At 35.8% G+C, this 70,876-nt stretch overlaps 5 protein-coding genes and 1 pseudogene across 13 annotated transcripts; 3 read left to right on the top strand and 3 right to left on the bottom strand.

The window, feature by feature from the left end:
• Positions 1-14,133: 14,133 nt before the first annotated feature.
• LOC133307882 (histone-lysine N-methyltransferase ATXR6) lies at positions 14,134-17,079 on the bottom strand. The gene is made up of 6 exons (XM_061508434.1): positions 16,851-17,079; positions 16,668-16,748; positions 16,346-16,575; positions 15,262-15,362; positions 14,965-15,177; positions 14,134-14,293 (listed from the first exon to the last, which is right to left on the bottom strand). The coding sequence occupies exons 1-6, from the start codon at positions 17,077-17,079 to the stop codon at positions 14,134-14,136; spliced, it is 1,014 nt and encodes a 337-aa protein (XP_061364418.1).
• Positions 17,080-19,421: 2,342 nt separating this feature from the next.
• Positions 19,422-26,407, top strand: LOC133307890 (uncharacterized). Of its 3 annotated transcripts, none has more exons than XM_061508453.1 (10): positions 19,422-19,599; positions 20,141-20,174; positions 22,120-22,282; positions 22,384-22,433; positions 22,530-22,599; positions 22,695-22,800; positions 23,834-23,900; positions 24,456-24,531; positions 25,325-25,620; positions 26,182-26,407. In XM_061508453.1, the coding sequence occupies exons 3-10, from the start codon at positions 22,123-22,125 to the stop codon at positions 26,263-26,265; spliced, it is 909 nt and encodes a 302-aa protein (XP_061364437.1). In that variant the 5' UTR covers positions 19,422-19,599; positions 20,141-20,174; positions 22,120-22,122; the 3' UTR covers positions 26,266-26,407. The 3 variants fall into 3 exon arrangements, with proteins under 3 accessions (XP_061364437.1, XP_061364435.1, XP_061364436.1); XM_061508451.1 differs by having other exon boundaries at positions 22,109-22,282; XM_061508452.1 differs by lacking the exon at positions 20,141-20,174 and having other exon boundaries at positions 22,109-22,282.
• Positions 26,408-30,581: 4,174 nt separating this feature from the next.
• On the top strand, positions 30,582-41,754 carry LOC133307886 (uncharacterized). Of its 2 annotated transcripts, none has more exons than XM_061508445.1 (8): positions 30,582-31,027; positions 31,140-31,271; positions 31,875-31,979; positions 32,645-33,127; positions 33,430-33,506; positions 38,196-38,331; positions 39,012-39,215; positions 40,675-41,754. In XM_061508445.1, the coding sequence occupies exons 1-8, from the start codon at positions 30,644-30,646 to the stop codon at positions 40,732-40,734; spliced, it is 1,581 nt and encodes a 526-aa protein (XP_061364429.1). In that variant the 5' UTR covers positions 30,582-30,643; the 3' UTR covers positions 40,735-41,754. The 2 variants fall into 2 exon arrangements, with proteins under 2 accessions (XP_061364429.1, XP_061364430.1); XM_061508446.1 differs by having other exon boundaries at positions 31,875-31,998; positions 32,685-33,127.
• A 955-nt stretch (positions 41,755-42,709) lies between these two features.
• Positions 42,710-46,493, bottom strand: LOC133307881 (oligopeptide transporter 6-like; annotated as a pseudogene).
• Positions 46,494-49,283: 2,790 nt separating this feature from the next.
• On the bottom strand, positions 49,284-53,302 carry LOC133307884 (uncharacterized). The gene is made up of 7 exons (XM_061508443.1): positions 53,052-53,302; positions 52,909-52,957; positions 52,610-52,712; positions 51,994-52,089; positions 51,776-51,850; positions 51,123-51,192; positions 49,284-49,635 (listed from the first exon to the last, which is right to left on the bottom strand). The coding sequence occupies exons 1-7, from the start codon at positions 53,280-53,282 to the stop codon at positions 49,561-49,563; spliced, it is 699 nt and encodes a 232-aa protein (XP_061364427.1). The 5' UTR covers positions 53,283-53,302; the 3' UTR covers positions 49,284-49,560.
• A 235-nt stretch (positions 53,303-53,537) lies between these two features.
• LOC133307883 (uncharacterized) lies at positions 53,538-69,426 on the top strand. 6 transcript variants are annotated; one of them, XM_061508438.1, is made up of 13 exons: positions 53,538-53,663; positions 53,784-53,948; positions 55,996-56,067; positions 56,200-56,331; positions 56,450-56,518; positions 56,592-56,688; positions 56,767-56,869; positions 57,126-57,333; positions 60,157-60,270; positions 67,902-68,033; positions 68,421-68,501; positions 68,733-68,849; positions 69,133-69,426. In XM_061508438.1, exons 1-13 carry the CDS (start codon positions 53,565-53,567, stop codon positions 69,214-69,216), a joined length of 1,473 nt encoding a protein of 490 aa, XP_061364422.1. In that variant the 5' UTR covers positions 53,538-53,564; the 3' UTR covers positions 69,217-69,426. The 6 variants fall into 6 exon arrangements, with proteins under 6 accessions (XP_061364422.1, XP_061364419.1, XP_061364424.1 ...); XM_061508435.1 differs by having other exon boundaries at positions 55,996-56,094; XM_061508439.1 differs by having other exon boundaries at positions 53,608-53,701; positions 55,996-56,094.
• Positions 69,427-70,876: the final 1,450 nt, after the last annotated feature.

Raw genomic sequence — 70,876 nt, 5'->3', positions numbered from 1 at the left:
AGATGTAAGGACTGCTGTAAGTTTATGTCACCAGAACCCGCAACTGATGTATGTGAGCCATCAGCTATGGATATTGTATGAGTTCCAATGGTAGGATGATAAGAAATAAAGAAGTCAGCACAACAAGCCATATGATCAGTAGCACCAGAATCAACAACCCAAGAATGTTTAAAATCATTACATGAAGAAATGAAAGAATGAGTTTTGGAGCTCATACCAGTCATAGCCAAAGCACTAGTATCAGATGGCTTACTCAGATAATCAAGAATGGTTCGGAGTCGTTCCAACTCATCTGGACGAAATGCAGATTGGGTCTCATTAGGTGCAGGGGTTATTTCAGAAGAAGTAAAATGCGCTTGACCACACATCCTTGCCATCTTTTCTAAGACAGTTTGCTTTCCATAAAGGCGAAAGCATAAATCCTTGATATGACCTGTTCTTTTACAATAAGAACACCATCGATCATTTCTCTTAGGTCTAGAAGAGGTACCATCATAAAATTTTGAAAAAGAACTCCTTTGAGAAGAGGCCATACTGCACAGCAAATGGTCAAAGAAAAGCTCCAAGAAGCCACAAAATCACAAACAAATACTAAACAACGTCAGATCTGACCGGAACAGTAACACAGCGGCCGAAACAGTAACACAGTGACCGGAACAAATACCGGAACAAATACCAAACAACGTCAGATCTGGTCGGAGGCAAGAAATTGGTGAAAGAACAAACTCCAAGAAGCCAAGAAATTCTGAAAAAAATACCAAACGATGTCCGATCAAAGTAGAGAGCACAGATCCAGAACCGGCTTGGAGAGACGATCAGAATCGTGGTGGTCCGCGGCCGAGAACCACCGTCACGCGCTGTCACGCGCCGGTGAAGCTGGCGGCGCGTGGGATTCACGCGCAGAGACAAGGGCGGCGCGTGGAGGCGCGTCTGACCTCTGATGGTGCTGGGTTTTTCAGGCGAAGGTCGTCCGGCGAGCGCGATGGTTTCTGTGGCTGTTCGGAGTGAAGAATCCACCGAAAAAAGGTTATAATCGCGATGAACAGGTTTTGTACGGTGGTTCTGTACGTTGATTTTGTGAACGTTTGTTTCTGGTTGTGTAATAGACAAGAAAAAGAAAGAGGAACAGTGAAGCAATGGTCTTCTCGGTCCAAGAGGTCCCCGGAAAAAAATTTCCGGTGGCGGCTGATGGCAGCGAGAGACGTGAAAAAGAATAGAAAGGTTTCGTAGGCGCGGAAGCAGAGCCCTCTGGATCGAGAGCTCTGATACCAACTTGAAAAGGGGTATTCTGATATATTTTAGAATTGTGAAATAATATGATACAAAGAGGTCTCTATTTATAGAGACCAAAAACCCTAATTCTTGACCTAATGGGCTTGGCCCAATACAACAAATACTAATAATAATAAAAGACCTAATATTTACAACATGAAGTGTCTGTTGAGTTTAGTATGCTCTTTTCACTTAAGCCCAATAACTTTAGTGAGAGTGAGCTCAAAGTCCAATGTTAACTCATGAAGCTTAGGGTTGGTTTTGAATTGGGCAGAGTATATAAACTCTCTTTTCTCTCTAGTGCCTCAGAGGGTTACAGACATCAGAAACACAAAGAGGCAGACGTTCATCATCTGAACGGTTGCCCACACGACCACCTGATCCCTCTTGAGTCATAGCCTAGAAGATCAACCGTAGAGCGGAATTACGACCGTTCGTGGTGCGTTGCTGCAGATCGTGAGGCTTGAGGAGGAGAACAGAACGTGAGAAATTGTCACGTTCGCTGCTTCATCTCAGGTAATCAAAGCGGTGTTCTTCATTCCTCATCACATCGGTACGATGCGCTTCCGCGTTTCTGATGATATACTTTCAATTGGTATCAGAGCCGGATTGTGATGGGGATTTAGATCAGCTTTGATTTATTGATTTATTTTTGTGATTTTGAAAATATGGCACCTTTATTCTGTATCTGTTATTTAAATTCATGTTGATTGTTTATAGTTCTTTTTCATAAAAGTTTAAATTTTAATCGGTAAAAATACATTAATCCATGGTTAGGGTCTCTCGTGTATTTCTCGATTTGTAACAAGGAGGCTAATCCCATATGATTAGGTTTCCTCCTTGCTGTTTTTATTTATTTTCGGAATTTCTGTGTATTTTTTCCAATATTTTGTAAAAGTTCAAGATCGAGAAACCGCGAGTAAGATGAGCAGTCAGTACTGTCGGAGACTTTTAGAGGACTTCCCGATCTCGGAACGGGGAGATCTATATATGGTTGGAAAGAGGACGGAAAGACGAACACAAAGGTGGGTAGATCTCCGCCATCGGAGTCTGCACGCTCCTCCACGCGCCTCCACAAGAGGCTGAGAGTGGCCACCACTCTCCGGCAAAGAATGGGAGAGTGAGGGAGCGTCCGGCCACCTTTTTGGGTGGTTCCAGCGGCTGTGCACTCGTCTCTAAGTGGTGGTCTTTTCCCTGGAGTTTCGGCCTGATTTGACTTCGGGTGACGGCGCGGAAGACCTGACGGCTAGGGTTCCTCTTTCGCGTCCTAGGGTTTCTCGCCAAAGGATTGGGTCTTTGGGGTTTTAGGCCCATGAAACCCTAAAGGGGCTTGAGAAAGATATTATGGGCTAGGCGAAAGTTGAATCCCAAAGTTGTATTATTTTATTTTATTTTATTTTATTTTCTTTAAAATAGGAAGGCCATGAATTAAAGTAATTAGGATTTATTATTTAATGCTTTTATTGAATGATATGAATTATATGTGCGATTAACATGATATTTGCGATAACATGTCATATAGGATAGGAAGGTGCCATATTGCTGCATGATCACATGTCATACGTGCATATTTACTATTATGTCATTACCGACTAGTATGATAGTTTATGCGCGTAGTTTTTGATTTTAAATGTTTCGGTAAAATAAAATTATGATTATTATGATTTTGGAAACAAAATCTAGATTAATGGTTATATTAATTTCGAAAATTAATTTAATTATTATGATTTTGGTAAAATCTAAAATAATCAAATTGATTATTTTTGGAGTTTAAAATCAAGACAATTAGTAAGAAAATTTCCTAAGAGAATTCTTTTATTTTGCGAGTAATTTGTGGGTCTACTAAAATGGTCATGTGTTAAACACACGCTGCATACCACAATCATGTATCATGATTGCGTGAAGCACACGCTGCCTATCATGACCGGATTTTAGGACCTTAAATGATTTCAAAATTCAGATAAGCTAAGTGATGCACGTTCATCGGCGCTCTTGCTTACATAGTTTTAGAAATCAAACAAAGGATACTCTCAATTAAATAATTCTTGGAAATTGGAAAATATTGCTTATGTTGAATGGAAGGAGATTTAAATTAAGAAAATAATTTAACCTTCAAGCGCAATATAGGACCATTGATAAAATAATCATGTGAAGTCCCATCGAATAAGCATGATTGGATTTTATTAGACTGGACCTAAATAATTATGGGAGGAGATTTAAATTAAGAAATTAATTTAACCTCCAGACGCATTGTGGGCCTATCAATAAAATAATCATGTGAGGCCCCAATGGATAAGCATGATTGGATTTTATTGGGCCTTAATAATTTCAAAATTTTAATAAAGTATTGTACGACCCATCGTCGATAATACTGAGTTATTAAAGATAATTTTGAAATTAAACAATGAATTCGACAGGGCTTATGAAAATTCTCAAACAAAAATGTTGAATGAGTGAAGGTTTTAAAAATTAGATAATTTTAAAACCTGCGGGCTCCATTTGTGGGTTTATTAGTGAAATAGTTATCGCTGAAGCCCCATCAGATAAGGATAATCAGATTTCACTAGATTAAATCTTAATAATTTCAAAATTTTAGTAAAGTATTGTACGGCCCATCGTCGGCAATGCTTAGACACTAGGGATAATTTTGAAATTAAACAATGGTTAATTACATTCAACTTTGGTAAAATTGTTAACCCTCTCATCGAGGCTCTGGCAATGGCACTGAAGGCCCAAATAACAATTTTGGTTTTTACAAGTGACTTGCTCATCGTAAGCCTTGTAAAGATAAACCGAAGGATTGTTAACAATAAACAAGAGTAGTTATGAGAATCTACTTGCACTTCGTTTGTTTATTGCATTATTTGTTTGTAATTGTGTGCTTTATATGTTTTTCAGAAAATATCTTAGAAATGATTTTGATTCGAAAACCTCTAGATGGTACCAACTATGAATAAGTGAAAAGCAAATTTTTGATATTGTTCTAAAACATGGAAGCTAAAATTTGTCCTGACAATGCGAGGACCATAGCAACCTGCAGAGGATGCGTCTAAGGAAACTAAGATGCATTTCTTAGATTAGGAAAGGGCAGATATGGTAGTTCGCTGTTATATTATTGTCAGTCTTTCCAAATACTTGCAGAAGCAAGTGTACCTGATTAAGAGTGGAGTAGAAATACTTCAGACTCTTAATGACATGTTTGCTGAGTCGAGCAGCTCTGCTAGACAGAATGCAGTCGGTGCAGGTTTTGCTAAGAGTCTTGTTAAATCCAAAGGGAAAAACCCAAGGGTGGTAACAAGAACAAAATGACTTGGTTATCAGTTGTCAAACCAGTTGCTATGAAGAAGCCGCAAGGCAAGTTCTTCAAGTGCAGACTGAAGGGATACTGAAAGAAAAATTGCCCAGAGGTGATGAAAAGAACCAAACACGGGCATATCAAGGCCTGATCAGTGAATGAATTATTGATTCAGGAATCACTGATTATGTTTGTTACTCTTTGTAGTAGTTCAAACATGGCATACCTGTCAACAATGGACATATATATTTTAAGCTTGAAAATGGGAACTTGTGTCTGCATTTGCAGTAGGACAAGTTATTTATAAGACTATGGTTTTGGGTGACTGTTTATTTGTTCCAGATTTCAAGAGGAATTCAATTTTTGTTAGTTGTTTTGGTTAAAACATGGTTTGACAATGCAATTGATTCCTCAGTTACATTTCGAAGTTCATCTTCGTCTTGTTTTGTTCTAGTACATTGTTTAAATAGTCTTTATTACCTATGTCTATACCCTCTTAAATTTGTTATGTCGAATGGAAAAGGTAATGAACAAGAACATTCACCAAAGAAATAAAAGTTTCAAATGAAACATAAATTTGGCCTTTGTGATTGAGTCACATTATCTCAAGTAGGAAACTTGTTTTAGTTAAAAGAGGGACTGAAAGTTCAAGAATCTTTTAACTAACAGCTACACGTTAGTCCTATTTGGAAGGTAAAATGGCCAAGCAATCCTACAAGGGCCAAAAAGGTTTGTGCAACTATTCAACTAAAACTGGTACATACTAATGTATGTGGACCAATTAGCGTTCAGACCAGAAGAGGTGATGAGTACTTCATTATATGAATGTTTACTCTGGATTTGGACAGATGAACCAAATGCGCCATAAGTCTAAAGTTTTTGGAAATTTCCAAGAGGTTTAGTCTGAGGCAGAAAAGCATGTAGGTGTTCAAATCAAAAATAATTTTGTCTGACTAAAGTGTTGGCTACCTGTCTGGTAAGTTCAGGTCTTACCTGATTTAAGAGGGGATAGTTTTCGTAACCGTCAACTCTAAGAACGCGTTAGTTGAATGAAGTTGCAGCATGCGAAAATCAAACATTTCTAGACTTGGTGAAGATCATGTTCAGTTATTCATCTTTGTCAATGTTGTTCAAGGGAGATGCCTAAGAGAAGGAAATGTACCTTCTTAACTTGATTCCGTCAAAGTTTGTTGTAAAGACACCTAAAGAATTATGGAAAGGGTGCAAGCCCAGATCAAACCATATTCGGATTTAGGGTGCTATGGCACACGTCATACAACAGAAGTCAAATAAGATGGAATCTTGTATGGAAGAGTGCATATCTTTTGGCTACCCTAAGAGAACTAGAGATGATTTCTTATTTAGTCTTAAGGACAAGATAATCTAAGTGAGCACTCACATGATTTTCTTAAAGGAGGATGAGATAAGAAATTATAAGCTCTTAAGTTAGGTTATTCTTGATGAGATTTATCTCAGATCAAGAATTTCTAGAATCTCTAGAAGCTTCATCCACTATTCTCTTGATTGTTCAAGAGGGGATAGATATATCTCTAAGTGAACAAATAAGAGAACCATGATTGGAAATTCAACATGATAATATATAAGTGAAACTAGTAGAAATATTAGTATCACATATAAAGGAACAATATCAAGGATAATGTAAAGGAACAATATCAAGGATAAGCGGATCCTCAAGAAATTGAAGATCCATCATTTGACCCACTCTTTGTTTTACATATAAATACACAAGATCTAGTGCAGTACATTCGTAGTGGGAGAGAACCTTGTTAACTCTCAAGTTGTCTCTTGTTGAGTGATATTGATCCTACTAGTTACGATGATGCACTAGAAGATGTTATTGATCAAGTGTTGCTCAAGCTATGAACAATGAGATGAAATATTTGTATTTCAACTCCGTTCGGTCCTAGTAAAGACACTAAGAGGGGTAAAACCCACAAGGTGCATGTGGACATAAAAGGCAAAGAGAGGATGGACAAGAAGGTGAAAACCTTCAAAGCTAGCTTGGAGGCAATTTTTGCCAGACGTCATGCTTGAGTCTATCCAGATTCTCTTAGTTGCTATAAGTCTCAATTATGAGATTTCATTTTGGGAGTTGGATGTCAGGATATCTACATACATCAACCAAAAGGGTTTATAGCAAATGGGTAGGAACACACGGTATGTAAGTTGTGAAAGTCTATTTCATAGACTTAAGCAAGCATCCAGTCTTGAAACATCAGTTTTGATCAGGTTATCAAAATTTTGATTTTGAGAGAACCTTGATGAATAATGTGTATTTGTATGTAAAGGATCCAATGGAAGACAGTAGTTTTTCTGGTACTTTATGTAGATGATATGCTCCTTATTGGAAACAATGTAGAGGTAATATCAAGCATAAAGAGTTGGCTAAGTTAGTGTTTTGGTATGGAAGTACTGTGGAAGCCAATTATATTCTTGGTATAAAACTCTTATGAGGCCGGAAGAATAAGTTGTTGGCATCACCTCAGGCTACTTACATTGACAAAACTCTTGCCAAAATTCAACATGAGAATTCTAAGGGAAGAATTATAAATTCTCAGATGTGGAATTCATCTTCCTAAGGAGTAACCAAAGACTCCTGAGAAGGAAGAATGCATGAGCAGGATATCTTATGCTTTGGAAAAGGTAGACTCATGCATATCATGTTGGGCGCTAAACCAGACATCTATCACGCAGTTGGAGTAGTGAGATAGTACCATTTTGAACCTAGAGGAATACTAGATTATTGTTAAGCATGTACTCAAGTATCTTTGGAGAATGAGAGATTATATGCTGGTATATTCTAGTGGGAGTCTTGAAAAGCCGAGTTTTCAAAAATTCAGTTATTTCAAGTGGATATTGACTCAAGAAAATCAACATCGAGCTATGAGTTTTTCACTAAACTCAGATAGCATTAGAGGTAGATCTTGCAGACCCAGTTACTAAGAGTTTGCCTGAACTTGTGTTCGAGAGGCATGTTACTTCTTTGGGTCTTAGGAGGATCCCAGACTTGCATTAAGCAAGTGAGAGTTATTGGTTTCATTGTGCTCTTGGAGTAAGACGATGAAACAATAAAATCATTTTCTGAATTTCATAAGTAAGGTTTTATTTATTTATTTTTCACATTATTTACAAACATCAAGGTCCAAATCAAATTGTGGAGTATATGATCATATGGATACGTTCATGGAGGACATGATCATAGGTTCTCACAATTTATTTAGCGCCGAATTAGATAATCTTTCAAAGATTATCAGGAGCCTTGATGAGTGACAGATGGTAGATCCCCAGGCTAGCTTGAGACAAAGGATGAGTTGTATAATCAGATGATGATGACTTATGGGCTACATAGTCTTGGGTTTATGAACTCAAGTTTGTGTCCAAAAGAGCAAGTGGAAGATTGTTGGGTTTAGTATGCTCTTTTCACTTAAGCCCAATAGCTTTAGTGAGAGTGAGCCCAAAGTCCAATGTTAACCCATGAAGCTTAGGGTTAGTTTTGGATTGGGCAGAGTATATAAACTCTCTTTTCTCTCAAGTGCCTCAGAGGGTTACAGACATCAGAAACACAAAGAGGCAGACGTTCATCATCTGAACGGTTGCCCACACGACCACCTGATCCCCCTTGAGTCATAGCCTGGAAGATCAACCGTAGAGCGGAATTACGACCGTTCGTGGTGCGTTGCTGCAGATCGTGAGGCTTGAGGAGGAGAACAGAACGTGAGAAATTGTCACGCTCGCTGCTTCATCTCAGGTAATCAAAGCGGTGTTCTTCATTCCTCATCACATCGGTACGATGCGCTTCCGCATTTCTGATAATATACCTTCAGTCTCACTATTTGTATTAACTAATGATTGTCCTAACCCATGGACGGGCACAATTGGGAGTGAATTGTGCCCCAAGGATCGGGTGGTGTATTCGATCTTTGACAAATATTTTTTGAAGTCAGAGGAGATATTCTTATACTCTAAGGGTGTGTTTGTTATGCGGATTTTATTTAGTAACCTGGGAAAGCAAGGGGGGAAAGATTTTATACCACGTTTGGTACTAAAAAATGCACTGGTTTTCCGGGTTAAAATATTACCCGTTTTTTTCTTTTGTTTGAATAATTTCGTACGGCTCTAGAAAGGTGATGTCCTTCGAATATGTGGGATACATTTTTGCCAGAGAAAGTGAAAATAAAACCGAAGAAAAGGACCAAAATAACCTTGTGATCATACGTTTTCATCAGAAATGAAAATGGTGAAGTGACTTGGTCCGTTTCGTGAATATGACATATTGATCCGTCCATGAGCTCTGCTCTTAACTGAGGACGAAGAACGTTGTAGCTACCTTCCTTATTGGTATTTGTCTTCCCGAATGAGGTTTGCATGTGTATTTTGTAGATTGTCCATGTCGTGGGTTTGTGGTTCTGTATTTTGTAAATGCATGTGTAATATGGTTTCCGTTTTGCAGTTCGTTCTTGCTGAGCAATCCGTGCAGTGACTTCTATTTGTTGGTGGGGTTATTTTGGTAAAATAACCTCACATTCCCACTAATATTTCATAACCAACCAAACACAAACTCAGTAAAATTAATCATATTTTTCTGGGAAAATATGGGTATACCAAACGGCTTTTTAGCAATATTTCAGTAAAATATATTTCCAACTACATTCCGGTAATAATTATTTTCCAGGTAAAATAAAATTTCTCCTGTACCAAACGCCCCCTAAGGGTTTGTTTGGAGTACCTGATAAAGAAGATAGGATATGATAATTTATTATATCCTACTTTTATTTCTTGTTTGGTGGGTCAATAAGATGTGATTAACTTATTCTATTGTCTCATTTTATCCTATCCAATACATGATTTCTTATCCTATGGAGGCTGGGTTATAATTCAATAGGATATGATACCAATATTGGATACCCAATATATCCTCACGCTATCTAATATATCTCCACGCTACCCAATATATTTGTATTTATTGCATTATATTTTGTTTTTTCTTTCTTCTTTCTTCTTCTACATAATCTTATTATATTGTTAATCAAGTGCTCATCAAACACAACACATGATATAGACTTATCAGCCCCATATCATATCTTACCTTTATCCTATCGTGTCCACCAAACAAGCCTGAGTCTTTATTGGAGGACTAGTTTCATCTTCACCTGCATCAATGAGGAGGTAGTTTTAATGGTTGTACTCCAAAGTAAAGTTAGCGAAGGAGGTTGAATGAATGAACATATTAAAAATAACTGTTCTAGAAATTTGAGGATCCAATATTGGGAATGGAATACTGTTTATGTATAGAGTGCTCTTGTATAAAAGTCCACCAATGGGTTTAATGCGTTTTATCCTCTACATAAAGGGATACATTGAACGTCAAATATGGAATGCTTTGAATGCGAGAGGTGCAGTTGACCTTGAATTTGACCCCTAACATAGTTGACCTTGATTAGATAAAAGGGTAGAAAAAGAAAAGAAAGAAAGAAAGAAGAAAAATCCATCCGTATCAATTTTGATAGAAGTTCATATGCATGTATTCTATATCAGGGGTTCGGGAATTTCCTGAAACACACAAAGTGCATGTATTCTATAGAGTTCATATGCATCCCATTGCCAAAGGATGTATTTTCAAGTTCCAATTCAAGCAATGAGAATAGAAAATATGTGGAGGCAAAGAGAAGATTACCAAGAGCCTGTTTGGATGGGCTTTTTTTTTTTTCAAAAACTGTTTTATTTAAGAAAAAAAAACTCTTTTCGAAAAAAGTCTGTTTGCATACTTGCTTTTAAAAAAAGCAGAAGTCATAAAAAAAAAGTCAAAAACTTACTTTTTTTGGAAGCTAAAAATTTTAACTTTTAAAAAAACAGAAGTTAAAAGTCAAATATTTTTTTCAAAAATCAAATATTTTTTTAAAAATTTAAATAGCTATAACTTTATAAAAAGTACTCTTAAAATAAAGAAGTGATAAAAAAAAATTTCTTAAAAAATTAATACAAACGAACATTTTTATTTTTTTGGTTTTATGGAGATGCTGATATTGAAATATGTGCTTAGTGATGGGGCTCACAATCACAATTCACACATATGTCAGACCCAAACTCCAATATACTACGACTTTGGATAAATCTTTTTGTGAAAAAATGAGAAAAAGAGAGGAGAAAGGTATGTGCTGTGATGGTGTAGACAGTTCTCCACCAAACAAGCTATTTGTGGGACTATTTGATAGTTGCATTTCTCCGCATGGCGTTAATTGGAATAGGTGCCCTACCATCCACTCTAGTCTTTTAACCCGCAGGGTTTTGCACCTTTCTTCACCATCCATGTTCATTTTTTTTTTTTTTTTTTTGACTAACTTATGTACGTAACATAAAGGAACTTCTTTTATGTATATTCAACCATAAAATGCATATAAGGGTAACTGTTACGATACGATAGATCGAGATGTTCAATCAAAGATTGATATTTTAATATTGGATTTGTTTACTCTCTCTCAAGTACTTATACGGGAGATATCCTAAAGATCAGTGGATCACTATGCACATTAATACATACGACATAGTCAATGTGTGAGGTGTGTGCACAGTGATAAGTTAAGAGAGAGGGTTTAGAGTGTATACCTTATTGGTTTAACCCCTTATTTATAGATGAGTTACTTGACAGGAGTGAATTTCTGGACCTCTTAGGGGTATTGAGGGTCCAATTGTTCAAGGGGTGGGAGTGCCCAAGGCCTTATCTCCACATTAGTTACTCATACAACCAATGTAGGACTATATATCTCAACACGCCCCCTTACACGAGAGTCCATTGAGCTTGAAGAGTGGACAATGCAACAGGCCCAGCCTACCTGTGCTAAGAAACGCTACAAGAGAAAGTGGGGGGCGGCGAGACTCGGATACCATTATTGCCGTAGTAGGATTAATATAATTAAAAAATATTTCTTTAATTTCTTCTTAGCTATTAGCTCTATTTGGACATTTTAGAATGTGAGCATTTGTCAGGTCCATAACAGTAACTTATATTTACAAACTTAACGGGATTTTTATTTTCAACTGCTTAATTAAAATTTACTCGCACAAAAGAGAAAAAATATGTGTTCATAATCATGTCAAAACTTTATGATATTATTTAACCAAACCATCATTTCTATGTGATATTGATTTTTCTATGTCCCGGTTGGCTTGACGCAACCTATCTCCTATCATCGTGGCATGATGTCATACTTTTTTTCCTTGTAGTTTTTATTTTGTGGGGTTTGTAGAGATATGCATGGGCTTTTGTAGGCCCAATGTTCGAAATATTTAGTGCCAAGCGTTACTATAGCCAGGTGTTGGCAAATTATTATCCACATAATATAGGAAAATATTTTTGAATACTCTGTACCATTTTTATTAAATATAGCAAAAAAAATAATCCATTTACATTAATCTTACCTTTATGATTATTGGCTTCCGTATTTTTTTTTTCCGGTAAGAATTATATGATCTTGTAAGTACTATCATAAGAACAGTCTCATCATTTCATCGAATAACGAGAATTTTACCACATGTATGGATGCATCATTCATTCTGAATAATCTTCAAGGAGCAGTAGAAAATGTCAAGGAGCACATTAAAACGGATCATAATATTGGTTAATCTTATTTATATCACAGTTCTTGGCCATCCCATTAATTACAAATTGATTCTCGAAAGACTCAAAACATTTCAGATATAGATAAATAACATTAGCATTTTTATTTTCTAATATAGATAACTAACATTGGTTATTTAATTTATTTATTTTTGCCGAACTTACTGTTATAGCTATGTTGTTACTTCACTTGTCTTGTCTAGGAGTCCAGAATGGTCCCAGAATGACTTGAAGAGAAAGGCCTTTCATAGGGATCAGAATTCTGATATTAAATCTTTGGCAGGTGATACAACCTTTCTGACTAGACCTTATAGCTCCTTAAGTAAAATAACACTCACCGGTTCTGGCTCATACTTGGGACACACTTTCACGTAGGACCACAATCCGGTCCAAATCATAAGAGTTTCTCCAGCAGCAGCCAGGGTGGGACCATAACTCGTGGCTGCTCCTGCTCCGTTTGATTGAGATCAGACTGTGATCCGTGGCTGTGTGTCTGAGTCCTTTTGGCTTTGCCAGCTGCTATAGTTAATTGGTTATGGACCATGCTATGGGCAGATATTGTGTTTTTGGTCTGATTTGATAGACGTAGTGTGGTCCTCTAAAAAGGATCAATAATCATAAGGTAGAAGGAAAGTGTATTTGTTTCTGCCTTGTTTGTCAGTGTCATAGCTGCCCTTGTACAACAACTTAGTATTAGTCGTATAGCACTAATTCTCCCCCTACAAACTTGTGAGGTGAGTCCAAATCCAATTGATATTCCACCCTTTTTCTGTATCTCTTTCTCTGCCCTCTCTTTGTCCTTTTTCTTTTTTAGCAGAATATGCTCATGTTTGGGAGAGTATATACAAAAAAAAAAAAAGAGGTGGCTTTCGCATAGGGTTGTATTGTATCTCTAGTTGGCCATTACAATTATAACCTAATCGTCTGTCCATTGTGCTAGTGGGTTCAAATGCCCAACTGACAAACGGGTCTGGCTTCTTTTGATCACTTTGGGCCCAAGCAGCTATTCAATGTTTCGGACTTCGGATATATTTTGTGCAATGAGTCTTTGCATGTTATAACCTACGGTTCATACAAAAATTACATAAATTTAACATAAAACTGGTCTCTTTCTAAGAATTTGATCATACTTAAAAGGTATTTATATTATTATCAAATCATCATATTACTAGTAAGTTAAGAGAAACAGGGCAGGTTCATACAGAAAAACTAAGAAGCCACAATCTAAACAAGATTTAAGAAGATTGATCCTGCTACAGCTTCTACTTTAACCACTCTTGGTAACTGATTTGCAAAGAGTATTTGGTTTCCATAATAATGAACACAAAAAACCATAGTGATAGAAGTTTTTCTTGTGAACTCCTATATTGAAGGATACTCTCAATGGTCCAATCATTTCAACCATTTCGGATTAGCTACACAAGTCATAGATATCCTAATTCGAATAAGACTTAGGCCTGTTGAAATTGGAGGCCAAGATTATAAGAAGTCTTATCTAATTTATTAATCACATTAGATACAAATAGAATCAACGGGTAATATTAGTTGATTCCAAGACTTGCTTTTATATAAATTGATCCTCCACCTCAAATATGCATTGGTTATAGCAAATATAATTAAATGCTATCATCAATCGAATCGTTGTGGTGTCTCACCTATATTGTGTCAGGAAACTTCTCTAATTACCAAAACCTATATTAGAAGGAATAAAAAACATATGGGTTAGTAGTTATCAATATTCCAATTGCCTTGACTTTAATTGAATTGCGAATTGTGTATAATCTGGCAGGGCACTTAGGGAATAGGGAGAATATAAACGGGCAAGAAGCATTGATAATTTGTGTAAGCTTTTTGATAAATTAGTAGTGAGGAGAGAGAGAGCCAGAGAACTTCTCAGGAATTTCGATGGTGATGCCAGCATACAATGAAATTATACAAAATGTTCAGTTGGATATTCATGTTCGTATCCATTGTAGTCATAATACAACCTTTCCCCCTTTGTTATATCTCTATTAGCAATTAAAAGAACCCGACATTCACCATCAACGTCAAATCTCACGCATTTCAAGTTCTGCTTCTTTTTCCCTTCCCTGCATATGAAAACAAGAAACTTCATTAACGGTTATTTCCATCAAACAATTATGCTACTTGAATTGAAAAGAAAATGTTATACTTGATCATGAGTCTTTAAGAAGTCTTTAACTTGAAAGTATTCTTGGCATTGCATAAAAGGGGCAAGTAAATATTAGACTAAATATCATTTTTGGTTCCTAACAAAAAACAAGTTCCCCACTTTAATTCCTTACATAAACAAAATTTGTTAGCAAGTCTCTATGAAATTTAAAGTGGACCCATTTTAGTCCTTTTGAAGGACTAATGTGGATCATTTTTGAATTTGTGAGGAATCATAATTTCAACTAAATGGGTCCACTTTGAATTTCTTAAGGACCTCCACACTAATTTTTTTCTGTAAGGGACTAAAGTGGGGACCGTGTTTTTATTAGGTTACTCTAAATATTATTGTTATTCATATCAAGTCCACAAGTCAGGTCAATTTTCTAGGTATGCTTAACTGACTAGGATCCTGTCAGTTTAGATTGCTCATTTGCTCTAAAGTTAATAGGTTTTAAGATAAATATAACTATGATATCAGTATGTACACTCTTCGTTGATTATAATTTACCAATATTGAGTGGACACTTGACCAATTCAAAAACATCCAAGATGGTAGACAATAAAATTTGAGATGGAAGAAACTTACGGTGTGTGATTATTGATGCCATTAATGAAACGTGCTATGTTGCTACGTTTATCTGGACAGATGACAAGCGTTCTTAAAGGATCAGAAGCTGAAAGAAGTGTCATTATGCTATCCCCATCATCATTTTCCCGATTCTTTAAGAAGTCTACATCTCCAACATATTCTGTTATTATAGTCAAATCTCTAATGAATCTATCCGCTTCTACAGTGAACCTGCAGAAAGAGAAATCTAATAGTGAAACTCAGAGTGCAAAAGGAGAAAAAGATAATGCCAATTTATGTTGTATTCATACTTACCCTTCTAGAGGATCAAAAACAACCATGAGAGGTGGACATTCTCCTCTTTCCATCATACTTTTGCACAAGTTTAAAGTCTCGGTGTCTTCTTTCGATAAGACCTGAGTCAAAAAGATATACAAACTTGTCTGAATTGCCAATCTAGATGCATAGAAAAAAGGAGGAAGAAGAAATTACCACTGTTGCTAAACACACATACTCGTTTGTTTGCACCATTCTATAAAAAGCTTGAGAATCATGAAATACATAATACTTATAAACGTTGTGCACTGATAAAGAGAAAAGTGTTGTACATCCGAACGATGACAACTAGTGCAGAAGGATACACGACACATCTAAAGGGGACTGCATTTTAACAAAAATGTTGTATTTACTAACGAATATAGTTTCACACTAGTTTGGAGTCACACCACTAATGTTGTACAGTGTTGCATGATTTGCTTTTGTCCCTATGCATCAACTATTATTAGTCTATTGCTGTTATAGTTTTCACCTACTTTATTGTCGAACAATGTCCTACATTAAGCATAAGCTGGGGAACCAAAGATGTTTGCTTGTGTTCTGAGATAACCAACCAATAACTCAAAATAAGTGGCACTGACTTTTTCGATCTAAACAACATTCTAAGGTTCCATTTCCACGAAGGTGAACAAAAGACATGTTCAATGAGTCAAAACTTTATAATGTATTGTTTGTCTACTAACAAAACAAGCGACAGCGAGAACTAAAAAAACATACCACCCCTTATGTTGACAAAGGGGAGAGGAACAAAATCACAATTATTTTACTACGTGTAAGGAAGCAAACAAACTCTATAACTCAAATTTATATATTTTTCTTTCTTTCAAGTAATTTTCTATACTCGAATAACTTCAGTTTCTCAATTTCTATGCTGCTAATCTTTAGAATAACAAAATAAAATAAAAAAACAAAGGTTATAATAAACTCTATAATATACTATTCCTTATAGATAGTTCTTCTCTAAGCTTCTGTAACCATAGATTCCTTAATGTGACAGATTATTTCAGTATATAATGTACACAAATTGGTGTTATTGGGAACAAAAACATGAGTTAATAATCACCTGCATTCCACCATGTTCAAGAGCAGGACGATTAGCAGACCTTGGTGCCATTCCAAGCATGTAAGTAAGATCATTACTGAATTCAGTTTTAGTTGCAGTAAGCGCTGTTGCAAGTGATGCCATCTGTTCTAATCTCCTTTTAGGATCTTCAATAGGGGTGAAAGGAAACAATTTCCTTTTCTTTTTCAACACCACTAAGCTACTACCCCGCTTTCTCTTCTTCCGCGTGCCTAAATAGATATATATCAAAAAAGAAAAAAAGGATAATAAAAATTTGCACTTCGATTAATTTCAACCCTCACATCCCTAAATTTCACTTTACCTGGATTTGATATCTGGGGTTTAACGGAAGATCGTTGAATTCGAAAGAAATCAATAATTTTGGTCTGAACAAGAGGAAAAGCTGCATTGTAACAAAGTAATTATTAGTTAATAAGAATAATAATAAATTTTATTTTTAATTATAGAACAGACAAAGGGAATGGAAAATAATGAAGGGACATACATTTAGGGTTGTTATTGTTGTTGGAACAGGGGGGGCAGAACCAGGGGCCTTTGGGGACAGAAGAAAGGATGGGTTTGAGACAGAAGAGGTGGTAGCCGCGGTCGCATTTGTCGCACAGAAGCAACTTCGCCGGCGAGAAGCCGGATCCGCATTCCTCGCAGCTGACGTCATCTTCGTCGAGACTCGAAGATTTGGGTGCTAGGGTCCTTCTTCGACGGAGTGAAGCCATTACCATGAGAGTGGTTGCAACTGATGCAACAATTACATATAAGTATGAAGAAGAAGATAAGAGACTCTTTCGCGCGCTAATTTGGCTTCGCGGGAAATTGGGTTTTGAATGGCGCCATTTTTTATTTTTTATTGTTTCGTTGTTGTTATTTTAACATGTCCTTGATGAAATCATCCTCTCGTATTTTCATATTTTTTTAACACCGCATTTCAGTTATTTATAATTTTTAATAACAAATCACTGTCTTTTCCATTAAAGAAAAAAAGCCCAAAACTTGATCATGATGATTAAGCTGCAGTTAATGATTTCTGCCATTATGAAATGAAAAAAAAAATCTTCTCACATGGAAAATCATCATTTTGTCATTAAAATTTATAAATAATTGGGATCTCCTCTCGTGGAGCGAAGATACAGTGCACCGGGACTAAAAAATATAGAATGGGACTGAGATGAGAGAAAGAAAAAAAAAAAAAATTTAATACATGTGTCAATTCTTGAATTGAAGAACAACGATGGTCTTTGAATATATTAAAAATTTCCCCTCTTGTGATGTATGATCATGTTACATCAAAATATTAGAGAATTCATTCTTTCTTTTTGTCGATAAACGAGAATTCATTCTTTTTAATTTAGTAACGTTATTGTTTCTTTCTAATTTTACATTTTTTTGATTATTGAAATTAGTATTGCTTTTAAATACTCTCTCTTTTTTTATTCGGATTACTACTAATATATATTAAATAGTTTTTTTACTCAACTAATGTTTTTTGTTTTTTTTTATCAATTATAAAATTTCCTTCCTGATAATTAACTTTTCACTAATTCTTACAAGTCGCTTTTTAGGATTTAATATTTTTGTTTTTTCTATAGAAAAAATTTTCTTTGCCACCCTCGTATAAATCTTTTATAGTTAACGAATCTCATTATAAAGAGATTAGATAAAAGAAAATTGTGGGATTCACTCATTTTTATGTGAGTGTGATAGAAATATTTTTTTTTTTACAACAAAAAGCAGAAATATTTTTCTTTGCTTTTTACTGCGTATTCTAACTTTTTTTTTTTTTGTAAACGATATACTACATTTTTTTTATGGGTTCGCTTTTTCTACAGTTAATGTTGATAACTGGGCCCAAAACGACGTCGTTTTGAGGTAGAAATCAAAGTATTTTTGTAATTATAATTTATTTCAGGGTTATAATAGTCTTTTTTATCATAATTTTTTAACCCAAAAAGACGTCATTTTGGGAGCGAATGTAAATAACTTATCTACATTCCCTTTAGAAACATTAAAACTTTTTTTATTAAAGGGTTGCACATATTAAATATAAATGAAGGGTTCGCTTTTTCTATAGTCAATGTAGATAACTTATCTACATTGAACTCAAAACGACGTCGTTTTGAGGCTGAAATTAATGTATTTTTGTAATTATAATTTATTTCAGGTTTATAATAGTCTTTTTTATTATAATTTTTTAATTTTTCAATCCAAAACGATGTCGTTTTGGGAGCGAATGTAGATAGCTTATCTACATTCACTTTAGAAACATTAAAGCCATAAATGAAATATTATAACAAGAATAATTTTTTGTGTTGTTATCATACATGTTAAGATACGAAGCATCGATACTTCAAAAACTTTGACATGTCGTGTCGACACTTTTCGCCACTCTAATACTCATTGCAAATACTCAAAAAAGGGTTTAAAAGTTGCATTGTTTTGCACTTTGAATTCCAACTATTAGATTCGTTGGATTACGATTATCATTTTATTAAGTTTAATATAAATATTTGAGATATTATGTTTCTTTCCAAAAGTAATGGGTATTATAAGCTTAGCTTTATTTTTTGTTAAATTATTGAATATTAAATATAATATACATTAAAAAAATTAAAAATATTATTTAATATCAAAACGTATTATATCGAAGTGTCATATCCCGTGTGCCATGTAGGTGCAACATAAATATTAAAAAATGCTTAAAAAAAAACATTAGAACACTAGTGATACAAATGATTGAGTTGTTAAATGTCGAATGTGTGAAGGAACAAAACTATAAATTTTGTGATACAATGAAAATGAGGGAGGATATTTTTACTACTAAAATTTGTTACTACTAACTTACTACTCATCTAATCACCATTGGATCAAAGAGAGAGAATGCTAAAATGTTTTTGAAGATAGAGAAAATACTAATCCAATGGAATTAGATACATAATAAGTTGATAATGAAAAATTTTGGTAGTAAGAATATCTTTCCACGATTAAAATAACCCAAGATTTATTATAATATTTGTGTGTTGTCTATTCTTCTTCTACTTGCTATAAGCAAAGCTGCAACGGGTAGGGTTTAATTAACCCCTTTTTGACGTTCCTCCTTCCTCGCTTCTATTGTCTTATGCATAGTGAAGCGTAGAACTCTGTTCCTCCCATTCCTACATCATTTGCATCTTCCTGTCTATTTCGCTGTCTCAGTCGTCGCTTCCTCAACATTGCTGCACTTATGTTCTTCCATAACTAAGGTCATTGCCAATTGGTCTTCACGGTTTGTTTTGTATTTCATCTATGTTGAGAACTTTTTTTTAAAAAAGTAAAATAAATAAATTCATTCAATATATTTAAAATGTTGTATATACAACTCTACAGCTGTATTTTTCGTTGTTTCGCTCTGATTCATTTTTTGGGTTCGTTTTTTCTTTCTTTTATTATAAAAATCTTATGATGGTGAATAATATAAATTGCATCTTTCATATTCTATTTGTAATCGTTATTAGCATATGATTTCTAAAAGATTTTAGTGATTTGCCACTAATTGTTTAGTCCCCCCGTTTTTGTTATTTTTTATATGGTTTCTTATATGTAAACTTTTCTCATACAGTGTTATTCTACGCCTTTGATTCTGTCTTTGATGTTCTTAATTGTTATCTTCATTTTCTCATTTTTGTTACTTGTGATCCTATTTGTGCTCATGATGTTTCATTCCATTGCTTTTCTGTTTGCTATGTTTTATTTGGATTTCATGTTCTGATTCCTTGTTTAAGTGACCCTCTCTTAACTTTGCAGGTGATCATTGAACAAAAATAGGATCGTTCCCAAGGTTAGCTATCCTTGTATTTTTGTTTTGATTGCTTTGAGAACTCTAATCCCATTTAATTTGTAGAAAAAAGAAATCCTTATTTGTCTGTTATCTTTGCCTGTTTTTATCCCCATTTTTGTGCTTATTTATAATTTAGTTTTGGATTTTGTATATGTTTACTTTGTGTATCTTTTTGTGGGTTATGTGTTCTGTGTACTTCCCCTTATTGTATATATATGGTAGAGTGAAAGTCACAAGTTTGAATTCACGAAACAGCTTTTTTGCAAATATGCAAGTGTAAGACTATGTATAAGGATTGACGTCACGCAACCCTCATTAGTCGGGGTTTAATGGGGAGTGTTTTTTTTAAGTAACATGTAATTTCTGCTTGTCCACTATAGAACACACCACTAAAGCTTTTGAATCATTACCTTTGCTTCCCTAAGAGATAACCCCGTCAGGATAGGGTTAGCTTGAAACCCCGTGTGGAATACCTTTAAGTTTTGAGGTTTTGTATGTTTTTGAAGTTCATCTTAAAGTTTGAAACTTTTTCATTTTTAACTCATATTTTAACACAAACAAGGATTAGTTTGAGCTTATTATTATCGATACTTATTTTGATTTTTTAAACTGACGAGGTCTTTTTAGCAATCTGATTTTGAAGTAGACTATGAAAATATAAGAAAAGTTCTTCACATGTCAGGTTTTACTGTCAAATTTTCTTCATATTGTTGATTTGCAAGGAGTTTATGGTAGTGCTAATCCTTTTCAAACGTGTTACTGTTTGCATAATGTAACATCCTCCCCTAAACTCCTAAATATATTTTGTTTGCAAATTTGAATGAGTATTCTAGGTCAGTTTTTATTATTACCATGTCTGATAAAGAAATAGAGAGTATTGCATCATGAAAGAAGGTTTCTTTTAATAAAGTTATTGGTATAGCTTCATTCAGTATCACTTAGGTGTTATCTTTATATCCTGTTTTTATCATCCTTGTTTAATCATCAAATTCCATTCTTTTTTAGTTTTTTATTGTATTGTTTCATGTCTTCACATATTTCCATTTTGCAATCTCATTACATGCTTCCCAAGAATTTATCTATTTCCATTCCAAAAAATTGTAAATATTTCCATTTAATCCATTTATTTGTTTCGAAGACTCTTTACTTTAAGGGGTAAAATTAATATTTTTGAGACTAATAATGAATTGCATAACTAGTGGGAATAAGTTTCCACTCTTCCCTATGTGTAATTAGACTCCCAAATCAAAACTCTTATCACTATAAAAATAGGTTTTTCAATTGTTTCCCTAAAAAAATTGGTGGTGACTCTCTCTTATTATAAGTTTTTAAATTTTTTCATGCCTCTCTTCACAACGGCCCTCTGGGTTTGTTGTGACAGGTCAGAGTACATATGCTGTTTATATGACTTAATTGGCTAGTTGTAGGATGCTATAGTCGGGTCTAGTACTCTGCTTGTATCAAGTATGAAACAAGTAAGGTTTGTTGCTTTGTATAATTCAGCAATATTGCTCGCTCTCTAAACTAGGTAAACAAACTTGGGACACTATTTTAGTCTCTATTGTGATATTTTTAATAACATAAACTAAGTTATTGAGTTCTTTTATACTGTCTAAAGTTGTATTGTACTTCAATAATATGTATTTTTAAAATTATTTGAACATACAATTTGGGTTTTTGTCTCCTCAGAAGAAAAGAAAAAAAAGAAAAGAAATGAAGAAAGAAAGAACAAAAGAAAATTAAGAAATAATTTCATAGGGTTTTTCTTTTCTCATTCGCTTGGAAAACTTATTGGAGAGGATAAAATGCTACAAAATTTGATTTCCATAAGATTGATTTTCTATGTACTTGACTGAATACTATTTTCAATTTTATGGCAACTAATATTACTTTTTCATTTCTTATTTCACTTTTGGCTTTCATTTTCTTGATAGAATATCTAAAGAGGATGGAGTTTTCAAATGCTTCCAAGGACTTGTCATCAGAAATGGAGGTTGATGCCTTTAGACGCCTTTTCCCACTTCAATTTTTTGAGCGTCATCTTGCTGAATCTATACGCCCTGATGGTAGACCTCTCGGGAAAGCTAGAGATACGAGTATATTTCTTGGTTAGTTGCTTTTTTACTTATTTACAATCCGTGAAATCCTTGCTATATTGTGTGTTATTTACACTAGGAGCAAAATTGACGTGGTTAACTCTTTTGATCAGGTGCTGTTGCATCTGCTAATGGGTCAGCTCTTACAAAGATTGGATCAACTGTTAGTTACTCTACCACTGTCTACTTTTGTGCACCTTGGGTTCTTGACTGTATTATTGAATATATTTAATGACTTCATTGTGTGTTCTTTGCTCAGACTATGTTGACTGCTATTAAAATGGAAGTTATGACTCCCTCCTTGGAGTCACCAGACGAGGGCTGTATAGGTTGGCTATCACCAGCTATGCCATTTGTGTATTAGTTATTTAGTCCTGCTCACATATGCCATGAGATTTTAACATATTAAGTCCTATTATTTCAGCTATCGATTTCCACATGCCTCCGATTTGTTCTCCAATTGTTAGGCCCGGCAGGCCTGCTGAAGCATCACCAGTTGTGTCAAAGCAGTTGTCTGACACTATTTTAAGGCAAGTTTTAATTTTTACTGTCACTTTGTTAGTTTCAATTATTTGAGATGATGAGAGAAGTGCTAACTCTACTTAAGTCACTCCCACCTACCTTTTTTTTACTACAAAATAAATTAATAAATAAAAAGGAAGCAGGAGAAAAAGATGAAAATAAAAGGGGGAATTTTGTATGTTTAACTATTAGATATTAAGGAAAATGTTGTTCATATCTGTGCATACTTTGTTTCTATGAACTCTACGAAAGCCACTCTACCTGTTATGGCTCTGGTGGTTTAGGGATAGGAATTGAAATTATAGAAATGAAGAATGAAAGAAAAGAATGGAAATGGAAGGAAAAAATCTGTTTATTGACAAGAAAATGGAATGTACACTCAAGAGACACTTCTCTTGCCAAGGGGCATTCCCCTCCAACTGAGCACTCTTCAGCCTAACTCAATATTTGTCAAAAGCTTCCCCTAAAGGAGGGCTATCTCCCTTATATAGTATCTAAGCTGCTCTCAAAAGCCCATAACCATCTAACTACGTAACTAACAGGTCTAACTACCTTTACATGACAGTGACTATCTATCTTGGGCAATACTAAATGCCCCTAACTACAGGTCGTAACACTACCCACCTTTGCCTTGCGTATGCATTTATACTTGAAGCTAATGTTTCCTATTTTATGAGAATGTGCATAAGTGATCATGCCTCCCTCCTTTGCACTTCTTTTGATGCATTTTTACTGTAAACTACATAGAATTATTGATCTTAGTTTTGACCACTAGAGTGTATGAACTTTTAGCTGAAAGTCTACTGTTTAAGGTGGTTAGTGGATCAGATAATATTTTCTCCTCGATTGTAAATTCTTTCTATGGTGATTTCTTTCCCCACCTGCTGTCTTCATGGACTTTTATTTGTATTAATATGGGTCTATGGTTACCTTTGTGATGATCAATAATCTGGAGTGCTCTTTTGATCTGTCAAATTGTGTTCATGTTGAAACTAGCCTATCTTTTTTCTTAATGACCTTTATTTGTCTATTCTTTTGCAGTTCTGGAATGATTGATTTGAAAGAATTGTCCTTGGTCAATGGAAAAGCTGCATGGATGGCTTACTTGGTAAGCTTTTATGTGGACTGCATTTATCAACTTTCACATATCAACCATAGAAAGAATGCATAGTACTCCAACTCTTGTGTGATGTGCCCTATCTTTGTTTGCTTTGATTGTGTAGTTTTCTATCTGTTAAATGACATAATGCTGCTGTTAGGAGAGAAGATACAGATAGCTATTCTGAAGGAAATATCTGAAATGGTGATATTCTTACAGAAAATACATGAAATACAAGGATAATTAATAAGTGACATCATCCAGAGCATGAGAGGCTACTGGTCTCTCCCACTTACACACTTACTATCTGTCTAAAAACTGCCTTCTTTCTGGTCATTCTTACAACTTTATACTCCTATATAGCTGCAATTATCAACTACACTACAGTAACTGCACAATAACTGCATAGAACTTCTTATTAGTAACTGCATTCACATTTCTACATGGTGATTTACGCATGATTGACCTGCTGGGAGGAGTCCAACCCTTTGCGTCCCTTCCTAGTATAAATTCTTATTTCTTACTATAAAAGATCTTCCATCAGCTGCCTTCTTTATTATGCAGGATGTCTATTGTTTGGATGCTGATGGTGCTCTTTTTGATGCTGCTTTACTTTCTGCAGTTGCTGCCCTATCACATTGTAAGTAGTGCATCTTTAGTATTATTCAGTCATTTTATTAACCATTCTGAAGATACACTATTCTTGCCTATAAAGCACTGTAAAATAATACTTGCCCACTTTATCGGTTGCTTCTTTACATAACATATAAACAAATGTATGGCAATCTTGACAAATACCTGCCACTTGGGAGATCTCAATAAGAATATGAGGTGTGAGTCAATGACTACCTCCTACAGTTGCTTTTCCTGAATTGAGCCAATTGTTTTTGAATGGGATACACTTAGCATGGGATGTGAATATGTTTTATTTCATTTTAAGGTGCAATGACTTCTTTGTTTGTAGTTTTTTGAACTTTGTATAGCACATGTAACCGTTGATTCTTGAACCCCAAGAATTTTAATCTTCATCGTTAGTCATGGGGTATAAGGAATTATCAAGCCCACTAAAATAATTGGAACAAGGCCATTTTTATAGTGTGGTGATTTGATGGTCTAAAAACTTTGGATGGCTTTTAACCATCTAATTTTGAGAAGTTTGTTACGAAGTTTTCTTCCTAAAATCTTGCTTTCTTCATAATTATATACTGAATCTGGTTGCGTTTTTCTTATTATTCAATATACTACCAAGTAATGATTCCACTTGTACTGTTGAAACCTTGAAGATTGAATTCCTTTTTATCGTTGACATATCTGATTTTATGCTGAAGAGAATATATGTATTGCCGTTGATGTTCTTTTTGTGAGCTGCTGTTTTAAAATTGCTGTGGTATTACCATATTGGTTTTGTCTTTTATAAATTTCCGTGTTGACAGTGCAAATTCCTGCTGTTGCCATGAATGATGATGGCAAAATAGTACTCATGTCTGAAGAAAATGGACAAAAGCAGGCCCAGGAGTCTGTTAATAAGGAGAAGAGGAAGCTTACTTTAAGAAGTATTCCATTATCATTAACATGCGTACTTCACAAGAATTACATCTTGGCAGATCCTACTGCTGAAGAAGAATCCATTATGGAAACCCTTGTGACGATAGTTTTGGATACATCTGGTCAATTAATATCTCTTTACAAGCCTGGTGGGCCATTTCTTGCCTCTACTTCTGGTATCCAGGTTAGTTTACACATTGCAGTGGGACTAACGAAGTGAACCATATCACAGTTATAGCATTAACATTAATCACATCTCATTTTGGGTCAGCATGCTGATGCAATACTGAGTAATTTTGTAAAAAAAATACTTTAAATATCATTGAAATTTTTGTCAGTCCTGTAAAGTTAAATGAATACAAGAGATCTGATGTCCTCTGAAACTTTTGAGTGCCACAACTGATATCCTTAGCGAGACCATATTAAGGCTTGCTTCTGTCTGGGATTGGGGTTCACTCTTATTTTTTTTTATCAAAATAACCTTCCAATGTTTAATTTGGACTAGGGTTTTCTGATCCAATCTTTTCTTAAATGTTCATTCATTGTAGATGTTTGTTTGAGTTTTAAATTTATGACCAAGAAGGTTTATGATGGAAATTAAATTAGTGTAAATATCCCAAAAAAGGGAAGATTATTATCATATACCTTCTGTGAATCATTTCCTGAAGGGCGTGAAACTGATGGGACATATATGATGGATGGGAATTATATAGATAGAAGTTATTAACGATTGCTGTGGTTTCAGGACTGTGTCGCATTGACCAGGCAGAGAGTAAAGGAACTAAAGAGCTTCTTGGACAAAGAAAATTCTCCTATGGAAGTTGAGTAGAATTATAAATTAATCTTCACTGTCTTGGATGGTTATTTAATTATCTGTACATTCTGAATCACTGGTACTGCTTCATTTCTTTATTTTTTTTGAAAAAAATACTGTCACGAGTTTTATACTATCTGAGACATTATTTGTTCTCATTGCGGCTTTGATTTCATATATTTGGTTAATATTTTTCGGGTATGATAATTTTTAAAGCTTTTCAGATAATTGTTTTTATTTGTCGTCACTTGGGCTTTGATTTCATATATGGTAAAGGATCAATATATTCCATTGTAAGTTACACATCCATTTTTTTGATCCGGCTTATATTTAACGAACCGTAATTTATTAATTATGCCAACAATTAAATAGGGATTTAATGACTAAGAATGAGCAGTCTTAGAATAACTTAGACCGTACATTTGTTTAATAGTTTTCGGTATATATATATATATATATATATATATATAGTCCAGAAAATCATATCGAACATGCATAAGTACAAACATAAATGACTGGAAAGTTATAATTATTGGGGACATGCAAGCTAAGGCTCAAATAAAAATACTAATAATATGAGCAGTTCTCAATGAGCTAGTCAAACTTAGTTGTTCACTGAAATGAAAATTGCTGATACGATAAAGGTGTTTAGCATCAATACACTAATACGAAATCAAATTGGAGGTATGTTTGGTGCAGTGTATAGTATAGGATAAGATCTGATAGTATAAGATCTGATTAAATTTTAATACTATCTAGCGTTTGGTATAGTATTGTATAAGATAATATCTTCTAATATTTTAAAAGTTAATAATTAAAATAAATAAATAATATATTAATATTAAAATGATATATTAGTTATTGAGAATTGTACTTGTAAGCAATATGAATATATTAGCCTAAAGGGCCTGATTAAGTTCTACATCATTTTGATGTATTAAGGAGTTTTGTTGTATAAGTTTATATTGTACGATGGTCACACTAAACAACTGAAAATATCATAACGTATAGTATAAGCTTATATTATCAAATTTTATACATCACACCAAACAGACCGTGGATGTTGAGGAGTTAAAGTGTTACTTAGGACAATTTAATTTGCCCGTGTGTTAAACATTCATGGGTTCAAGTAATTTCACCAACATCATTCTCTCCGAGAAGAGAAAAATTTAAGACAAATTTTTGAACATTATCTTAGGTTTTTTAATGATTCGTAGTATGCTAGGTTATCAATCCATGCCTAACTGCCTTTCTTCGCGATTTCCGCTTCCCAATGTTATAGACGGAAAATCTAGGGTATTAGGGGTTTAGGTATAAGGATCAATAAAAACGTGCCATGTCAATTATTATTATTTTGGAGAGAGAAATAAAAAAGCAATTTTTGTACTCTACACATGTTATTGGTAATACATAGTATAAATATCATGTTGCACTCAGTGATTAGTACGAGGGTAGTATTAAAAATGCGCTTTGTTATAGTAACCAAAATTGCAGTCAATTTTGAATCTCCTCTTTGTTTCTGTATTTGAAATGTTTAAGGCGATAAAATTGATTATCGATTTTTTTTTATATGTTATCATTATTTTTTATATATATAAGTGGGTGTTCACATGTAATCTCATATAAATTATTCAAATTTCTCGTCAGTGGATCAAACCTAGTGGCTTGTTATTGTCTCCTTCTACATCGAACCTTATTACGAGTAGTGCCTCCCTGAGATCTAACAACTATCAAGTTCGTTGGGATTGGGCTGAAAATTGAGACATCCATGTTGCAATTAAGGTTTACTAGAATAAGGCCGTTTATGTCGACTGTTTCCCTAACATATCTATGGAATAATAGAAGAGTAACAGAAGAGGAGAATTAAAGAGAAAGCCTTACAAAGGAGAAAGAATGTAAAAAAATCAATCAATATATATATATATATATATATATATATATATATATATATCAAAATAAGGTTGTTTTAATTTAAAATAATATAAGGTTATGTTATTTGGAATAATTTACGTATTTTCAAAATAATAATAATAATAATTTCTTTTTAGAAACAAGGAATATGCAAATAACAATTAACAAGTATGGGATTCGAATACTTAGCCACCAATAGGAAATGGAAATCGATATGAAATTGGCATGGTCCGCTTGGAGTGAGAACCTTTGCGTGGTTTGTATTCCATAACAAAGTTCTCACGAAGGATAGAACTGCTATGTGGGATGGAAATGCCCACTGTCACAAGTGCACCAATACGCTCGAAGACACTATCCGTGTTTTGAGGGACTGGCCACATGCGATGCAGGTGTGGAAAGACTGGTTTAAGAACAATGTCCCACGACACTTCCACACGTTGAACCTGGAGGAGTGGCTAATGAAGAATTTGGAGGGAGGGTGGAATTACATGTCCATCTTTAATTGGGTCGACATTTTTTTTTACGTCTATTTGGCATTTGTGGCTTTGGAGAAATATGGAGATTCATAACCCTAACGAAAGTCGTCCTCATAACCCAATCCTGGTTATTTCTAGGTACATTAGCGAGGTGAACACCGCCTTGGATAACAACTCGCCTACCCTTAGTCAGCCCACGGGTGAGACCATCAAAAGGTGGAGCCCTCCTCCACCAGGATGGTGGAACCTAAACGTCGATAGAGCTGTCAAGAACAATCATAGGGAAGCTTCGCGTGGAGGGTTGATCATAAAAGAGGATGGGGGTGGGTGTCTGGCTTCTCTTATTGGATTGGAAGCTGCTCCCCGTTAGTAGTTGAGTTATGGGCTATTCTTAAAGGTCTAAAACTTGCCTGGGAGGAAGAAGCTCATCACTTAATCGTGGAAAGCGATTCTGCCTTAGCTATAGAGGCTATCAATTCAATCGATGGAGAAGGCATTCAAACTCAGTTAGTAAAGAGCATCAAAGAATGGAGAAAAGAGGATTGGCATCTCAGGGTCACTCATGTGAACATGGGTGGGAACAAATGCGCTGATTTCCTAGCGAAAAATAACATCACAAGAGAGGAGAATATGATTATTTTAAAGGATCCCCCGCTGGAGATTGGGCCGCTTTTGGCCTTGGTTCATGGTTGTTAGGCTTTTTGTTTAATGTACTAAAAAAAAAATTAACAAGTAGACCTTCCCTCGTCGCATGGATACCTGTTAAGTCTCTGCATTGAGTCTTTTAACAAGCTTTTTAAACTTGTATTATATGTAAAACTTGAGTAATAAACTATCCAAAAAAAGAAAAAAAGAGTAATAAAATTAAAGGTTTAATTGAAAAATGCCTTTCAAGCTGAAGTGGCAATGTGACACAAAAACAATCATCTCATAAACCATTTTAGCTTGACTAAGCCTTCGTTTGGATGGGCTTCTCCGTAGTGAGAAGTTGCTTTTTTTTAAAAAAAAAAATGTGCTTTTAAAATTTTGACCGTGTTTGGATGGTAACATAAAAAAAAGCATAAGTTGATGAAAAAGTTAAAATTTAACTTTTTTCAAAAGCTAAAATTCCTGACTTCTTGAAAAAGTAGAAGCCAAAAGCAAGTAGCAAAGCCTCGTGGACAGATTGGACCTCAGCTCCTCTGACATTTCTCCTTCCTTGCCATTTTCCATCTGCAAGTTCGGATCTTTGCTTACTGTGGAAGAAGGAGCAACTTACTTATGAGTGAAGAAGCCTAAAAAGAAAGAAGGTAGAGACAGACCCCAAGTTTGGATGAGCTTTTTCCCAAATCAGATTACATCTTATGACAAGAAATTAATCAGTCCCAAATTAATATGAAACAATGGAATGATTGAACAATTAAGAGGACATGAACGTGAGATGCAGATAGATTTTACAAACAAGAATGAATTCGTGAAAAAGGAGAGAGAAAATTCAGCGAAAGAATGAACCAATGGCGTGGGCAACGCCAGACTTGTCAGAGCCGTGATTGCAAGGAAGGGAGTCGAGGTTGTGGTGGTGGGTGTGAGCAACAGCACGACACTGAAGCTCTTCGATGGCATTGCAGAGGCACTTCTCTCGGCATCAGAGTTGTCGGTCAGTTGAGGAGAGGAGGATACCATTGAAATTGAGTGAAGGGTACAATAGTCATTTTGTAATTAAAAAGTGCTTTTATGTTTTAACATTCAAATGACATTTATACTTAAAAGTACTTCTTAAATATTACATCCAAGCGAAAAATAATATTGGCTTTTAAAAAAAGTTTATCATAAAAAGTCCTTATTTTTAAAAGTCCTTATCATAAAATGAAATTGAAATAAACATTAAAAATAACTCAAACATGGAAGTAATGTAAAAACATAAAATTAAAGTCTAAAACGCAGAAGAACTAAGCTAAAATAAATGTTATTTTCACTTGGTAGCATGCCCTAACCTCTCAATCCAGTTGTTGAACTTCCCTCATCGCATGGATCCCCAAAACCATAAGCCTCTCAAAGTCCACCTAGTTTCCTCCACCGATTCGTCCGAGTTCACTCTCCTGAGTCAGGCCTTGACTCGGACATCACTCGTTGGTCTCGACGCCGAGTGGAAACCCGTCCGAACTCATCAAACGTCGTTCCCCACAGTTTCGCTCCTCCAAATCGCGTGCCAACTCGGCGGCGACTCGGAAGAAGACTCGGCGGTTTTTCTGCTGGACTTGTTCTCCCTTCCTCTGTCTTCGCTATGGGAACCGCTGCGAGAAATGCTCGTGTCTCCCGATATCCTGAAACTCGGATTCAGGTTCAAGCAGGATTTGATATACTTGTCTTCCACTTTCTGTTCCCAGGGCTGCGATCCCGGTTTCGACAAGGTGAGAGAACTAGAAGCGGATTGTATAAAATGCAGGAAAATAAGATTTCATATTTTTCTGAGTAAATCAAAATTTTCCCGAGAAAAATTATGCTCACGCCTCTTGTGGATAGGTTGAGCCGTATTTGGATATCACGAGTGTGTACAATCATCTGCAGCTCAAGAAACACGGAAGGAATGCGTCGAAGCAAAGTAAGAGTTTGTCAACTATATGTGGAGAAGTGTTGGGGTTTTCACTCTCAAAGGTTTGTTTCATAAGCTTACTCAAATTTTCACTCTCAATCGAAAATATCCCATTGCTGAGTAGATGGATTTAGTTGTAATCGTCAATTTCAGAATGATGATCAGCCAAAGAATATTAATTTTACCCATCAGTGGACAGGTTTAAATTGTGCCGGAACTAATCTTTAGTAGGTTTTCTTTGGTTAGAAGTGATAGGTACGTCATAAATTAGGGCTTTTAGATTGTTTTTTATATGCTTTCTAATTAAAAAACTGGTTTGCTTTCCTATTTGCAGGATTATAACAATCAGAATCAGAATATCTTAGCTTTGCAAAATGATTTCTGAAGATATTTGTTTGATCACAAAACAAATATTACAAGTTACATATAGTTATGTTTGTTGAGTTCTCAAAAAGAAAAAATAGGATTGAGCTTAATACAATAGGAAGATACTACTGTATATATTTCTTTTAATAGAAACAGGATGTCTGTAATACGACATGAATGGGAACCTCTTGTTCGCTCAAGGATGCGTTTTGCTCCCTTAGAATTTGAAGTTCCAGATTTAGTCCAAATGGAATTTTTCAATTACTATAAGGTGTTAACCAAACTTGTATCTGCATTAGGAACTCCAATGTAGTGATTGGTCATGTCGTCCTCTTACAGAAGAGCAGATAACATATGCAGCTATGGATGCTCATTGCTTGCTTGAAATATTTAAGGTCTTCCGGGTAGAGGTTGCCAAAGAAGGTTTGTAATGCTCATTATGTATATAAGATATCTTTAATTGTGGGTAGTTTTTTATATTTTGAGCATTTGTGTATGTGTAGTAAAAATTATTTAACTTATATCTATAATCTTCAGTATAGCTGTCATCCTGCTATCTGCTATTGAAAATTTGGGATTGGCTGCTCCACCCTAATATCCAGGATTAACAACTTTGATGGAAACAGTCATGTCAATTTTTTATTTTGAGATAATGGTTTGTTAAAATAAAATGGCATAGAAATACCAAAAATAGATGGAACATGGAAGATAAATTGATTTTTCGAGAGTTTATATGCGAACTCTGTCTTATGCATCTTAATATGTCGTATTACTTGTTAAGTCATTGATACAATAAAAGATCAAATTCATATTAATATTTGACCCAAGATATGCAGTTCCAAATTCGAATAAGCCTGCAACTTCATATAGTAGCTTTCATTTCTTACTCATGCATACACATAGATAAACCTCATGTAAGTGCAGCAAATTGGATAAATATAGAACTTTTTCTGTATATATTTTTATCTTGATTTCAGATCGCATGATATATTCATTCATTCCCGTCTATAGTCTTTCCTCTGAAAATTTTGATTTGTTTTCTATCCATACACTGAGGCTTTATACAGAGAATTTTTGGTCAATTCATTTTGTTGAATTCCTCATTGTAGGAGATTTGGTTCTCAAGACAACTGAACTGTCTCATAATAATGCAAATCTTGGGTTGAAAGAGCTTTTCCAGAAGCATGATATGAGTGATAAAGTCTTAAGAACACAATTTTGTGCTGCTTCAGCAATTGTCCAAGCTGCTAGTTGTTCTGATGTTGCTCAGGTGATACTTTCAGCATGCGGAACGATCCAAAAATCATGTAGGGTTACGTTGCCAATGGAAGAATTTTTGTTGAATGTTGTGAAAAAATATGGTGATAGGATTTCGCTAAAGGAGTCAGACAGAAAGACCAAGACCCCAAAAAAGAAAGGGAAAAAGCATCCACCAATTAATGGGATTTGCAAAGAAAATCATTTAGAGAAGTTTGATGAGTGGCAAGGGAGCTCACCTTGGGATCCATCAGTGGGGGGAGATGGACATCCAAAGTTCCTTTGTGATGTAATGGTAAGCATTTTAAATGATGAACATCTGATTTCCCTTTCTTCAATTTTAGGAGGTTTAGCCACTGGTTTATTGCATATATAGTTAAATTCCAATTGCCTCTGAACTCTGGAGCACAAATTATATTTTCATCATTATCCGTGCCAATAGTCATTGGCACCACTTTCCTGGACTTCTGTTTTCTGAAATATTTTATTGAAATGTTATATCCTAAAACAAAGGGATTTTATTGTAATGTAGTATGTGACTAATTGTGTATTTATAAAATAAAAATGTGAGCATGAATCTGTTAAGGAATTACTCAGGTTGAAGGCTTGGCAAAACATTTACGGTGTGTTGGGATAGATGCTGCAATTCCTTACTCAAAGAAGACTGAACCAAGGTTATAAGTAGATTATGATTCTATTGTTGTTGTTAGAATAGTTGTAAAAATAGTTCAGTATATATATAGTCCCACATCGTATGAGCTCAACCTATTAGGTCTTTTAGTCTCTTTAAATAGAGAGCTCTTGTACATTGTAATACACCATGTGATTATTCAATCTACAATTATTCTTTAATCTCAAGTTGGTATCAGAGCTATTTCGTTCTGGGAACCCTCGCTTCCGCTTAGAAATCTTGTTCTTCGCTTTAAAACCTAAGCCCACTGCTTAGGAGTCATCTTTTCTTTGCCGTGCGTCCTTCCGGGAAGTCATCAAGGACTGTAAGTCCTCTCCTGCACGTGTCCACATCCCCAAACAGTCACCGGAGCCACCGTCAGCCACTGTTCAGGCTGCCAGAGTACTTTTCCGGCGAGATTTCAGTCTGGAACGAACGCGAACAGCACCCTCTCCTCCCGGCGACCTGCTCTGTGGAAGTCCGGCCACCATCGGAGTTGTCACGCGCCTCCTGTCTTCTCTGCGCGTGGGCTTCACGCGCCATCTTTTGCCGGCGCGTGAGCACTATTCCGGCGACTTTTTCCGGCCGTTCTTGGACAAAACTTCTCGCCTTCTTCTCCTCTTTCTGGATCTGTGCTTGGTTCTTTGTGGGTCTCACTTTAGACGCGTGGTTCTCCTTGATTGGATATCGTTTGCCTTCGTTTACGACTTTTATATTCTGTTTTTAAATGGCAGCAGCGTCCACTGATCTCTCGGAGGTTAACTCTCCTTGTCCTCTTGTCAAAACTTCCTCAGGAATCATCTCTACTAATATTGGGCCCATTACATCTTCCAAACTGAAGGATTCTACCTCTCTTGCTGCGAATATAGCTCAGTCAGACAATACATCACTTGGTTTAGTTTTTCTCTCACTTGCGGACTATGCTGCACTCCAAACTCTTCTCAAGAAGGCTTCTCCTCAGTCTCAACCATATACTGGTAATCCTGTTGCTTGTGTTTCTCATTCTACATCACTTGGCACTTGGATATTTGACTCAGGTGCTACCGATCATCTTTGTGGTAACAAGGAACTCTTTACATCTTTTACTTATTCTGATCATTTACCTTCTTTTTCCCTTGCGGATGGAACCAAAGCCCCAGTTCGTGGGATTGGACAAGCTCGTCCGACCTCTACCTTGGCCTTGACATCTGTTTATTACATTCCTGGCATCTCTTATAACTTAATTTCTATTAGTAAGTTGATCCACTCCCTCACTTGCACCATTACTTTCTCTAACCATTCTGTTTCTGTGCAGGATCCGGGTACGGGGGAAATGATTGGAGTGGGTCGTGAGTCACAGGGGCTTTACTATCTGGATGTGCCTCGTCCTTCAGTGGCACTCTCTTTCACAGAATCTCCACAACTTATCCACAGTCGCCTCGGTCATCCAAGTCTTACAAAGTTGCAGAAAATGGTTCCTCTTTTATCCGGTCTTCAGTCTTTAGATTGTGTGTCATGTCAACAAGGGAAGCATACACGTTCCTCTTTTGCCAGTCGAGTCAATAAACGAGCTGATGCCCCTTTCTCTCTTGTTCATTCAGATATCTGGGGTCCAAGTCGTACCTTGTCTGTTTTAGGTTTTCGGTATTTCGTTACCTTTATTGATGATTTTTCCCGTTGCACTTGGATCTATTTAATGAAAAATCGTTCTGAGTTATTTTCCATTTATTAAAAGTTTTATACTGAGATTCATACTCAATTTGGTGTTTCTATTCGTATTCTACGTAGTGATAATGCTAAGGAATATGTTTCTATTGATTTTTCTAATTTCTTGGCCACACAAGGTACTTTACATGAAACTACTTGTCCTCACACTCCACAACAAAATGGGGTGGCTGAACGTAAAAACAGACATCTCATTGAAACTGCACGTACCCTTCTTCTTCATATGCAGGTTCCCCTTCACTTCTGGGCAGATGCTGTACTCATCTCTTGTTTTCTCATCAATCGCATGCCCTCATCTGTGCTAAACAATGACATTCCTCATAACCTATTGCTTCCAGATGTTCCTCTTTATCCTCTAACTCAACATGTCTTTGGTTGTACTTGTTTTGTTCATGATCTCACTCCTGGTAAGGACAAGTTAACATCCAAAGCCTTTCAGTGTATCTTTCTTGGTTATTCTCGTCTTCAAAAGGGTTATCGTTGTTATTCTCCCGATCTTAAGCGTTACTTAGTTTCCGTTGATGTCATTTTTCTTGATCAACAACCCTTTAATTCTATTCCATCTCAGTTGTCACAGGTTGATCATGTTCTTCCTGTCCCTTTTCTTGACTTGTCTTTGCCAGCTGCACGTGCTTCTATTCCAAATGAGCAACCTATTGCTTCTATACCTGAGGACCGTCCACTTCTCACTTATCAGCGTCGCAAAACTGTGCCTCCTGTCGACTCGACTCTTGCTGACTCATCGCCCACTGCTGTTGCTTCTTCCTCTCCGGATCCTTCACCAGAGGCTCTTCCCATTGCTCAAAGAAAAGGTACACGTACTACTCGTAACCTCTTTATACTTTTTTGAGCTATGACCGTCTTTCTTCACCTCATTTCACCTTTGTTTCTAGTCTTTCTTCTATTTCTATTTCTAAGACCACAGGTGAAGCACTTTCCCATCCAGGGTGGCGCCAAGCGATGCTTGATGAGATGACTGCACTTCATTCCAATGGCACTTGGGACCTTGTTTCTGCTCCTCCAGAGAAGTCTACAGTTGGTTGTCGCTGGGTGTTTACTGTGAAAGTTGGACCTGATGGCCATGTTGATCGACTCAAGGCCCGCCTAGTTGCAAAGGGTTTTACTCAAATATTCGGCCTTGATTATAGCGATACATTCTCTCCGGTCGCTAAGATGGCGTCAGTTCGCCTATTTCTTGCTCTTGCTGCTATTCGTCACTGGCCACTCCTTCAACTTGACATCAAAAATGCCTTTCTTCATGGTGATTTACAAGAAGAAGTTTATATGGAGCAACCACCGGGTTTTGTTGCTTAGGGGGAGTCTGGGAAGGTGTGTCGTCTTCGCAAATCCTTATATGGTCTCAAGCAGTCTCCTCGGGCATGGTTCAGTCGCTTCAGTTCTGCTGTTCAGGAGTTTGGCTTAATTCGCAGTAAAGTTGACCACTCTGTGTTTTATAGGATCACATCTCCTGATAAGTGCATCTATTTGTTAGTCTATGTTGATGACGTCATCCTCACCGGGAGTGATCAAGCTGGAATTTGTCAGCTAAAACAGTATTTATTCAGTCAATTTCAGACAAAGGACCTCGGGAAGCTGCGTTACTTCTTGGGAATTGAGGTAGCACAATCTAGACAGGGCATTTCTATCTGTCAAAGGAAGTATGCCTTGGATATCCTAGAAGAGATTGGTATGTTGGCGTGTAAGCCAGTTGACATACCCATGGATCCTACTATCAAATTACTACCCGGACAAGGAGAACCATTATCTGATCCTGGACGTTATCGGAGGTTGATTGGGAAGCTCAATTATCTCACTGTGACTAGGCCGGACATTTCTTTTGCTGTTAGTGTTGCTAGTCAGTTTCTTGATTCTCCGTGTGATTCTCATTGGGATTCTGCGGTTAGGATCCTTCGTTACATCAAAGGAGCACCAGGGAAAGGTTTATTATATTCATATCAGGGAAATACAGAAATTTGTGGTTATTCAGATGCCGATTGGGCAGGATCACCTTCGGATAGGCGCTCTACTTCAAGCTATTGTGTTTTCTTTGGAGGAAACCTGATTTCTTGGAAAAGTAAGAAACAAACTGTTGTTGCTCGATCTAGTGCAGAGGCCGAGTATCGTGCAATGGGAGTTGCTACCTGCGAGCTAATCTGGTTAAAACAGTTGATTCGGGAGCTCCATCTTTGTGAACAGAAGAAACCCATGACTCTCATTTGTGACAATCAAGCTGCACTACATATATCCTCTAATCCTGTATTTCATGAGAGAATCAAACATATAGAGATCGATTGTCATTTCATTCGAGAAAAGATTCAGTCAGGATAAATCAAAACGGAATTTGTCAACTCCAATGATCAACTCGCGGATGTGTTCACTAAAGCTCTTAGGGGTCCTCGGGTTGAATATATTTGTGGCAAGCTGGGTGCTTATAATATATATGCTCCAGCTTGAGGGGGGGTGTTAGAATAGTTGTAAAAATAGTTCAGTATATATATAGTCCCACATCGTATGAGCTCAACCTATTAGGTCTTTTAGTCTCTTTAAATAGAGAGCTCTTGTACATTGTAATACACCATGTGATTATTATAAACTCCACATTAGTTGCACATACAACCAATGTGAGACTATATATCTCAACACGCCCCCTCACACAGGAGCCCATTGGGCTTGAAGAGTGGACAATGCAACAGGCCCAGCCTACCTGTGCTAAGAAACGCCACAAGAGAAAGTGGGGGGCGGCGAGGCTCTGATACCATGTTAAGAACCTTGGGATACACCACCCCAAAAGCTAGCTCAAAGGGTGGGAGTGCCCAAGGCCTTATAAACTCCACATTAGTTGCATATACAACCAATGTGGGACTATATATCTCAACAATTGTTATCTAATTGTTGAGTCTGGTATAAGCTCAGTGTTATTCTTCTGACAGCTGATTTAATGCTATTGCCTTTTTCCTTTTGGGTGAAACTCTATTTTCGTTATATTCAGGAAGTTGATAGAGCAAGCACAAAAAGAGAAAAGAGTGCTTTTGACACGGGATGCAAAGTTGCTAAAACATCAGTATCTAACAAAAAACCAAATATATAGAGTGAAGAGTCTTCTAAAAAATGAACAGCTACTTGAGGTATGGGTACTTTAATTTGTTATCGTCAGCTATGCTAGCCAAAGTCTAGGGCCAGCTATGTTTCATGTTTATTTTTATTAAGTTTATAGCTGTATTATTGTTAATTATTATGCACATGCCTATTATTTAAATATAGTAAATGTATGCCTCTATTATTTTCTGTTTTGGTATTATTTTCTTACCATGTACAGATCCTAGTCTTCAGTTAATTAGAATCTATACTTTTGGAAATTTCATCTAATCTCTCCTTTCCATGTAAAGCATGTAATTTACTGTCTATTTAATTAGAATTACCACAGAAGGCAAATAAGTTTTTTTTCCAAAAAAAGCTTTTGTTATTTTTTACATGATTATCCACATAAATAGGTTGATAATATGCATTTCCATGAAAGTAAAATTGTATAACATCTCTATATTTTAAGGAACCCTTATTAATTTTAAAATGTGAACTTTTTTGAATAATGCAAAAGTGCTGATGATGAGCTAAAATTGAGCCAATGGATTTTGATATTATATCCCTATTTAACCTGAAAGGTTGTCTTTGCTGTGTTGGCACAGTCTATTTCTCCTTAGATTACCCAAAAAAGAAGTCTAATCCTCCTTGGCACAGTCTATTATTGCAAAGTGGATAGGAAAAAGGTTAAGCATGTCACAAAGGCTAATGTTGAAGTGTGTTTCAGGTTATTGAAACTTTTCAGCTAAAAATTAGTGAGGATCAGCTAATGTCAAGGTGCACAAAATGCAATGGAAGATTTATTCAAAAGCCACTGACAACTGAAGAGGCTATTGAAGCTGCAAAGGGTTTTCAAAGAATTCCAAATTGCTTATTTGACAAGAATTTAGAGTTTTGGCAGTGCATGGACTGTCACCAACTATATTGGGAGGTAGTGTTTACCAGTTCAGTTTGTTCGCAAGTTGCTATTTAACATTGCCTAATCATTCATTTTCATCGGCATAATTTAGTCAATTGGACTTGTTATTTTGGAAGCGTGATCATGCAGTTTTTCTATCTTTGACACTTGAGGAATTTGCATTTTGGCACAGACAATTTTTCTGGCTTTTTGACCCTTTTGCCCCTTATTAAATAATTAATAACCATTTTGCCCCTTATCCAAAAACTATCCACCAACCTGTCCCTCTTTAATCGATTAAACGGTCAAAACACCCAAAAAAATGTTGATCCGTGATTTAATCGATTAAATCTTCCTCTTAATCGATTAAATCATGCCAGAAAGAATTTGAAAATCAGATTAAAACAAAGTTTGTAGGTAAAGTTGGTTCGGGAAGTTATGAATCAGATGTTGGAGGCATGGAAGCAGATTCCTGATGTTTCAGATGAATTCTCTCCACCTCCTCAGTCGAAGTCTTCTTCAAAGGGTATTTGATTTATCTATATCTAGTGTTTGATTGGTTTTTGTCACTGAGATGAACAAGTGTCAGATTACTTTATGTGGATTGAATTATAGAAATTCAGATCGTGTTGTTTCCTGTTGAGCTTTCAAAGGAAATCATGGTTCAAAAATGCGGGGAAAAGGAGTTGGAGATTATGGTCAATCTAGGGTTATTTGATCTTTACATTAATTCTAATGGTTGTTCATTTTTCTGGGGCATGATCTCTTAAGAAGAAATATTTTTCTTACAGGATAAATGGCATGATCATCACTTACAGCCCTTATTAAATCACATGAATTAATGGTTGTTCATTTTGCTGGGGCATGATCATCACTCCATCGGTTGGTCAACCTAGAAAACAAAAATGCATGATTTAATCGATTAAGAGGGAGATTTAATCGATTAAATCATAGGTCAACCTTTTTTGCGTGTTTTGACCATTTAATCGATTAAATATTGAAGTTAATCGATTAAAGAGGGGCAAGATGGTGGATAGTTTTGGGCACGGGACAAAATGATTATTAATTATTTAATGAGGGACAAAAGGGTCAAAAAAACCCAATTTTTCTTGCTTTACTGATTGTTTTGTCAACTTAATCCCCTTGCTTGTTGAAGGGTAGCTTATATGCAAGATTTTTGACATATGAAGAATTAATTTTCTCTGAGTATTAGATTACAGTTCGACCAGTGGAAGGATAATCAGATAGATTTTGTCTGTCTGAAATAGTGGTGATTATATATATATTTTCAGGAGCCAAACAGATTCTCCTTTTTCTGTTTTTTTGGGGTCAACATCTTTTATGTTTGTCAGTTATTTGTTTTGACTAAGAACAAAGGAAAAGTGAGGAGAATTTTCATTAACTTAAGTTGATTATTATGACATTCTAGATAGTAGATACATGGATGTAATACAACAAACCTTCTAATGTGCTGTGTCTGTCCTTTACACAGGGTACTCAATACCATAACGCAGTACAGAAGTTCATTGACGTTTGCAAGTTGAGTGACTAATTTAAGCTTAGATGCGGATGTGCTTTCAATTGATGGTTCCATCAAATAACTTATAATCGCTTTTGCTTGAATATATTTGTTTCAATGCAATCTTTTCATGCGATGTACATAATATTTTATAGAGTAAACACCTTTTTTAGTCCCTGTCAATATTTACGAAGTCTTTTTTAGTCCCTGGCAATAAAAAAGGACCAAATTGGTCCCTGAAATTACAAAAAAAAGGCCATATTAGTCCTTATGTCAACTCTCAAATATGTAGAGTGGTCCTTTTTTTGTACTTTCAGGGACCAATTTGGTCCTTTTTTATTGCCAGGGACTGAAAAGGACTTCGTAGATATTGTCAGGGACTAAAAATGGTATTTACTCTATTTTATACATCAAGTTGGTTATGGCGGCATATCTCCATCTCGTGGCTGGGAATTCTACATTAGCATAGGGCTCTATGACAAAGCTGGAAATCTTAAAAAATGCTATTGAGATTGCACACACACTGTAGAGTTGAAAATATTTGTCTGAATCATAAAATGTCATTTTAATGCAATTGTGCTGACTTGTTCTCAATATTTTCATGAATAACTGATTCCTTGAAAGCTCAGTGGATAGATTGTTAACCTGCTCCAATTTTTGGTGCTACTGTTGCACCAAGATTCAGTGCATCTCACCAATGAGAGCATTACACATCATAAGAGAGAGAAAAAATTTGGCAGAGAAAAAAAACTTTAGCTGAAATGTAATATTTCTATTGATGGGATGTACTGAATCTTTGGTGCAATAGTAGCACCAAAGATTTATTCCTTGACTGTGGGGTTGTGCAATTTTTTTATAGTGTACCTTTTTTCTTTGAGTATGCCTGGGAGTGGGGTTCAAACTGCTAATGTATCTTTTGGGTACAAATTTTTTCTATTTTCTCATATACCTTTAGTAAGGATACGAGAAGCAGTTGTATATAGTTAATAACACAAAGATTGTGTTATTTGTATGCTTTACGAGGTTCCCTTTTTATTTTATGGAAAATAAAACTGTTTAGTCGGGTCATCTTAAAGCATAAAATTTTTACATGATCAAGTTATCTGAAATTTATACATATGATGACTCATTCCAGAATAAATGGGAGTGGATCATGTAAAAATTGCAGTCTTATAAAAATTTATTTATTTCTCTCTTTATAAGTATTAAATAATTTGGTCCTATTAATATTTTTTGCTTATTTATGTAGAGATAGAACAATTGAAATTAATTAAGAATGAGAATAAATAAAAATAGTTAATTGATGTTTACTTTGTGTAAAAAAGAAATTAGTTAATAATAGGGTAATTTAAGAAGTTAGAATCAAAGTTAGCTAATAAGAAGTGTAAATAAACAATTTGACTTGCCTCATTTTAATTCATATATTTTTATGGTTCGTGTAGAATTAGCTCATAAGAAAAATATATATACAAATTTTTCGGCTTCCATTTTTAAACCCAAATAAAGTATTTGAAAGTTCTTCAACTAAGAAATGGAGGATAATCAAGAATCTTCCTTAACAACGGCGCAGATACTTTCATCACAATAATAAAATTTCTTTGAACAGATAACATTCATAAAAATTTAAAACAGCTACAAATGACTTCTTTTTGAAAAAAAAAAAAAAAAGGGTAAACAAAGTTTAGAAGTATTATAAAATGCCCAATTCATCCTAAAAAGTAATAATGAGAAAAATGTGTGTCCTTTTAAAGGACATAAATTTTGGTCTTTTTAAAAGAGAAATAGATATAAAGAGATAAGACTCATATCTTTATTTTTTTTTATCTTTATTTTTCTCAGTGGAATTTACATTTCTTTGTATCTATCTCTCTCTTAAAATGATTTAAGCTTTTGTGTTTTTAAAGGACACACTTTTCCCGGTAATAATATTAATCAAATTTTCAGTCAAAAGGTTAACAAGTTGGTAACCTATGATCATATACAGAATTCAATGTAGTTTTAAAGGTAATCAGTAAACTGGACAACCATTAATAACAATGCCTTTGGCAGTAGGGCAAGTAGCCAAGGGACACCCTTCTCCACTATTTCCCCACCAGGAAATGCTTGTAGATCCCAAAAGAAGGAACAATATGATTGCCATGAATGAAGTTCCAGCATCAAGGCCACCAGATAAGACATAGTTGTAGCGTTTCCACCATTCTGGTTTATATCTATATGCTACAAACCCTGATATAAACCCAACAACTATCCAACTTGTGAAGTTGACAGCAGTTGCAGGAGGCATCATTGATGTTGCACCCAATAAAACAGGCATGTGAATAAGAGGTATCCATTTTTGACTTGGGAATGCCTTATGAGCAAGCCAAACTAAAAAGGGAGCAATAGCTCCCACCAAGGAAGAACCAATTCACATTCCCATATTCACCAAGGTTTCCAAAGATTCTGCGTGGCCCTAGAAGACCCCATATATAACAGATGCATCAAAGAACACATTGTCCATTGGACAAGTCCAAGGGCTATCTGGTGGCAACTTAGAGACATCACAAAGGTTAGGAATTGTAGCCATCAACCACCATGCGGTTATTGTGTATACAATTACTGCTATGAGTGTTCCTACCACCTGCATTCAAAGTAGCCAAGTTTATTTTCTGAACATATATAGCTAGTTTCAAATTTGAAAAACATAATTGACCATAACTAATTAACCTGTGCCATGAACATTATTCTTGGTGGAATTTTCATATAGTGACCAAGTTTGAAGTCTTGCAAAAAGGTTAGTGCTTGATACATGCTAATGTATCCATACACCTTGAAGCACATGTTAGCAACAGGGCGCTCTGGATACATGTAGCCAATGACGTATTCTGTTATGATGTTCAAACCTGGTTGCTGTTAAAAGCAGAAAAGGAGAAGAGCACATTAGATAATTCTCTTTTAGCATCAATATAAAAAACAAGCATGTTTTCAAAGTAAATTAATCATTAAGATACCTGATTTGTAGCGGCTATAATTATAACAATTGGTAGAGTAAAGAAAACGGAAATTGCAGTAGCTAGTAAAACACCCCACCAAGGCAACTGAACTGATTCGTTGTAGTGCACACTAGCAAAAATAATAAGAGCAATGTTCAACACTAGGATGATGAGAAACCACCACATCGGTAGGGGTGTTCGCGGTCTGGATTAGATCGATTTTGGAAGGAAAAATCATTCGATCTAATCTCTTCAGTTTGATAATGTAATCATCCATTCAATTTGTTTTTTTTTTCAAATCCAATCCGATCCAATCTAGTTTTTGTTGGGTTTGGATTGGATCGGTTTTCGGTTTTTTAAAAATCCTAAAATTCGTTTCAAGATTATTGTGAAAATAACATCTTTTGTGTATATTGACTTTGAAAATTTATTTTTTTTGAAATACAAAAAGATAATATAGTTTTTTGTTGGCAATGAGATATAAAGCTCTATACAGATGAAATTTTGTTGATGAGATGTGATTAAGTTTTTTTTTTTTTTTGGTTTAGTTGATGGGTTAATGGATCTTAGGTTTAGAAATTTTTGGATTATGATTGGGGAAAGACCCAAGTAGATAGAGGGGAATTAATATATTCGATCGGTTTGATTGGATCAGTTTTCATCAACCAATCCGAAAATCGATCCAATCCAATTAAAATTTGCGATTTTTTTTTTCGGTTTTTTTGGGTTTTTAATTTTTCAATTTTCGATTCAATCGCTGCAGTTTAAATCGGTGAATGAACACCCCTACACGGTACTGATTTGTACTTCTTCATTAGCCTTGTGTGTATGTCATTTTTTTACTGCCTCCAAAGGCCCTTTTGCTTTGCTTCCATATGTCACTGCGTGAGGCAAAATTAAATGGAATTAAGTTTTTTGCATAACTTACAGAAACAAAAAATAGAAAATAAAATAAAATGAAACGTAACATCCTTACTCATTTGGAAGAAATCAAAATACTTGAAAGTATAGCCAAAACGTCTTAAAAAAATAATTGGCATTGGTGATGTTATCAAATGCTTAAGAGTAGTCATTACCTTCCATGGAAAAGAAGAACATGCACAAGAGTGGCAGAAAGTGTAGCAAATCCAAGACCATATGTCATTGCAAAGAAAGTGCTGAGTTGTAAAGACCCAATGCTTGAATAAGCTTGTCTATCAAGATGGAAGTTAGAGTCTACTATGCTGGAAATGTCATATACTGAACCATTTTTCATGAAAAGCTCACTTGAAAATATTGGGAAATTCTTGGAATCATAGACATTTAGCCAATAAATTAAGGGGGTCATTACATACATACATAACAAGAACGAATCCAATAGCAATGTTAGCAGTAGCAAACCAACCCAAAACCTGCAATAATTCGCCTAGCATCATTGATACAAACTTTTGGCACTTTTCATATATCCTTCCCTATACTTCCAATTAAAATTTGCCACCCAAATTTAAAATGGCAAGCAAAACGTATCAATGGGTTGGGTTCATGTGGTATAATGGTCTAATCCATAAGTGAAATCATTTAACTCGAATATGACACGTTTTCATTTATGAGTCAAAAATTTAAATGTGTCATGACCTGTTATGTCATGAGTCACACTAGTGGTGTGGGTGTGTGTAATAGGATGTGTGTGAGTGTGTGGTTGTGTGTTCTATTTTCTGTAACCTACAAAAAAAGAAAAAGAAAAAAAAATTAATTTTTCAAAAAATAATAATTAAATATAATAAGAAAATCTGAATGAAATAGATAAATTGACTCAAAACCCATAGCAGGTCATGTCAATATTATCAAAATTCCAAATTTTTTATTGCTTGGGACAAAAAAAAAATAGTTACAAGTTGACAGGCAATCAACCTGTTATACAACATATAATAATTTGTGTCATTTTTCTAAACCGACAAATTTTAACCCATGAGTTGACAAAACATATATTTTAACATATTGCGTCACGTTCATAACATATTTTGCCATCCCTAATTATTTTTCATCCATCTAATATTCATTCCCATGTTTCTTAAGAATACAATTTTTTTTCTTGTTAAAATTTGATATGAATTTTGTTTTTGTCTTTCTTTATAATTAAAAATGTATATATATGAAAGGTAGATAGATACACAATTCTCATGTAAAAATTGTGTGAAATTTTAATATAAGGCTATCCATTCTAAAAATGACTAATTTATAAATTAAATGGTTGAATTAAGAGAGTTTAATTGGGATGGGAGGAAAAGGAGACAAGACATTTCAATCCCTTGATTAATGAGTGATAAGCACTATAGCAAAACAAAAACAAGCCTTGAAATAAAGATAAATGAAAGCATAAAAAAAAAAAAGGGAAACCTGAGTGGTCAGCATAACTATGAATGCTGGAAGAAAAGATAGAGGCTTTTTATATAACAACTTCACTGCAGTCAAAATATGAGTAGCGTAGACTGATCCAGCACCAGAATTGGCAAAGATGGTTATTAGAACATGTTCCTTCACATTGAAAGGTCCTGGATTCATTGTGAACTCAAAACATGTATCCTTTAAAAACACACGTTTTGGCGAAGTCTTTGCCATGAGGTGTCCAATGGGAACAACAGCAATTTGCACAGCTATTGAACGTACACTTAAAGGCTGTGTTCTGTACCCAAAAAACTGGTTCACAAAAGACAAGGCCACACACGAAACAATGCCCAGAACCCACATTCTGAAAGTGAGTATAGGCATGTTGGGATCATCTATTTTGGGCACGGTTAGGTCCACTTGTCTGATTGGATACTCATCGTTATGTTCCTCCATGGCTACGATGGAACAATGCTATACTAATCTTTTTAGTCCTATAACTGTATCAAAGAAAGAACACAAGAACTTAACAAGGTTATATCTTATGTGCTGGTTTAATCACTTGAATAAAATATAGTTATGTTCATGTCACTTGAAAAAAAAAGATAGCTAAAATTATCTTTATCTCACTTGAAAACAAAAGGCAGTTATCTTATTTTTTACGAATACTATTAATAAAAAAAGAGAAATATTACTCTCCTTTTACATGAGATAACTTATCTCATTTTCTCTCACTTCGATTCTCGTACTTTACTTTCTTATTCTTTTTCTTTTTTCTTGTAATGGTAGGACTCACCCATTTTCTCTCTACCACGTAAGATATCTATCTTATGTGGAAGTAGATTAATAAAAGCCATAAAAAAAACTTATACAAAAACTTATACAAAAGAATAAAAGACAAACAGTTTTATTCATATCCCGATCTTTATTTGAATTTTCAAATGACTGTTAGTTGTAGTCGGTTGTTAGTAATATTCCCCCACATTGGTAAGAGAGTTCGTAACAAAGAATTTTGTTATGCATAGCATTATCCTTATAATAACCAAAAATAAAATAAAATAAAATACCACTTTTTTTTTTTTTTGCCATATCAATATCTAAGTCCAAGATATGCGAGAAGTTACAAAATCAAACAACTATTTTTATGAAATTTTTAATCCCAATCACTCAAAGAAGAAAGTATTGAATTTTTTTTTTCTTTCTAATTTTTACTATATTAAATGTTAGTTTAATTGATCATTTTCCCCCGTTTAAAATTTATTTATTATTTTACTCTTCCTAAACTATATATCAATGCACCCTTTCCATATATATATATATATATATATATATATATATATATATCAATCGGTGTATGTTTGACCGACATTTTATGTATTTGTCCATTTACTCGAATACTTATCAGTTAAACATTTGTCAAATAGGTACATATTAATATATAATTTGAGAAGAGGATAGAATGAAAAAAAATTAAAATAGGGATAAAATAATCGATCAACATAAATGCTGTTATTATTTATTTAATAATTTTATACCATATATATTATTCAAATTCTCTATGTTTTGTGGTGTACTAATTTATGATATAAATATATTTTATTTGTTATATTATAATTTAGAAAAAAAAATTCTTAGATTGTTAAGTGAAACAAAATGAAGGTAAGTTACAACATTTCTATTTACCAAAAGCCTCATAATTTACCAGCAAAAAAATTGTCTGATTGGCCAATCTATGGTGCACGGACACTAACACAGAACACGACACGACACGTCGACATGTTAATTCTAAAAAATAACATATTTCGACACGTTGGGACACGTTTTGATATTAAATAATATTTTTAATATATGTAATATAATTTATATTTAATAGATATAACAGTCCATGATAAGTCATATAACCAATCAAATATTCAAATTTCATAACATAAATATAAAAAAAAATAATATTTCGTACCTTGTTAATTTTTCATGTCAAATTTCATAACAGAAAAAAATTGATTTATAAATAATTTTTTTTATTTTTAGTTAATAAAATAAAATTAAGACAAAAAAAAAAACGTATCCGAATGTTAACCACGTGTCAGAAAAAGTTGACTGTGTGTCGAAAAAACGTGTCGGAACGTGTCCGTGTCGGACGCACAATTTTAAAAAATCAACGAGTCCGTGCTTTAGAGGGTTCAACCATGACAAAAATTGAAAGATGCTATGAGCAAATAAAATGTATCAAAGAAACAACAGAAATACTATAAAAAAAATATTAGAGATATAGTGTCATTTTTATTTTTATTTTGAATCTGAGTATAAAAATGAATGAATGAATATAACCAAAAAAACAAAGCAAGAAAGTATTTGAAATAAATTGAATTATTATTGATATTGGTTGAAGTTGGGTGGACTTAAAGTGGCAAAGTGAGTTGGTCACTACGGAATGAGACGTGTCATCTTGCCTCTTAAAGATGGATCGAAAATATCAAAGCATCCCATTTAATAACAAGTTGACAGGACAATTCGTTTAAAAAATACAAAATTTAAAAATGAATCATATTTCATGAGTTTATAATATTATTTAATTTTATTTCACACACCTCTTTTTTTTTCCAATCTCAAGCCTAAATAATAATTATAAGAACTCATTTTTGCATCTATGTATAAATAACTTTTGTCATGAATAAAATAATTTTCCTTTATTTTTTAAGGATAAATACTAAAATAAAAAAATTTAAATATCGCAAAAACTTGACATACAAAAGTAAAATACCAACTATAGTAAAAAAAAAAAAGACCCAACGGGTCAACCTACCCTGCAGTAGATTAAACCCATTTTAACCTATCTTTGTGCAAAGCAGGTTGAAACAAGTTGACAGATTAAAGATTCTCAACCCACCATTTGTAACTAGTTAAATAGGTCAAGGCAACAGATTAAACCCATTTTTGCCACACCTGAGACTTATTACCCCACCTGAAGAAATACAAAAACTACTTATCTAACTTTTGTCGCTTTAACTCAAATTAAAATTCACCCTTCCTCCTAATTCAACAAAAATTCTATCTTTCTTTCACTTTTTCTTTTATGGGTAGTTTTTTACTAAATTTTTTTTCCCGCTAACGAATCAAATCATTTTCTGTTGGGTAGCAAGAAATTACACTAGCTTGAAAAATAATACATCAATCCATATCAAGTAACCTCCACAAATTAGATAATTACCAAAGGTACATGGGAAAAAACCAATAGAAAAATCCCCGTAACAGAATAGTAGTGCACTATCATAAACGGTCATGAACACCAAAGTTTAGACAGGCCGCAGATAGATCTCATTTATAATCCCAATCACATACATATAGCATAAAATAACAATCAGCATCACTCTCTAATCTTCAAAAGCAGATTACATCTCAATTAGGGTGTTATTAGCTAATATCATTTCCTTACACAACCATCTGAAATATGATAATGCATTTGTTGCAAGAGTCTAGACGATTCTGGCGTTCAATTCTGTAGACGTATTATTGATGGCGCAAGCTAATCTTTCAGCAACTCATTAGCCTTATTTAACCAAATGTCATAAATATCAGGCGAGAACAGAACAAAGTGGACCTGAAATAAATATTTAAATGTTATTACATATTCTAGGAACCCTAATAATAGAAACTTCAAATAAAGCAACAGGTCGCCTCATGTCATAATTATGTATGGTATTTACTAGTGGAGGGATTTTTTATTTTTTTGACAATTACCAACCGGTGTCCGAAGCCGTAATGGATCTCACTAATCCAGTATCGGGTTTGAGTCTTTTCACCCTCCCTAGAAATTTAGATTCTCAAGAATCGAACCCACTACTATTTGGATAGGTCAAATTCTGAGATGTAGCTGAAACCTATGTAGCACCGATACGACACGCGACACGACACGACACTTCGACACGTCAATCTTAAAAAATTATGAATTTCGACACGTTGGAACACGTTTTAATATTAAATAGTATTTTTAATTTATATAGTGTATATTTCATTTAATATTTAATAATTTAACAAAAAAATGAAACTAAATTAATAATACCCATCAACACGTTATAAAGATGGAAGCTTTAATAAAAAAAATAAGAACTGGGATGAGAGAGGAATATAATATCAGATAGAGAGATCAAATCATATTAGAGAGAGCTCAGAGAGAAAAAGATACAACAAGAGCGTGATAGGAATTGACAACAATGATGCTGAGATGATCTCTTATCTACTTGAGGGGAAAAAAGACAAAAAGATAAAATTGATATGATCAGGTGGAAGCTTTATTAATATATTTTAACTTTTAAAAATTTTTTTAAAAAAATTTAAAAAAAAATTACGAAAATGCCATTTGACCGTGTCGGACACGGTCAAATTCGCGTGTCGGACACGGTCAAATTCGCGTGTCGGAATGGTCAACGTGTCGGAAAAAGTCAACCGCGTGTCCGACACCGTGTCGGAACGTGTCGGAGCGTGTCGGACCCGACTCTTCCTGTTTTTACAAGTGTCAGTGCTTCCTTGGCTGAAACGCCACTAGACCAACAACTCTTGGGTCAAGTGTAGAGATATTTGGAACACTGTTTGGAACCACAAATTTGGGAATTGATTTCATTTATAAATTAAATTTTTGTTTAAGAAGTTAAAAAATAGGAATTGATTTGATTTTAAAATTAAAACCTTTATTTGAAAAGTTCAGGAATAGGAAATAATTTTATTTTTAAATAAAATCCTGTATAAAGTTATTAAATAAGAACTTACTTGATTTAGAAATTATTATAGAAATCCACTCAAATCTGGTTCAATTTGAGTGGATCTGATTACCAAATCATATCAAATCAATTCCATCTTTCAATGATTCCAAAGACTGGAATAGAATAGAATTAATCTTAGGGCTAAACTTGGGTCTTAATTTTGTCAAAAAAAATTTGGGCCAGTATTGAAAAGTATAATGAAACCCAAAGGCCAACGATTACGTCTAATTGGAAATGTTAATATATTAAAAGCAAGAAGTGAAATGTATAGTTATTCATATCATAACTCAGACCAAATATAGAAAACGGAGTAAATGGAATGTAATACCTCCTTAAAGTCATTTTGAAACTCTTTGATGGTAGAAATTGCCACTGTGGCTGCTTCATCATAGGGGTATCTGAAACAACGCAACATTATACAATTGTGATGAAAGGCTTGGATCTACTAAAAAATCAAAGGGAGAATTAGATTTGAGAGCTAACAGATTGAATTTGTTAGGTTTGAGAACAGATTGGTCATCATAACAAATAACATGGCTATCATATATAGAATTAAAATTCAAGAAATAGCTTCTTTGCAATTATGCAAGGGTAAAACTACATATAAGGATTATCCTCACCCCACCCTAACTAGTCGGGATTTAAAGGGGAGTGGTTGGTTTTGTTTATTTCCAATGACCAAACATTTGAAATGATTAACCACAATAGTCTTATTATAAATCATAAATTCATATTGTCTTTTTCCCAGATCCTCAAAATATAATTCTCCCAAAAGCAAATCAGAAGTCCAGCCACATTTGCCTAGCCCTAAGGAAACAACTTTTCCTTAGGATGATTCCATCATGAAAGACAATTACGTATCAAGCCACGCTACCAACCTGAAGTTTCACACTAGTGTTGCTATGTGATCATTATTGCTGATCAAAACATGGAGGATGAATACATTAGATTTGCAGGTGTGTTTTGTTAACATAAACCTACCCATAGACACCACATGATATGGCTGGGAATGCTATATAACGAATGTTGTTCTCTTTTGCAACCCTCAAACTATTCCTGCAAGTCAAATTGACAATACAAATATCTCAATCAAGTGTAATGACAGTGAACCAAAAATACAAAATGGAATCAATAAACTTTTGCTGATTCAAATACGATGAAGAATAATAGCTGCATAAGAACAATGTTAAAAAAGCTACCTGTAAGCACTTGCCAAAGAGGCAGCAGGATTACTATCATCATCGTAGATGGGGCCAACAGTATGAATAACATGAGAAGCAGGCAGCATAAAACCCCTGAACATCAACAAGTACAAGATATATAGGTGACAAGTAGAACAGTTTAAACTGCTTAATAATGGCAGAACCAGAAAAATTGTGAGAGGGGGCAAAGAATTCAAAGTTCGCACTAACTTAAGCATGTCAACATAGTAGTGGGTCAATATGTAACTAGATTTAAAAAAATTCTCCAATTTTTCTTCATACATGAGGAATAATAAGAACGAAGGGGGCGAGTTTATATTATACTACCGTTCTTTTAAGTCCAAATATAGTCTAAGAAAAATGTTTAATGAACTACGACAGTGCTTATGATGTTTTTTGGTTTTTGCCAAGGCTTACTTCCATACACAAGCTTCAATTTGTACACCTCATGAAAATAAAGCCAAAAACAGCTTAAGTGAGTTTCAAAAGCTATTTTAATAACCTCATCCAATATGATTATTCATAAGTGCTTGCCGAAACCAAATAAGCTTAAAAACATGCTCATCCAAAATCCAAAGGGGTCCTAAATGTAAAACTAGAAGAACTCACTCACTCTGTGATCCTTGCTTCCCCTGTTGGACAGCGAACTCCGGGCCTGACTTCTGGAACATTCCGGCATGCTTGATAAAGATATAGACCTGCAGCCCTATGTATAGCTGATAGCAGAGCAAAACGGTGTCGTTCAAGGTCAGTTTGATACACCAATTGAAAACACGTATCAGCTATATATGAAAAAACTCATCCCTGAAATTTTCCCTACCAAACTAACTATAAAGCATTATTAATTTATGATTTCTTTCTGTTTTTAAGAACATTATTCTCAAAATTCAAGTATATATAGAAATCAGTTACCTCCATCTGCACCACCACCTCCAAGCATTCTCTCATTTGCAGGATTTACCTTTAATGCAATAAATATAACACATCGTTACACCTACGATTCTTAAATTAAATAAATAAATAAATAAAAACACCAGAGAGGAATATTTATATACTATTGCGTCAGTGGAACCATCGATGGACCATTTGGTGATGTCTCCTTTCTGAATGACCAAAGCGTTTGATGGAGATAACGAGAATCGAACTACACCATCGCCACCATTGGAAACCCTAGCTGCAGCGTCCATTCCAAACACACGGCAACTCCTCCGGTTAGCGTTTGAATTTGAGCAAAACTTTAGGGCTTTTGGTAGAAAGAGTGAACCTGAGAGAATGGCTTTAGTCATCGTTTGCTTTTGAGTTCTTAGTATCGTGACGTTTACGGAAGGGGAACGTTTATGTTACAGTGCGGTTTTGGAATTCTGCAATCCTTACGTGGAATGATCTCATTCGTTGATGTGTTTTGAGTCGTTGAGCAGTGATACGATACAGCTGCACTTTATTTTCTTTCCGTGTTCTCGTTCTTGCCACGTGGGATTGACTTTCACTTTGGGAGGTAACTAATGCTAAGTCTTGGGATTCGTCTTTTTTGTCTTTCACCATTTCCTCCGATCCAAAACGGAAACGCGATGGGGAGGTCTTTGTTTGATGCGCTCGTCTCCGTGTTTGTTACGGTGCACCCGCATGAGACTTCTGCTCTGCTTCACTCCTTCTTCTGCTTCTTCTTCGTGAGTTTCTCTGCTCAATGCAATCACTATCTATGAATGTGAGAGTGCTCCTCTTCCGTTTTTTTTTTTTTTTTTCTTTCTTTTTTAATTTTGTTGTTGTTGTATTTGTATTTGTTGCAGATTTTGAGTGCGTATTTCGTAGTTCTTCCGTTGCGGGACGAAGGTGCCATCTCATTGGGGTTATCAAATTTACCTGGTTTATTTGTAGGGTCCTTGGTGCTCACCCTCTTCGCTGCGCCTCTTTCTTCTCTCATATTCTCTCTTCCTAATCTTTCGAAAAACAAGGTAACGTTTTATTTATAGAGTACTTTATTCTTTGTGCCTATCATTCATTTAACCATTTTTTTTTTTTTTTAAATTTGAAACTAATGACTGAATGGAGTTGCGTTGAGCTTAAAAATCCTAGCACAATTATGCGTGCTACTCATAGTGCTTTAGGATCTAATCAATTCAATGTTATTATATTTTAGTTTTTTTTTTAACTGCATTTTGTAGTGTGGGAATATATATATAAATATTGCAAATAGGCTAACTAAATCTTGTAATGAAGGTAAATTAGGATATTTGTGATTCTTGTAGTTTTTGCTTTAACTCTATATAATAGAGCTTCTGCTTTGTAATTCGAATGCATGGATTTCTTCATGTCTTACATAGTATTTAGAGCCTGAAGGGAGGCAACCCTAATATGTGCCTGCCTGCCCAATGGATCCATTGCTTGCCGGTGAAAACTTTTCCCAGAACATCGAGTGCCAAGCACATTAAGTTTGATTGCTATTTAGAGACATCACTACTCACTAGGTTTGTCAACTCATATGATCAACTGATTAAGTTATATATGTAACAAACTTGGTGCAGATGACTTATATGCTTAAGCTTGAGGGATAATGTTGGAAAATATGTATATAATATAATAAGCTAACCAAATTTTGTAATTACGGCAATTAGGATATTGGTGATTCTTGTTCAGGAGTCAGGACCATATGTCCAAATTTGCGAATAGGAGGAGAAAATCCTGTCTTTTACAGCCTGGGGATTGGGTCTACCTCAAGATCAGTCCACTCCGAACAGGGGTCCATAGCCACAAGGATCCATCCCCTTTGGTCCCTTTCTGGTTGTGCAGCAAGTTGGTGCTGTGGGGGATCATGCCATGGGGGATCATGCCATGGAGCAGGAGTTACCTGTGGCATTGGAGGGGGAGCCTCTTGCTTACTATCTGCTAAGGTATCGGGTTCTTGCACAGTTAATCAGCATGGGAGGAGGTTCAACAGATGCTGGTCCAATGGCAGTTGAGACTCGGGACCTGGTGAGCAGGCTACATGGGAAGATGTGCTATTGATCAGTTCTCAGTTTCCTGATTTTGACTTTGGGGACGAGGTTCAAGTTCAGGTGGGAGTGGGAGGTATTGTTAGGCCTCAGATAGATAAAGATATTGGAAAGTGTATGTTCATAGATATAAAAACAGTTAGAGAAGTTAAGACAGTTAGACAGGGTTATTAGTAAGATGGCAATCCTGTTAGGTAGATAGGTGAGTGGTTAAATAGGGTGAAAGCTGTGCAGAGAAAGAAGGCAAAGAGATTGTCAGGAGAACCGAGTATGGAACTCAGTTGGAAAGGAATGACCCTTGTGAAGGAATATTTTGATTATTTATTTAATCTTAATAACAGATATGTCATTCTTTTTACTCTATTCTCCATTCTTGTCTCTCCTTGTTGCATTCTGCTTCCTCTTGGGATTCGCTAAGCTTTAGAATCCTAACATATAGGAAAAGTGTATGCTTTTTCTATTGTATATTCCTTGAGTTAGCAACTTCTGGTGATCTTCTACTCTTTAATTTCATAAGCAAAAGATATAGGAGTGCTAATCCGTATCTACTTTTGAAGTTACTAATCCAACTACATTTTTTAGCATCTTATTCGACCTCTTTTCACTGATTTGGGGTGGAAACTTAGTTATTACTTTCTCTTCATCTTTTATGGTCTTCCAAAGATATATTTGGGTCCCAGAAAAGCATTGAGTGTAGTATTTTTATCTTATTTGGAGCCATAATTGCCTCTTAAAATCACAAGACATAATAAATACTCTTGAAGTATTGTTGCAAATAAACATATTTTCAAAATCCAACACCTCAGATGTAATTCGATGAACTAGTTTGGAATCATTATTATGTTTTCTAGTTCTACTAAATAAGAGAAAATCATTAACATCATGATAGCATGCATTCATATTTAGTTATTTAGTTAATTTTGTCATGAAAAATGAGTTTTGAAAATGATAGATAGTGGTTGTTGTTCCCTTGCATGTCATGCTGTAATGGTGCTTCGTGAAATTTCAGGCTTTGGTTTTGATACACAGGTTCTTTAGTGTATCACTCGTAGTGTTCTTTATTCTGTGGCACTCCTCATCAGCTGGATATTCAACGTCCAATCAGATAGTAAGACAATAATATAACTGGAAATTGTTTGTTGCCGTCGAGATTGTTTATTCAGTTCAGCATTACTTGTATCTGAGTGCGTTAAATTGGGTTTCCTGTTCCTAGGGGTCCTCAACTTTGACTGTTCCCTCAAAAGAAGGAGGGAAAATTGACGAACAAGGCAGTCTCGCATCTTCATTTGGTTGGAATAACCATGGATGGTTCTATATCTCTGTCCGAATAGGATTGTTTCTTTGGGTAAGTTTTATAATAATTTAATTTACCATTCTTAGTTTCTAATGTATAATTTGATTTCATTCTGCTATTAGCTTGTTTCGAAAGACATTTTTGTGATACTAGTTTATGTTTTTTGAAGGTAGCTTTGCTTAATCTAATTACAATTTCTTCAACTTGGGCAAGGGTAATTGACGTGATGGACAGTGAGGTTTGTTTACAGCTACATCATTTTTGTTTTTGTCTGGGAAATTTGGGGCCCACTTAACATGCTCTGTGTTCAGTCAGGTTCAAGATTATTCGGGTTTATTGGTGCGGGTGCCACCCTCGGACAATTGTTTGGGTCACTGTTTGCCACAGGAATGGCTTTTGTTGGCCCATGTAAGTTTGCATGTGCCCCATACAATCCTTTCTCTTGTAGTTTTGCTTTTCTTTAATGTAAAATCATGTCTACTGCAGTCTTGCTTTTGTTTGCTGCTTTGTTGCTGGAATTTGCAGCGCAGACATCAAGAGGGATAAATCGCGATACATCTAATGTTGAAGAAGAATTGTCTCCCATTAGGTCATTACATATATTCTTTTGTTCACATTTATATGATTGAAAACTGGATATTAGTTTCAGATAGTACATAACTCATTTTCATTCACTGGACAAGTATTAACCTTTAAGAAATATACATATTGAAATTATTGGGATTTAGGTAGGGAAGAAGAAAAAGAAAGAACAACGAAGGAATAATATTCTATTATGTATATTGATGTGATACAAAAGACAAAGGAGGGATAAGATTATAATCATTTATTTATTTTGAATTTAGACAATCTGATTCCAACAACGAAAATGAGGCTGATGAGAAGACCGAACATCCTCCAAGAGGTTCTCCAAAGTCATCAACTTCTTCTCTGAAGCTTCAAATTTGGCCCATGTTAGAAGGACTCTGGCTTATATTGTCATCAACTTACCTGTTACATGTATCATTGTTCATCTGGCTAAATGCAGTTGTCTCTTCATTCTTCTATTTTCAGGTTGGGTAATCTTTCCTGTGATGCAATCCTTGGTCTTCATTATCAGCATTTCTGATCTACCTGAATGATAACATGTGGAAAATTGTGCATTTATGTAGAGCTTTATTCCTTTCCAAATTTCTACTGCCATATTTGCTCTTCCTCTGATTCTCTGAAAGACTTAGCAACGGAAAGGCCAAATCTAAGAGGTGACTCGTCCGTTGAATATCCAAGTCCAATCCTGCCTGTTTTATACCATTTATTAATGCCTCCTCTTGGTTTTCATTTTTAGTCCATCTTGTCGTGTGCAACTCATCCAATACTGCTTGTGGTCTGTTAATACAGAGGCACACAATTAGTATGTACTGAATTATTGAATAACGCTTATGATTCTTGGTTTTCATTGCCTAATTAGTATTCAACTTTTCAGCTGTTTAGAGGGATTTCGGTTTCAGATATGTAGAGGGGCTGGAGACCTTTTTTGTGTTTGGGTTGTTGTTATTTAATTTTGATCTTATCCTAACATCCTTCTTTTTTGTTCTCTTTCAATTTTCTTGTCATTAAATACTTTAAAAAAAAAAAAGGATCATGACATGTCCCCTTCCCTGCAAATAAGACAGAATTACTGTATAACTTTTTTTTTTGGAAAATAACTACTGTATAACTTTCCCAACAATAATTCTTGCCCATGTTTTCTTGCTATTTAAAGGATATGTTAAAAATTTAACACATCTGGCTTGAAGATCATGATATGATTTCAAGATTTGGATTTTATTGTTGGAGTTTGTCAGTTTCAAGTTCTTACCCTGAGGTTAAAAAAAAAAAAAAGCAGTGTTTGAAGTTAAAGGAATATGTTTCAGAAGGTCTTGTTGGTAGCATAGTAGCACAATGTATATGACTTCAGATTCAGACAGGTAGATAGAAGTTTTGGGCTCTTCATCTCAAGGAAGATAGAAGGAATATGGTTTAGAGTTGTGGAGGAATTAATGGAGGTTTTAGGGGCCTGCTTCATAGCCTATGAGTCTACCAACACTCCATGCAGGGAAGGCATACATAAGAAAAGTTTGCCTCATACTCATATGGTTAGAAAAAGAAAATATAGTTGTCAATTTTTAAGCCTATTTATAGAACATCATGTATGTTTCTCCTGGCATTAGAAGTCTCACATGAATGCTACTGAATCAAATGATTCAAATTTAATAGATATGCCACTCAGGGATAGGATTCCCTTGGAGACTCTAGATCTTGCCTTTTTTTTTTTTATGGAGTTCTCATGTTTTAAGAATTAGCTGCATGGATTTTGATAAAACTCCCAACCTGTTCTTGCAGAGAGGACCCTTACCTAATAAGCCAAACCTTAGATTGTTGATATTGTGTCTATAACATTACCTTCGGAGCTAATGGTTGTATGATGATTGCTTCAGTTTAATACTTGCTTGTGGTTCCCAAATGATGGGGCCAGAAATTGCCAAACTGGAAACTTATTCGTGAATGTCAACTTGACATAAACTTTTTATGTCCTGCTTCTTGTCAGATGTTATTGATTTCCTTGACATATAACCATGGGCACTGGCACATTTTCCTTACCAAACACTCACGTCATTTTTCTATTGAATTAAGTGGTTATGGAGGGGGAAATATCCATTCATTTTAGAATATAAAAGAACTTGAAAGAAAGTGGTGCGATAGATTTTTTTTTTTTTCCTGATGTTGAGTGATACAATTCATACTAATTGTATCTGCCTTCAGTTTTTGTAAGAATAACAGATGGCTTTTCTATAATGTAAAAACATGACCCTAATATTTCAAAATTCTTCTTCAAAGTATGATATATGTAACGTCACTAAATGATACCTTTGGGGTCTCACCCAAGTACTGAGAGAGAATTGGTTCCAAGAAATTTGGTGCATCATGTTACTCCTCTGTCAATATTTTTACCATAATTTATGCTAGCCTATTCATACTTTTTTTTTCCCCTCTTTGCTGTGTGCTGTTGGTTGGATGGGGGGAGGGATTTGCTTTTGATGGAGATTGTTAGAAACTAGCATTTCTTTTAGAATATTAGCACTTGATGAACTGTAATTTTGTTGATTACCTAGTGCTCATGCAGTAAGACAGTACTGATAATCAGGGTGGAAATTAGCCTAGCTCCCAATTACCCCTTCTTTCATTGATTGGTTGTAATATTTATACGGAAGAATAGAAATGTGCAACCTACACGAACTTTATCTCAAATTGCTATATCTTTTAACGTGGTATTGTCCTTTTTGAACTGATACTGTAACTTTGTCCTCTGCATATTTCCTTATGAAATACCTTTGTTTAGCCTCCTCTTTGATTTAATTTCTGGTGTGTTTGTTTTTCCAGTCAACAGTTTTGACCATATGCACTCCTTCATTCCCCCTTTTAGATATATCTTGCCTTGTTCCCGAAGGCTGTTCTGTGACATTCGCCACTGTTTGCGACCAACCCACTCTTCAGGGACAGAGCATTAAGTAGTGGAGAAAACTATTAATCTTCTCCTCCTTTCCTCTTGCGCACCTCCTTCTAGAAGTGTCATTCAATAATGTTTGACCATGCTACACACTGACCCCCGCCTCTCTCAGTGACCTACATCATCAGATAGGCCCATCACCAGAAGACCAAGCTATAAATAAGAATGTGGATGTGCAATCCATGCAAACAATTTCCTTCATATAGTCTTTTAAACAGAAATATTATTAGTTTTTTGAATGATCATTCTCCAAAGTGGTTTTTATTGCTACATGTTTTAAGATGTATTTTTGAACCCCCATAGATGTGTTCATCGTATTTCTTCTGATGTTTCCCACTCTGTGATTGCAGAAAGTGAGTGTGGTTGCCACTACAGTTACTAGCTCTCTTGGTAGGAGAAAATTGTTTGCCCAGATAAATAGCTTTATTGCTGTTTTTATTCTTGTTGGACAACTGTCCTTAACGGTAAGCTTTTCTAAAATTGGCTGTTTTTTCTTGGTATTGGACTTTCTTTTAGAGTTGAGTTTGGACCTTTTTCTAATAACAATGCTTAAAAAGGTTGAAAAACTGAGATTTCTATGAATTTGCTTTGAGTGAAATTGAACTAAGCATGCCGCAATTTATATACATGAAGGTATAATTACAACTTGTGTTTACAAGAACAATGTATAATAAGATAATCATGTCCTAGGACCTTATTATTTCCAATGCTACATTAATTAAAGTAACTGTTTCCAAAATGTAATATATCAACACTTACCCATCAGCTGGTGCCCATATATCATAAGCATTCAGCTTGCTACATGTGTCTGTAATTCTCGGAGCTGAAGAGATTTTGTGAGGAGATTGGGTAGTTGATCATTGGAGTTCACAAAAAGAGGGAGTGACTACTCTTGAGGCAATCTTTGCACTGATGAAATGATAGTTAATCTCTATATACTTGGTTCATTCATGAAAGATTGGATTGGAAGCAATGTGCAATGTGGTTGATTATCATAAATTAGCATCCTAGACCTTGACTTGCAAAACTTTTGAAGAATTTGTCTTAACCATACAAGTTCACATGTAGTAAGAACCATAGCTTAATATTTTGTTTAAGCACTTGATCTAACAATTATACTCTGCTTTTTGCTTTTCCATAAGAATAAGTTCCCTCTAATAAGGACACGAATCCAGAGGTTGACCTTCAATCATTTGGAAATCCAGCTCAGTTAGTATTTGTATAAACAGCAAAGTTTGCTTGGCCCCAATCTTCATATACCAGCCCCAATTATGGGAGAGCCCTTGACATACCTCAAAATCTGAACCACTGTGTTCCAATGCTTGTCACAAGAAGCAATAAGAAACTAGGTTACAGCACTAACAACAAAAAAGTATATCTAGTCTGGTAATAGCGAGATAATTAAGTTTTACCAGCAGTCTTCAATAACTGCCTAGGTTTGAACAAGGCTCTTCCTAATCTATAGGGTTTTAACATTCAGATCCATAGGAGTGTTAACTTGTTTACAATCTAAAATTCCAGTATCTTCCAAAATATCAAGGGCATTTTCCTTTGAGATAGCAATATCCCAAAAAAATATCTTAATTGACCATAGTCTCAAAGTGCCAGAACAAATTATGATAGTAATATCATCTGCATAGACCACAAGATAGATGTATTGATTAGAGGATAAATGTTTATGAAACACAGTGTCGTCTGTTTTATTGCGGACTGATAAGAAGGTGCTACAGACTTATGGTAGGAAGCACATTAGAGGAATAATCAACCCATAAAAGCTGACGTGGTGCAGGAGAGCATTCTGTTAGAGGTGGCTAGGAGGAGGAAAAGAGCATCGTGACGTGTCAAGTTTAGAAGAATAAAGAGAGCACTCAGAGAGAGGAATAAGCATTCTGGAAATGGATTGGAATTAGGAGAGCATGCACCTCTCGAAAGTGCAGGGTTACTTTCTTTCCTTATTTTGGTCATTGTGTTTGTAATTAAGGTCATAGCCTTACTCTTTTTTTTGCATTGTAATGAGTTCAATTCAGTGATAAATACAAAAAACCTGGAAAGATTTCTTTCTGGACCCAAAAATATTTGTTGAGTTCTAATTCTTTGCTGTTAAATTGGTTTGATCCTATCAATTGGCGCCGTCTGTGGTTGGAGTGTATGGTTTTGACGCGCACTATGGATGCACGCTTTGAAGCCATCGAGGAACGTTTCCGTAGGAATGAAGTGCTTGCTGATGAACGTCATCGTGAGCTTCTTCAATTGTTACAGGGAGATTGACAAAACAGGGACAGTCCGGTTCAAGGTGGTCGTCGTCGCCGTGGACGTTCTCGGAGACTGAGTCCCAGTCCAATGGAATCAGAATTTGGGGATAATAGGGAGATACCGGTGCTGGACCGACGTCCTCTTCGTCTCGCATGCCCCGATTTTGCGGTGACGATGTGTATTCTTGGTTAACAAAGGTGGGACGCTATTTTTTGGTCAATCAAATTGGTGAGCCAGACAAGATTGATGCGGTCATGATCATTTTGGATGGTGTGGCCCTCAATTGGTTCCAAGTTTGGGATCGTACTCATCCCAACGCTACTTGGGGGGATTTTAGAGCTGAGGTTTTGGAAAGATTCACGGCCACCATGTTGGGAGGTCCCTACCAAGAACTGATGAACCTTCGTCAGACGAGCAGCATAGCTTCGTTTTGTGTTGAGTTCGAACGCATCATCAGCCCTCTCCATTACGCGGATGATCACATGCTACGCGAAATCTGGCTCCATGGCCTCAATGAGGGGTTACGCACGGAGCTGTTACAGAAGGACGTCCGGAATTTGGGGACTTGATGAAGGAGACAACCGCGTTGGAAAAGCGAAATCACTCTTGGGTTTTGGATGGTTTTGGGCTGAACGGGGTAAGCCTCAATACAAGGTGGGATGGGCCCTTTCGTGTTAACCAGCCCACTCGAAATAATTGGCACAGCTCAGGTGCCAGGCACGTGCCTCACTTACCGCCTGCTGGCATCGTGGGTGACACGCGGACGACCGTGATTTCGCTGGGACGGACACGCGTACGTCTGGGATGACAGCTGGGAACCCTAATCAGATGATGGGGGTTACTCCAGGCCCTATGAGTGTCAACAACCATGTCTCTAAAATAAAGAGCCGTCACTTACCTCAGGCAGAGCTCCACGAACGCTCCAAGAAAGACATGTGCTTCAAATGTGGGGACAAATGGAATCTCCAACATCGTTGTAAGATTCCTTAGTTGCATCTGCTACTTGTTGAAGATGCCGATGACTAGGAGATCAATAAGGGCACAAGGCAAGAGGACGCGGTTCCTGTTGCGATTCCGGCTGAAGAAGAAGCTCTTTTTCAGATGTCCACTTTTAGTTTACTCGGGCTCTCTTCGAACCAAAGCATGAAGCTGTGGGGGTCGACCAAGGTGCCCGTCTGGTCATGATGGTGGATAGTGGAGCCTCACGTAACTTTGTGGAACGCGCGGTGGCTGAACGACTCCATCTCACAGTGGAGGACACCCCCACTTATAATGTGGTGGTGGGGGATGGGTACAAAGTGCAGTGTCAAGGGGTTTGTAGGAACGTCACAATTGACGTACAGGGAGCCCAATCTTGCCAAGATCTATTCCTCTTCGAACTGGGGGGTGCTGAGGTGATTTTGGGCCTTGATTGGCTACGGAGCTGGGGTGAAATGAAAGCTGATTTCGGTAACCTCACTCTCAAAGTCTGTGTAGCAGGGCAAGAAGTTACTCTGAGGGGTGATCCGGTGCTTTCTAATACTACAACTCTCACATCTCTGCGTTCTATGGTCAAGGCATTATCTGAAGCTCAACAGGGGTTTGTGGTGGATCAGTATTGGCAACAGGAGCGCAAATCAGAAGCGGAGGGGTTGTGGCCTGAACTTGAGGTGTTATTGTGTGACTATGCTGCCATTTTTCACGAACCTCAGAGGCTCCCACCAAGGCGACGACAAGATCATTCCATTACTCTCAAGGCAGAGAGTACAATACCCAATATACACCCTTACAGGTATCCTTATTATCAGAAAGCCATCATTGAAAAATTGGTGTCTGAGTTGCTGGTTTCCGGTTTACTATGTCCAAGTGATAGCCCTTATTCGTGTCCTATTATTTTGGTGCGAAAAAAGGATGGTAGCTGGAGGACTTGTGTGGATTACCGTTCTTTGAATAAGATCTCTGTTCATGTCAATTTTCCCATTCCGGTGATTGAAGAACTTCTGGATGAATTAGGGGGAGCTCAAGTGTTCTCCAAATTAGACCTCAAGTCTGGGTATCATCAAATCAGGATGAAAGAAGATGACATCCCCAAAACAGCGTTCAGCACACATGAGGGCCACTATGAGTATGTAGTGATGCCATTTGGGCTCACAAATGCTCCGACCACTTTCAATTCCTTAATGAATGAAGTTTTCAAACCTTTCCTCCGTAAATTTGTTTTGGTCTTCTTTGATGATATCCTCATCTATAGCAAGAGTCGACCAGAACACGTACAACATCTCCAATTGGTGTTTGAGGCTTTACGCAACAATGGTTTGGTAGCAAACCGGAAGAAGTGCTCGTTTGCTCTGCAACAGGTGGAATATTTGGGCCACCTGATCTCTCCTCATGGTGTCTGTGTTGATCCCAAAAAGGTAAAAGCAATGATTCAATGGCTGATTCCAAAGAACCTTAAGTCTTTACGAGGTTTCTTGGGTCTCATGGGGTATTATAGTAAATTTGTACAAGGATATGGGAAGATAGCCAAACCTTTGACTGATTTATTAAAGAAGGATGGTTTTATTTGGAATGATCAAGCCCAGTTAGCGTTTGACACACTCAAGTCAGCCATGACTACTCTTCCGGTCCTTGCTTTGCCTGATTTCAATAAACCTTTTATGGTGGTCACGGATGCTTCTGGCCGCGGGGTAGGAGCGACACTAATGCAAGACGACCGCCCAATCAGTTTCATTAGCCAAGGATTTTTCAAACAGGCTCAGGAGAAGTCTATCTACGAGAAAGAGCTTATGGCTATTGTCTTTGCGGCGCAGAAGTGGCGACCATATTTATTGGGGCGTCGGTTTATTATTAAAACAGATCAGAAGAGCTTAAAATTTCTAATGGAGCAACGGGTATTGGATGAGGATCAACAGCGGTGGGTCACCAAACTTTTGGGGTATGACTTCGAGATACAATATCAACCTGGACGGGAGAACGTCGTTGCCGATGCGCCTTTCTCGTCAAGAACAATTTTCAGTCTTGTCTAGTGTCATTCCAGCATGGGAGACCAATTTTTGAAGAAGACTTGCAAGCTGACCCGAAGTTGCGCGCTATTATGCTGGACCTACTTGCTGACCCGCGTGCCCATTCTGAGTTCACAATGAGTGGGGGCCGATTGTTTTTCAGAGGCAGGTTAGTGTTCCCACGCCATTCACATTTCATTCCTCTGATATTAGATGAATTTCATAACTCTTGTGTTGGAGGGCACTCGGGCTTCTTGCGTACCTATAAGAGGATTGCTGCTCTTGTGTACTGGGAGGGAATGAGAAGTCAGATTAAGGAGTTTGTGGCTGCTTGTCCGATTTGTCAACAGAATAAGAGCCAAAATCTTTCTCCCGCAGGCCTGTTACAACCGTTACCAATACCAACTCAGGTTTGGGTGGATATCTCAATTGATTTTGTAGGGGGGAGGGGGGGTTGCCAAAAGCTCAAGGTCGAGATACGATTTTTGTGGTAGTGGACCGCTTATCGAAGTTTGCTCATTTTATTCCGCTGTCTCACCCGTATACAGCTAGGGAAGTAGCCTTAATATTCATCAAGGAAGTGGTGCGTCTTCATGGGTTCCCTTCTTCTATTGTCAGTAACAGAGACCGGGTATTCCTAAGTTCCTTCTGGTCTGAACTTTTTAAGTGCATAGGCACTAAATTGAAGTTTAGCACGGCCTACCATCCTCAATCCAACAGGCAAACCGAAGTGGTCAACCGGTGTTTGGAGACGTACTTGAGGTGCTTTTGTGGTCCCAAACCCAAGACGTGGCCGTCTTGGTTGCATTGGGCGGAATTTTGGTATAACACATCCTATAAGGATTCTAAGGGCACTACACCGTTCAAGGTGCTGTATGGATGTGAACCACCGATTTTACTGCATTCCTATTTTGCTATCTCACCAGTAGATGAAGCTTCCAGATTTTTACAAGACAGAGACATCATCCTTAATGACTTGCAGCAACATTTGATAATGGCACAAAGCAGAATGAAAGGCCAGGCCGATCAGCATAGAAGGGACGTTGAATTTGAAGTACAGGATATGGTCTATTTAAAGTTACAACCGTATAGACTTAGATCTTTAGCAAGAAAGATCAATGAGAAATTGAGCCCCGTTTTTATGGCCCTTTTCGAGTGCTAGAACGCATTGGGCCTGCTGCTTATAGGTTGGAATTACCTGAAGGGAGTAGAGTTCACCCTGTTTTCCATGTCTCTTTGCTTAAAAAAGCAATTGCCCCTTCTGTCTTCGTACAGCCATTACCCCCCATGTTAACTGAGACTTGGGAGTTACATCCTGAACCAGAAAAAGTGCTGAGTTATAGAAAAAATTCCTTGGGCAGCACTGAAGTTTTGATTAAATGGAGGAATCTGCCGGAGTTTGAAAATTCATGGGAGGAAGCTACCAAGTTCAATCACCAATTTCCAGATTTTTCCCTTGAGGACAAGGTGAGAGTCTTGGGGGGAAGTATTGATACGAAGGTGCTACAGACTTATGGTAGGAAGCGCATTAGAGGAATAATCAACCCATAAAAGCTGACGTGGTGCAGGAGAGCATTTTGTTAGAGGTGGTTAGGAGGAGGAAAAGAGCATCGTGACGTGTCAAGTTTAGAAGAATAAAGAGAGCACTCGGAGAGAGGAATAAGCATTCTGGAAATGGATTGGAATTAGGAGAGCATGCACCTCTCGAAAGTGCAGGGTTACTTTCTTTCCTTATTTTGGTCATTCTGTTTGTAATTAAGGTCATAGGACTCATAGCCTTAGTCTTTTTTTTGCATTGTAATGAGTTCAATTCAGTGATAAATACAAAAAACCTGGAAAGATTTCTTTCTGGACCCAAAAATATTTGTTGAGTTCTAATTCTTTGCTGTTAAATTGGTTTGATCCTATCACGGACCATATCAAATTGGTGTATAACTTTGATGAACCAGGCAAAACAACACCAAGAGGATTGTTTAAATTCATACAAGAACTTATGTAATCTGCAAGCTAAACCTAATTCTCCCCTAGTAACAAAACAAGGAGGTTGCTTCATGCAATCCAATTCCTCCAAGTCGCCATGGAGGAAAGCATTTATAATGTCTCATTGATATTTTGGCCAAAGATAAGAAAAAGCCAAGTAGATGCAATTTTTGCAATAGGGGAGAAGGTATAACCATAATCAAGGCCCAAGATCCGAGTGAAGCCTTTAATTAGAAGACGAGCTTTCAAGCAAGCCACTTTTCCATTGATACCAAGTACCAACTTTTATAGTAAACACCCATTGACAACCAACTATAAACCAACTATAAAGGTCATGTGGAACAAGGTTTCATGTATGATTGGAATTCAAGGCTATCAGCTCATTAAGCATAACATGTTGCAGACCTAGATGGGAAAGTGCTTCCAGGACAGATTTAGGAATAGAATAAGACAAGGAGGCATAAGGAAACGTATAACTGGATGATGACTAACAATGGTAGATCAAAAAGTTATATGGGGATGAGGATTACTGGTAGAATGTGTACCTTTCCAAACAATAATGGGTAAGTTTGTGGGAGACTTAAGCAGGCCCGAAGTAGGTGAGTGCGCTATAGCAAAAGATGAATCACCATATATTAGAACAAGGGCAGCCTCTGGAAATACAGGACGACAGCAACACTGAGAAGAGTGTGTGGAGAATAATGCGTCCCTGTACCTTATTATTTGATTGCTACATTATTAAAGTAACAATTTCCAACAAGTGATGTTATCAACAATATAATAAAATAGGTTAACGTGGTAGTTTCTATTGTTTTATGTTAATATTATTGATGCACATTGCTATTTTAAATTATACATATATTTTTCTTTGTCTAGTACAGGGACGCATTCTTACTGTTGCTGGGGTGACTACAGCTATAAGCTCAGCACCTCTTGTTGGCCTCTTAAATTTTGTCGTTCTAGCTGTTTGGCCAGATTGGGTGGTTGTTGCTATTTGTGAGACACTGAGAAAGGTGGTCTTCTATGACTTATTTGTTCCTTCTTTAATAGAAGAATTCAATAATTGACAATGTTTCATGTAAGAAATATTTATTATTATGTAAATGTCTTGGTTTATTGTATGATGTAAATATGGTAATGAGGTAATTGTATATTTATATTTATTGCTTGTCACTAATCAACTTGTTTAAAAGCTTAAGCTAATAGGTGAAGACATTTTTATAGACCAAGCAATCTATTTTCCATCTCTCTCAACTTGCTTAGCATTCATCATTTGGAGGAATTCATAACTCGGACCTGCTACTCGAGTTTCCAACGTTTATGTGTAAAACAGTACATTGCTGATTAAATTAACTATTGTCAAACTTTGTGTATTATGTTCATGTTCTAAAACTTTGCAGGTTGTTACGTATGTTGTGTCAAGGCCTGGAAGAGAACTTTTATTTACTGTTGTTTCAGAGGATGAGAAGTATAAAGCCAAAGTATGACAATCTTCTCTTTTCTTTCTTCTTCCTTTCCCTCCCGAGGGTGATAAAAAGTAGTTGTTGTGGGTAGTGTCCTAGGCTTGTAGAAGCACATAGACATAGACATATCCCACATTTTCATTTTGAGCCTATCAATGGCTTCACTGAAATAACATTACAGTCATTGTATATTTCTTGGGTATTTCTTATTAAGTACATGAAATGAACTAACAATTCGATGCTGAGCAGATATGCATAGATGTGTTGGTTCAAAGATTTGGAGATGCTGCAGCAGCTGGAATGTACAAAATGCTTTTTGGTACCCTCAATGGGAAGCCATCAACCGTTTCCCTTTATGGCCTTCCTGTATGTGTGAACTTATCTTTATGTCCGTCTTCCTCTCTCAAATAATACTCTCCAGTTTTGGTTAACAAGAACTTAAAAAGTAAAAAGAAACACTGATTATTACCATATCCTGAACACGTGTAGTTATTGGCTCAAACAAATAGCTATCTTTATTCCTTCCTTATTACTATGGCTTTCACCACTATATGAATGCTGCTTGACATTAGTAGTAATTTTTTTTTTCTTATTTTATACTTTTTATGGCAAGACTAATTCTATGAACCTCTTCATTGCTCTAAACCAGGTTTGTTTGTTGTGGATCGTCACAGCATTCTCTTTGGGTCGTCGGCAAGCGCAACTTTCAAAGCACCAGATTTCCTCTAGTTAATAGAATTTGAGATTATATGTACAGCGAAATATAAACATGGGATAGTTCAATCAATTGTATGAGCCGTGTATAAAAAGCTAACACATGGGTATGCTTTCCCAATTTTTCAAAGCATTCCATCTGTGTTGGTAATTGCAGAAATTCTTATGTAGAGTAATATACTCAATGTAGTAAACAAAAAAACATGTCAGGTCGATTGTATAATCATACATGCCAATGGATTATTTATAATATTATTTAATAAATTTTACTAGAGTAAAGTATGGATGATAATTCATGTTTGTGCCTAGGGGTGTTAACGGGCCGAGCCGAGCCGAGCTTTGGTCTTAAGAAGCTAAGTCTGTGATTAAATGTGTCAGCTTTACTAAGCCTGTTACGAATATGATTATCGGCATGTGGCCTGCCTTATTTACAAAAAATAAAAGCTTGATTTGGCCTATTAGCTTGTTAGAAAAAATAAGACAATATAAATTTATCCAAACAGAATATACAATCAACAACACTAGTAATTCCATAAATATTCATAAATTCAATGTATACCGAAACAACATAATTTAGAACAAAATCATTCAAAAAATTTGTTTAACTAATAAAATAGGGGTGAAATGGATTGAGAAGAGAGAGAGGGCTATTACAAATAATATAAAAAATATAAATAAAAATAAAAATTAATATACTAGGCCAGCCTGAGAGGCTCTAAGGCCGAGCTTTTGAATTGGAGCCTGAGACTTTTTTACTAAATGAGCTTTTATACAAGTCCAAACCTGGTTCCAACAACCAATATTAGGCATGTAAGCCTGAGCTTTCACGAGTCGAGCCAAAGGCCCCTAGCTCGTTTATCACCCCTATTGTGCCTATATTTAATGGGTAAAAAATTTCCACACCCTACCCCTACGAAATAAATTTATTTTCATATTTGTTGGTACCTAAAATGTAAAGAAATTGCTGAGGACCAATGCCACTTAATTTCATATTTTCCTCCTTTTCTGCTTCTAGAGCTCAACTTTGCCATTTTAATAAAATAATTACAAACTATTGGTTCCACCCGAAGACTGGGGAAGCTATATTTGGGACAGACAACTTCTCTAATAAACAACCAATTTTGGTGCTAACATGCTAGTTGAAAAGTATTTTGTTTATGGAAAAAAGAGGAAAAAGTCCTCAAGATAGAGACAAATGCTGTAGACGTAGTCATATCTAGACTGGACAAAAACATTTCCAGAACCAAATAATTGTCAAACAGCGTTAAATGGTAAAATCAGTGGAGCAAAATAATAAATTAGAAAAAAACAAAAATCTTAATGACAAGCACAAGTGGATGTTGTATTACTTGCCACGTTCGTTGGTCCAAAATTTAGTCAAATATATTCCAGTAGGAAACAACGTAAGCCACTTTTTCTTATCTCAAGCCATTTTCAACCACACATATGTATATATATACACCAAACACTGATTGAGCAAATGGATCGAAAGGTGCTCACATTCCAAACAAACCGCCAGAAACTGCTGGTTGATTCTGGAATTTGGATTCGGCTTGATCGAAATCTATCTTTTTTATTTTGCTTCCACTCAAAAGGATCTGTAATTCAATACAAAAAACAAAAAACACAGAAACAAGATAAGACCTATTTGCGGATAGTGATATGAGCTGTAGTGAACT

The sequence above is a fragment of the Gastrolobium bilobum genome, unplaced genomic scaffold (assembly GCF_033153095.1).
Source record: "Gastrolobium bilobum isolate Gb01-03AN ecotype WA unplaced genomic scaffold, APGP_CSIRO_Gbil_v1 utg755, whole genome shotgun sequence".
NCBI classification, from domain to species: Eukaryota; Viridiplantae; Streptophyta; class Magnoliopsida; order Fabales; family Fabaceae; genus Gastrolobium; species Gastrolobium bilobum.
Note: the sequence above shows the minus strand (reverse complement) of the source record. Positions and strands in the feature narration are given on the sequence as shown.

What these genes read in the sequence shown, in the direction of transcription:
- LOC133307882 (XM_061508434.1), bottom strand. Translation starts at nt 17,079, where the DNA reads ATGGCTTCACTCCGTCGAAGAAGGACCCTAGCACCCAAATCTTCGAGT. An exon ending in TTGAACATGGTGGAATGCAG is followed by an intron (nt 15,363 to 16,345) that starts GTGATTATTAAC and finishes TTTTTGACTCAG; the next exon opens with GTCTTATCGAAAGAAGACAC. An exon ending in GGCATCAATAATCACACACC is followed by an intron (nt 14,294 to 14,964) that starts GTAAGTTTCTTC and finishes TTTCATATGCAG; the next exon opens with GGAAGGGAAAAAGAAGCAGA.
- LOC133307890 (XM_061508452.1), top strand. Translation starts at nt 22,123, where the DNA reads ATGGAGTTTTCAAATGCTTCCAAGGACTTGTCATCAGAAATGGAGGTT. An exon ending in TTACAAAGATTGGATCAACT is followed by an intron (nt 22,434 to 22,529) that starts GTTAGTTACTCT and finishes TTCTTTGCTCAG; the next exon opens with ACTATGTTGACTGCTATTAA. An exon ending in AGTTGCTGCCCTATCACATT is followed by an intron (nt 24,532 to 25,324) that starts GTAAGTAGTGCA and finishes CCGTGTTGACAG; the next exon opens with TGCAAATTCCTGCTGTTGCC.
- LOC133307886 (XM_061508445.1), top strand. Translation starts at nt 30,644, where the DNA reads ATGGATCCCCAAAACCATAAGCCTCTCAAAGTCCACCTAGTTTCCTCC. An exon ending in TGGGGTTTTCACTCTCAAAG is followed by an intron (nt 31,272 to 31,874) that starts GTTTGTTTCATA and finishes TATCTGCATTAG; the next exon opens with GAACTCCAATGTAGTGATTG. An exon ending in GTCACCAACTATATTGGGAG is followed by an intron (nt 39,216 to 40,674) that starts GTAGTGTTTACC and finishes TCCTTTACACAG; the next exon opens with GGTACTCAATACCATAACGC.
- LOC133307884 (XM_061508443.1), bottom strand. Translation starts at nt 53,282, where the DNA reads ATGACTAAAGCCATTCTCTCAGGTTCACTCTTTCTACCAAAAGCCCTA. An exon ending in ATGGTTCCACTGACGCAATA is followed by an intron (nt 52,958 to 53,051) that starts GTATATAAATAT and finishes ATTGCATTAAAG; the next exon opens with GTAAATCCTGCAAATGAGAG. An exon ending in TCTTTGGCAAGTGCTTACAG is followed by an intron (nt 51,851 to 51,993) that starts GTAGCTTTTTTA and finishes TTTGACTTGCAG; the next exon opens with GAATAGTTTGAGGGTTGCAA.
- LOC133307883 (XM_061508435.1), top strand. Translation starts at nt 53,565, where the DNA reads ATGGGGAGGTCTTTGTTTGATGCGCTCGTCTCCGTGTTTGTTACGGTG. An exon ending in GAAGAATTGTCTCCCATTAG is followed by an intron (nt 56,870 to 57,125) that starts GTCATTACATAT and finishes TTTTGAATTTAG; the next exon opens with ACAATCTGATTCCAACAACG. An exon ending in TTGGACAACTGTCCTTAACG is followed by an intron (nt 60,271 to 67,901) that starts GTAAGCTTTTCT and finishes TGTCTAGTACAG; the next exon opens with GGACGCATTCTTACTGTTGC.